The 69,962-nt window shown below is 39.5% G+C and overlaps 3 protein-coding genes across 5 annotated transcripts; 1 reads left to right on the top strand and 2 right to left on the bottom strand.

The window, feature by feature from the left end:
• The first annotated feature begins 10,913 nt into the window (after positions 1–10,913).
• LOC109428103 (uncharacterized protein K02A2.6-like) lies at positions 10,914–30,408 on the top strand. 3 transcript variants are annotated; one of them, XM_062855587.1, is made up of 3 exons: positions 10,914–25,215; positions 25,451–25,702; positions 29,796–30,408. In XM_062855587.1, the coding sequence occupies exon 1, from the start codon at positions 18,975–18,977 to the stop codon at positions 19,992–19,994; it is 1,020 nt and encodes a 339-aa protein (XP_062711571.1). In that variant the 5' UTR covers positions 10,914–18,974; the 3' UTR covers positions 19,995–25,215; positions 25,451–25,702; positions 29,796–30,408. The 3 variants fall into 3 exon arrangements, with proteins under 3 accessions (XP_062711571.1, XP_062711570.1, XP_062711569.1); XM_062855586.1 differs by having other exon boundaries at positions 10,914–25,702; XM_062855585.1 differs by lacking the exons at positions 10,914–25,215; positions 25,451–25,702 and adding an exon at positions 25,709–28,935.
• A 24,632-nt stretch (positions 30,409–55,040) lies between these two features.
• LOC115261606 (uncharacterized) lies at positions 55,041–56,207 on the bottom strand. Its single transcript, XM_029863506.2, has one exon. The coding sequence runs from the start codon at positions 56,205–56,207 to the stop codon at positions 55,041–55,043; it is 1,167 nt and encodes a 388-aa protein (XP_029719366.2).
• Positions 56,208–56,528: 321 nt separating this feature from the next.
• LOC134290466 (uncharacterized) lies at positions 56,529–57,574 on the bottom strand. Its single transcript, XM_062857614.1, has 2 exons — positions 56,715–57,574; positions 56,529–56,658 (listed from the first exon to the last, which is right to left on the bottom strand). The coding sequence occupies exons 1-2, from the start codon at positions 57,572–57,574 to the stop codon at positions 56,529–56,531; spliced, it is 990 nt and encodes a 329-aa protein (XP_062713598.1).
• Between the last annotated feature and the right edge of the window lie 12,388 nt (positions 57,575–69,962).

Below are 69,962 nucleotides of genomic sequence, written 5' to 3'. Positions count from 1 at the left end.
AAAGAATTAAAAAGATGACGAGTTTGTAATGGACTGTTTGGATTAATTCATTATTATACATGGGTTCTATGATTTTTTTGTTCTCTCATAAATGTTAATTCTAATTTTCAGTTTCAATATTGGAAATTTAACTTCTTACTTGAAGTAAAAAAATAATTATATGATCTTATTAAAAAAGTGTGCCTCTTGAATCTTGTTTGAACTGTTTTTTTTTTTTAATTCTCAGTGTCAGAAAAATGTCTGCATATTGAGATATTGAAAATTTTATTTTTGTAATTGCGTTGCGTTTTCCCCTACTTTTCACTCGCGGTTGTGACGTTAAAACGGCCTACTTTTCTTTACTAAAACAAAAGTGCCGAAAAGTACTACTTTTCGGCACCTTTGCCAGCACCCACTTTTCGAAAACTTTCGAGGCTACCGTAGACACAGCTGCTACTTCTACATCCTCTGATGAGCTTGAACCAAGACTATCCAGACTATCCAGATTGAATGGGTATTTTTTGCAATTACAAAAAAACTTGTAAAATGTAAAAATTGTAAACTTGTAAAAATGTACGACTCGTGCTGAAAAAATCATCATTTTGCAACTTGTTGCATAAATAACTATTTCTCCCTCCTAATTAAAGATGTATTTAGAAAATGAAAAAAAAAAATCCACTCGCAACTAAATTAAAAGTTACCCGTGAAATTTGGGATTTTTTCCGCCTTAGATATGGGAAAATAACTTGCGTTATTTTTTTTAGTATTGCTGCACATATAAAGAAAAAAATACTCACCCATTATGATACGTGTAAGAAAAATGTGCTATGTGATATTGGAATTTTTCTAATCTCTGCCGAATATAAGAAAATCTCCCATATCCTCCAACGACTCAAGAAGTTCAAGAAGTTTTCCAAAGATTTTTCTCAGAAATTAGTTTTTTTCCAGAAACTGCAGATTTTATTTTTAAGTCGTCTGTGGGTTTCTTCGGGAATTCTTCTAAAACATATTTCAGAAATTCATCCGAACTATTTTTCCATAGGTTACTTTTAAAATACCTTCAGGAGTTTTTCCATTTATCCTTAAATCCCTCAAAAGGGTTCCTTCAGAAAATTGTCCTTGAATTGGGTTCTCTAGGGGTATCCAGATTATTGCATAATCGGAATCTTCGTCCAAAAATTAGTTGAAACCCAGAATTTCATCATTGTTGGTGCCCAGGAACTATTTTTAAAATGCATTTAAAGATTGTATTGGGGATTTGTTTTTTGTTCGGGTCGAACTGTCACTTTATCGATTGAACTGTCATTCTATCCACGGAAATTAAAACTGTTTTGTTTATTTTACCATCAAAACACAAACTACAAGGTCATCGAAAATAGTTAGAGTTGTATTTTTTTTTATTTCGTCATTAGGGTGACCAATTTTCAGATAGGGTGGTCCCTTAAAATCAAGGCAAGGCAAGGTTTTTAAAAACTAAAAATTTTCAAAAAATTATAACTTTCGAACCAGTCAACCGATTTTAAACTTCTTTTTTTACACTTTTGAAAATGCTTTGACATTCATGTGCACAACAGAACATGTGCTCGATGAACAAATTGAGATTTGAACTATGAAAAGAAATCCACGTACTCCGGTGAGATTCGAACTCACGACTCCCAATTCGCTAGACGGGCGCTTCTATTCCTTCAAGCTACGGAGTCACTCGACTATCTCTGTCGACAGCAGGCCTAGAACTGAACTCGATTCCACAGTCGCACATGGTTATCTTCTTTTCACAATCCAAACCTCCTTCGGATGGGATTAGATGAACATCTAACACATACACTGTTGTGCACATGTGTGTCAAAGCGGGAGAGGAAATTATTTTTAATTGACAAGAGCTTCGGGCACTGCCTCCCAATCACTTATTGGTATGACAGTTTTTTTACGTTTTCATGGTCTCGGGAAAAGTACCGTGATTTCGGGTGAAATTGATCACTTTTGGCAGTTTTTTAAGTCTAATGTTTAAATAGAAATCGTTATGATAAAACTCAATGCAATAAAACAAGTACGAACACGGTTCTCATCAGTCAACGTGGTTGAAACATTTACTGCAAATCAATTTTTTGTAATACATATAATTTAAAATAAAAAATAAAAATAATTCGGGGTGAAATTGATCAGTAAATCAAATGCCTATGTAAGCGCTGAAAAAATGTTTTCCACCTTAACTACCCCATAATTCGAAAAGCTACGCAAAACTTTCACAAGTTTTCTAATTGTTTAAGGGCGGACGGGACGGTCGGGGAAATATCCGCCATTGCTCTGTTTCTACTAAGATGGTAATCTCAGATTCTACTTCATATTTTGCAACAAAAACCTATCACTGTGTATTCTCACTTGCAGTGCATATGCTGATTGTTTTTCAGCATCTTCAGTGCGATAGAACTCGAGATTACCATCTTCAAAATCGCGAGGCAAATTGTTAGAAAGAGAGGCAAGATAGGAAAAATAACACGGCGTCCCATTTCACCTTAATTATTTAAGTTTAAAGTTTAAAAAATCTAAAGAAAACGCCTAAAAGTATGCAGTTTTCATGCTAAATAAGTGACTACTTCCGGAAAAGTGCAATTTTATGCATAAATTTGAATATTTAAAGAATTTCTGATGACGTAATCGTGTTTAGCGAATATTTGGCAGCTAAAAACTCTTATTCGAATATTCATTACATGTGCGATACAGCCACGGTAACAAAAGTTTGAAAGTGTCTTTGAAGTTCGCCTAGGGTAATTCATGTATTTTGGACAGGCTGAGGACAACGTTGGAAAAATCGCCCCCTAGCTTCCTTAGAAAGCAATTGATTGCTTTGCAAAGTTACTAATACGCTTATAATATGATTGTACTTTGCGTTCCAGGTGACAAAAACCTTAACGAAAGCATTTTAAGCTGAGAAAATCACAATTTCCAATCGCCTGTTAGAATCGCATTTTGGACACCGAATATATGTTTTGGACACCCTCAGGTATATATAATTTGGACAGGGCAGTTATCTCAATGTTTAGCCATGAATACTGCTAAATCATGGAAGCAACATAAATTAACAAATATTTTCTTACAAATAATCACATTTTTACGCTTAACAGGCATCTATTTTGATAACTATTACATTTTTTTTAGAATCGAGAAAATATCGCCAGACCCACAGAATACGCCTCCAAGTATGCAATCGCACAGTATCCCCATGTAGTTCGTCAGATGACCAAAATATATTTGCAGTAGAAAACCAGTAATGTATTTTGGACACCACCTATTTTAAGCGTTCTAGATGAATGTTAAGAGATTGGCTGCTTAATGCTTCTATATTGAACATTTTTCATTGTGATAAGGCATTCAAATTTCTTACAATTAATAATTCAACGATTTTGGGGTGAATATTGTATGTGACTGTGAAGTGTATGTCGTCTTGCATACCTGTGCATTTGAGGGGTTTTAGTGAAATAATTTACATTTTCGATAATTTTGAAGTAAATTCTTAATTGTTAAGCGTATTTTCAACGTAAGTCATCAGAATAGGGTCTATTTGATCCAATAATCGATATTGAGAAGTATCTACTTTTATTAGCTCTCCGGAACAAGGCATACATCGCCGTGCATGTCCAAATTATATACATGTCCAAATTATATTTTTTACCCTAACACGCAATTTTGGAAATATTCAATTTATTACAGAAAAATGTGACGAATTGGCTGTTAAACATGTTAACTCATCATTCAATAACCCTTTGCCAGATGATGATCATTTTCAACGAATTGTTTTAAGTTTAAAGCATTATTTTTAACAAATAAAAATGACCCTCGCGTTGATCAAGTTCACCCCACTGATCAATTTCACCCAAAATCACGGTACCCTGCTTTTATATTTTTATTAGAAAGTTCAGGAAACTTGGCGTAACATATCAAAAAAATCAAAAATGTATGTTCTTTAGTTTTTGAGATTCCATGGAATGGCTGTATAAATTTATGGAAGGATTTTTTTAACTTCTAAAAATTCTCTTGTGATTTCCTTCAGAAATATCTTCAACGGTTCTTTTAGGAAATCTCTCATGGATTGGTTCATTCCATTATGAATTCATACTTTTCTTCCGGAATTTCTCCAAGGCTTCTCCTAGAAATTAATTCTGGAATGAAAAGAATTCAATAGATTCCTTTCAAAATTTATTCATGGATTCTTCCAAATATTTCTCAGAAATGTAGAGATACATACATTTATTTGTTCAACATCACATTTAAGACAAGACTTAATCAACAATAGTAGGTACGCCACAATACTCGGTTTGTTGCTGCCTCTCTCCATCCTCAGTCGCGCCCAACACTCGCCAGATCACGCTCCACCTGGTCCACCCATCGTGCTATTTGCGCTCCACGCCTTCTTGTGCCAACCGGATCAGTTGCGAACACCAGCTTTGCAGGGTTGTTGTTCGGCATTCTTGCAACATGCCCTGCCCACCGTATCCTTCCGGCTTTGGCCACCTTCTGGATGCTGGGTTCGCCGTAAAGTGCAGCGAGCTCGTGGTTCATCCTTCTCCGCCACACACCGTTCTCATGCACACCGCCGAAGATCGTTCTTAACACGCGTCGCTCGAAAACTCCGAGTGCTTGCAGGTCCTCCTCGAGCATGGTCCATGTCTCGTGCCCGTAGAGGACCACCGGTTTTATTAGCGTTTTGTACATGGTGCATTTGGTGCGTGGGTGAATCTTTTTCGACCGCAGTTTCTTCTGGAGCCCGTAGTAGGCCCGACTTCCGCTTATGATGCGCCTCCGAATTTCACGGCTCACGTTCGTTGTCAGCCGTCAGTAAGGATCCGAGGTAGACGAATTCTTCCACGACCTCGAAAGTATCCCCGTCTATCGTAACATTACTACCCAGACGGATCCGGTCGTGTTCAGTTCCGCCTACCAGCATGTGCTTTGTTTTTGAGGCATTCACCACCAGTCCGACCTTTGCTGCTTCGCGTTTTAGGCGGGTGTATAGCTCTGCCACCGTTCCAAATGTTCTGGCAATAATGTCCATGTCGTCCACAAAGCACACAAATTGACCGGATTTTGTGAAAATCGTTCCCCGGCTGTTGAGCCCGGCACGTCGCATCACACCTTCCAGAGCGATGTTGAAGAGTAGGCATGAGGAGAGTCCGTCACCTTGTCGCAGTCCCCGGCGAGATTCGAATGAACTGGATAGTTCACCCGAAACCCTTACGCAGTTTTGCACACCGTCCATCGTTGCTTTAATCAGTCTAGTCAGCTTCCCAGGAAAGCCGTTTTCGTCCATGATTCTCCATAGCTCTGCGCGGTCGATACTGTCGTATGCCGCTTTGAAGTCGATGAACAGGTGATGCTGGGACCTGGTATTCGCGGCATTTCTGTCGATTTGCCGTCGATGAAGCCGGCTTCATAACTTACCACGAACTCATTCGTTTTAGGTGATAGACGACGGAAGATGATCTGGGATAGCACTTTGTAGGCAGCATTCAAAATAGTGATCGCCCTGAAGTTCTCACATTCCAAATGGTCGCCTTCCTTGTGAATGGGGCATATTACCCCTTCCTTCCACTCCTCCGGTAGCTGTTCGGTTTCCCAGATCCTGACTATCAGCCGATGCAGACAGGTGGCCAACTTTTCTGGGCCCATCTTGATGAGTTCAGCTGCGATACCATCCTTACCAGCTGCTTTGTTGGTTTTGAGCTGGTGAATGGCATCCTTAACTTCCTTCAGCGTGGGAGTTGGTTCATTTCCGTCCTCCGCTGCACTGGCATCGTAGTTTCCTCCGTTGCCGTGGACTCCCGTTCCTACGTTCTCCACGCCGCTCAGGTGCTGATCGAAGTGCTGTTTCCACCTTTCGATCACCTCACGTCCGTCCGTCAAGTGGCCTCCGTATTTATCCCTCCATATTTCGGCTCGCGGCACGAAGCCGTTGCGGGATGCGTTGAGCTTCTGATAGAACTGTCGTGTTTCTTGTGAACGGCTCAGCAGTTCCATTTCTTCACACTCCGCTTCTTCCAGGCGGCGCTTTTTCTCTCGAAAGGGGCGGGTCTGCTGTTTCCGCTTTCGAAATGTAGAGAATCTTTCGGAAATTCTTCACCGGATGCTTTCAGAATTTACATCAGATATTCCTTCAACGATTCTTTTAGAATCTCATTCAAAGACCGTTGAAATAACGCGTTTTTTACGACGGTTTTTGGAATAATGCGGTTTTTTACGACGTTTTAGTTTTTTTTTAGGCGCTGTCCATAAACTACGTATACTTTTTTTCGGCCATCTCAGACCCCCCCTCCCTTCCTCGTAGACTTTTGGTCATACAAAATTTTCGAAATTTATATGGAGCGTAGACTTTGGCCAGACCCCCCCGTCCCCCCCTAAGAGTCTACGTAGTTTATGGACAGACCCTTACGCGGGCACATTACCATCGTAAAAAAATCTTCAGTATATAGTGTAAAAATGAATCCTCTGTTATTATCATTTTCAGACCAAAACTGATTTTTAGCTTCCAACGTTTCGGCTCTTGGTTTGGGGCTTCCTCAGGGAGTTTATAGTCATACCGTTAGTGTTTCATCGTCCTTTGCGGGACTGCTTGACATAAAACAAATTTAATATTTGCATCGGTCTATGGGAACGTCCATAAATTACGTCACGCAAAAATGGCCCATTTTCAACCCCACTCCCCCCTATGTCACACTTTTTGTATGAGACCTCTGAAATTTGTGTATGGGTTGTCCCACTTCACTGAACCCCCTCTCCCCGTGACGTAATTTATGAACGTTCCCTATTCTGGGACTGGCGATGAACTTCAGACGAATGGAACAAAACTTCTGTTTGACTCTGTATGACTATAGTATACTTATCGGGCATAATAACACCCAAAATTTTGGGTATGCCGTTTCTTGTATGTAAATTGTGCAAATGAGGCTATCCAACTGGCTGGGACACTTTTTCATCCTCCCTTGTCTTTATGAGAATCTAGTGGATTGATTGATGTAGCTACGTTAGGAAAAACAAACTAATTTATACTCCGGAGACAACCACAATTCTTCACTTAAGTGTTAAATTTTCATGTTTTTTATTTTATGCTTGTGCATGTTTTGTACGATTAACAATCATTATTTTCTCAATCCTAGATGACACTCCTCTTCAATTTACCTTTCACCAATATTTCAATCACGATGCTCGGGTCTCTAACGCACGCCGAGCTGTTATCTTTCGCCGAAGGCTTGCTCGCTGTGTAGGTCCCAGACGAATCCCTCTCGCTTTCATTTTGATTCGTTGGTGGCGCACCAGACCTGACCAGACAGACCAGACCACAAAACCACGGACAGAGGGAAGCCAGAGGAACCGGCGGCGATGGGAGCTGGGAGATTTTTCGGGCTATTCATGACGCGCTCTCGGTGCTGCGCTGCTGCTACGGACGACGAACCATGTGGTTTCCAACGCAAGCATGAATTTGACCGATTTTTCGTCTCTTTACGGGTCCAAATGTGTGTCACGTATAGTCGTCGATCGCTCGGCGGTTGTCGGTTGCGGAGCTGGACTGAGGAGAGTAGTCTACCTTTTTTTCGCGCAGTGACGAACTTTTCTCTTCTGCATTTTAAACTTTAAACCGTTAATCTTTGGTCGTAGACTCTTGTATGGGACGGTTAATAGCATCTCTAGCGCATAGATACGTCAAACGGAGGAAAGTGGAGTCTAATGAGGGGCACATGATCACGATGCTGGACCGGGCCGAAGTCAGCTGCAGTGCATCGATAGTCTATACGCATCTCGGAGGGAGGCTGCAGAAAATAAGAAGAGGGAAGAGGAGCTTCTGATCATATTCATTCATTCGTTCCATTCCGGTTTGAACTGGTGAAGGGGGTGGTGGCGGGTGCGGATCCGATAGAAAACCTGATTTCGTTTTCATCTCCTGTAATACCACACATCACGTCAGAGTCAAGCAGTTTTCCCTTTCACGCGGGGCCAATTTTCGTAATGAAAATGAAACTCGTCTCTCTAATGTCAGCGATCTTTTTTCCTTTCCCAGCTGGCCTGCCATTATTCACTTTCAACTTACCCCACGATTTCTACGCTTTGTTGCACGCAGCTGAGAGCGAACCTTTCTGCTCTAAACGTTTGGAGTTATCTGGGAAAATGATGATGCTGCTGACCACAAATACCTACTGTAGTTTTGGGATGCTTAATGCTTTATAATTACGCTGTTTAGACTTTCACATCAGAGGACAAAAAGCATAACCAATACGCGGTGTCAAAATTTCGAACTTTCATGTTATTCGTGTTTTTCTTCAAAAATGATTAGAATGTGGGCCATATAGGGGAACTTACGTATTTTTGTCAGTTTTGTTCTCTTCGTCATGGGTTTTTGGGACACCTGTTGAACTCATAGTTGGGCTCAAATCCTTCCCAATCAAGCTGAGTTATATGCCCAAATTTCAGACAGTTTGGCCCACAAAAAAACCCATGACGAAGAGAACAAACCTGCCGATAATTCTCTTCGTCACCCTATTTATGATCGAAAGACTAGAAAATATTTAATCGGTGATTTTTTTTTCATACATTTTGCATGGGACGTATTTTGGGCTAAAATAGCATTTATTGAATTTTAGTATGGAAAATTTATAACTTTCCATTTGTACTATTTAGCTGAAATTCTGACTTTCTATCAAGAAAAATCCGAGGTACATGAAAGTACGATAATAATCGAAATTTTGACACCGTGCAATATTCGAAACATTTGGTAAAAATGGATCCTTATTTTGTTTAAATTTTAGGCGCTATTCGAATTCTCGATTTGCGTGTCACATTTTTGACAACATTACGTCTCCCGATGAACTACAAGCTAAACACCTTAATAGTTTAGCAGTAGTAACGACGCACTCCTCATGATGAAATAAGTTACATGAGATTTCATAAGCCTGACAATAAATAAAAAAAAGGCTGGTGTCGAATTTAATTCCAGTAGGTACACACAATTTTTGGTTCCGTTTCGTCGTCGTTTCCAGGTGACTTCTAGAACTACGTCTGACCCTACTCTACTAACAAATACCTTGGCCCGAGACAACTGCAGATATAGGTAGTGCATTTCAAAGTCTCTACTAGCAACGACCTTACAGTCATCCGATATGAACATTTTAAAAGATGGGCTTTCGAATTGTGTACATTGAGAAAGGTTAGCTAATCCCAAGCTTTATTGATTGGTTCTCTGTTCTTGCACATCAAGGAGCAGCAACTACTATATGTATATGATTCTATGACATTTCACCGAATTCTACTACCGCGAATTCCATTACCCCGAATACATTTTTCAAGATTACTAGATGTAGTTTGTTCTCTTCTCAACGAAATCTCTCTACAATACCATCTCCCTTGTTTTTTTTTATTCTTCAACCACTTAACCTAATTTACGGGCTCCGGCTAATTCCCTTGTATTTGCAGGTTGTAAGCTAGGAATAGCATCTACTGCAAAAGAGCGTTAAAGCGGTTGAAAACAAGCGATTGTTGATTCAGCCGACTGTCTGCTATCAGCTGGCAGATCACAGATATTTATGAAGCAAATGCTCCGGCAATGGCTTTGTGAACTTCTTTAGAAACTTCTTCTGCGGAAATTTCTTTAGGAATGCCGTCTGAAAGTTCTTTTTTGATTTTTACAATTCGTTTGGAAAATCCTATGGTTATTATTTTAAGAATTTTTTCAACATTTTTCTGGAAACATCATTGCCAATTCTTTCTGAACTCGATTAGGTATTTGATTGGACATTTCCTTTGCAAATCGATTTGGCTAATTGCCTAAAAGTTACCCTGTGAAAATATTTCGAATTTCCTTCTGGCCGAGTTCTTTCGGCAAATTCCTTGGAAATCCTGTCAGCATTTTTTATTGGATTCCAAAACTTCATATAAGTTTATTTTTGGGTTTTCTTGGGCAGTTTTTCGGAAACTATTTCGGTAATTCCTTTGGAATTTTGTTCGATAACTCTTTTGAATATTTCTCAGCAGTGACATTGGAAATTGATTTTAGACCATTATATTTAAAAATACCTTACTGTTAGTAAAGCCAGCATTTCAGGCGCATTGTAAGCCACGAATTGTGGGTTCGATTCCCGTTCTCGTCGGAAGAAAAATTTCGCCAAACGGAAAATTCTTTATTGAGCCACTGGATGTCTTATAGTCTTACAATCAGTTGTCTAGTGTAAGTCATATTCAGTCTGTGGTCTCTGGCTGAAGACGGTGTGCAAATTTGTCAGGCAACCTTTATGAATTTCTTTGGAGTTTCATCTGCAATCCCTTTGGGGATTTGGCTGACAATTACTAATTTTGCCAGGGCCCGTGGCGTAGTGGCTACACGTTCGCTTCATAAGCAGATGGTCATGGGTTCGATCTCAGCCCCGGTACTTCGTCAGTTGCTCTTCTCCTGAGAGCGGCTGGCACTGACCCTCTTCTGAGCTCTCATAGCTCAAACGGACCCAGATAATTGGATATCGGCGAACGGCAATCCATAATGGACGACCTCCAATCGGACTGGAAAAGGAACAACAGCCACACATCATTTCAACATCGTGCTCATCATTCTACCAAGGACAGGGTAGAAAAGTGAAAGCAGCACAAACGCAAACCAGTTCGATATAGTAGAATAAGAATATAATAGAATACATTTAGGCGCTGTACAAAGTGTAAGTGCAGCCGCCAATAGGACAGATCGGTGAAGTACTAGATTTGTAGTAATGAGCTGAATTTTAGTATGGTGAGAAGGTCAATTCTCCGTTTCTGCAGTGAAATGGAGCAAAAAGCGTGGGTATTATGATTCCTTACCTTATTTGATGCTGTTTGAGCAACAGTGTTGTTATTTACTCCATTTCTTGCAACATAAACAGCATAGTTATCCAATGTTTTGCTCAAACAGCATCAAATTAGGCAAGGAAGCATAAAACCCACGCTTTTTGTATCATTTCATTGCAGAAACAGAGAACTGACCTTCTCACCATACTAATATTCAGCTCATTACTACAAATCTAGTACTACACCGAACGTGCCCCATTGAAATCGCTCACGTAGTGCCCTAGTGGACAAAAGAGCTGTAAAATAGGTTAAGTGCTTAAGAATAAAAAAAAAAATACCAACTTAATGATTTTATGGCTATATCGATCTTTTTCTACTCATAGTGTAAAGGAGTAGAGATCAAAGTGGATAATAAAATGATAGATATGATAGTATTCGCTAGGTAGCGAACAAGTCTCGCGTTCAGTATCATACAGGCGTATCTACAATGATCGATTTCTCTTCATCGATTTTCTCTTCGGATTGTTCCGGGAAATACGGCCAATATTCGGATGATCTCTCGGTGTGTTTCAGTAAAGGACGACTAGGACTAGCATCTAAACCAACAAATACAACCAAAAAGGATTTATCGGCCAAGTTATTTACCAAAGAGAAAATCGATGAAGAGAAATCGATCATTGTAGATACGCCTGTATGATACTGAGCGCGAGAAGTGTGAAAATTTATAGAAGATGAAATTAGGCAAGTAGGCCATATATATATTTTTTTTTTCGAATGCGTGAAACATCTGCCGTACGACCTGTGCTTTTAAACAGATCGGCTTGGTTGGTAGTTCATACCACTTTACCAAGACTGACAAAAGTTTCAGACACATTTTTGGTCCTTTAGGGTCCCCAAATCATCGGTTTTAGTAGAATAGCGTATTTTTATCGTCGAAAAAATTTTTAGTCCCACACATTTTTTTACAACTTTAGGCCCTTTGAGGGACCACTTTACCTTGAGATACGGACTTCAAATTTTGACATGATCATTTCTGAGCCAAAACGATCGTTTTCCAACAACGAACGTATAACATTTTCAAATTTTGAAAAATAAGCGACGGCCTACTAGACAGGCAAAAAGATCGTGGTTGTGATCTGTTAAATGTTGTTCGGCTTTGCTTTCGGTTCGGTTTCCGTTCGGTTCGGTTCGGTTTTGGTCGACCGCTCCCTGGTTAAAGGGACGACTTGTTTTCGGATAGGATGAATTTGGGAACGTTAGATTACACAGCGCAACATTTTTTTGTCTCAAGAGCAAACTTATGTGTCTCCGAAGGATTTTGGGCCGCTGAATCTGAATCCGGGCTGAGATTTGCTCCAACACGTCACGTTTTGAGGTATACCTCAATTTATTGGGCAAAATATGCGATTTTGGGCTTTTTTGACTGCAAGTCATTAAACATGGAAATTAACGACTCATGCAAAATATTTCGTTTTACATAATCAAATTTGATAGATTTAAGCATTTTATGTTAGTATGAAAACTTGCATGCAACTTTTGGAGGGTGACTTGTATGGGAAATATCGTACACACTGGCGTAGCCACGGTGGGGGGTTTTAGGGTTAAACCACCCCCCACGAAAGTCGTGAACTTTAAAAAAAAAGACACTACACCGTCTTCAGCCAGAGGCTGCAAAGACTGAACATTACATACACGAGACAACGGACAACACACATAACGCCCAGTGGCCCAATGGAGAATTTTCCGTTTGACGAAAAGTTTTCCCCGATTGGAGCGGGAATCGAACCCGCACTCCGAGGCTTACGAAACGCCTAGACGACTGACGCCGCTAACCGCACGGCCACGAAGCCCACAGAATCAACAATCCAACGAAATTATGATGCATAATTACATGCTGATTTCAAAACCATGCTTCAAAAAATTTAAGTAGAACAATTTTTGAGTTTCCACTTAAAATCCAGTTCTACACTTTTTAAAAATATGGAATTCACTGAAATTCAAATATTTTGCGCTACAGTCAATCGACTTTTAATCTTTTTGTGTTAATAGAAAGCAAATATGTTTCAATCATCTGAACACGTTTTTGGAGTTAGTTTAAGGGATGATACACAGACTATGTCACGCAACTATCGTTTACAAGGACTATCAAGTCAAGTACAAGACACTGAAGACGACCTTACAGTTGCAAAGCAAAGCAAAGCAAAGCAAAGATAACCGTACACATCGTAGTTGCTACTCCGTGATTGACCAGAACAATCGAAGTTGCACAGAGAGCCAATGAATGTGAAAGCTTGGGACTAGCTAACCATTCTCAATGTGCACAATTCGAGAGTTCAGCTATTTAAAGTCAATAACGGCGCTGGCCACGTCCTTACGGTCATCAGGAAAGGGAAGGAATGTTAGTTCGACAACCGTTGCTACTAGAAACCGTGGAATCCACAGCATCCCCACAGTTGTCACGGGAAGGAATGGTGGTTAGTAGGGTAGGGTAAGGTGTGGATCTAGGAGCCACCTCTGTTAGGTGATATGATCCACTAGTTATATGGAAATACACGTCGCGGTCTTCATCACGATTATGATTTATTTGATCACGATGACCACTGATCCCGGATTTCGTGCTCGCGTTTCCATCGCCCTACCGTGGAAACCGACTGACCAACGAATATTGTAACGCGATTCTGATCCCGGATTTTTCACTCGCACTTCCATCGCCCTACCGAGAAAACCGACTCACTGAAGATGACCTTACAGTTGAGGTCGAAATACGTATCTGTCAAAGGATGTAAATTCTTAGTGGAATTTAAAAGGAAGAGTATTTAACCCATTTTTTTTTTATTTAATTCCCAATATTTTGTTTTTCTGTGTACACTGGTACTCGCACTAGGGTTTCAATGCATGGTCAATATCGGTATCATTTCTTGACTTTTTCGTTAAGGGTTTCCGAGTTTGACTGAAAAAGGAGCGTGCTAAAGCAGAACTTGTCAATCAGAATTCTTCCTTGCAATTCAGTTGAAAATGACTACTGTAACAAAACCAAATACTTAATTAGGTACTAATTAACAGGACACGGGATATACCAGAAAAGATCAAATATTGGTAGCAGTGGTTATGCCCCGAACAGAGAAACAAAATGCTCTGTGTGATTTTTGTAAACATCCTTTACTAAGTTTCTGCATGACCTATATCATAGGCTATATGTACGCAAGTACTATAAGATGCGAGGCCTTACAGACATGCGCACAGTGGCGGGCCTCCATACAAAGGTAGGACAAAACTTTAAATGTTAACCGAAATGACTAAAATTCACAGGTTATGATAAATTTAGTGCCCTAAACTTATTTCTGTAAAAAGCGTGGATATTATGATTATTTACCTAATTTAATGCTGTTTGAGTAAAACTTTGGGTAACTGTGTTGTTTAAGTTGCAAGAAATGAAAAAAAAAATAACAACACGAATACACAAAGTTTTGAAAATTAGGCAAGGAACCATAATACCCACGCATTTTCCACTATTACATTGCGTACCATTGTGACGAGTCAGTTCATTTTTTCAATACTGCATAAGTAGGGACTGTGGAAATTCGCGGCAAAATTTCTTAAATTTCGCGGGCTACTATTGTAAATTTCGTGACACCGTCGTGGTCCCATATTTTTGACTGTTTTGCAGAAGAAAACTCTAATTTTGCATGCCAAATAAATAATTCACTTGGTTTTTAGAGGTCTGAACTCATCGAAAAAGTAACATATTTGATGAAAAATTAAAAAAGAAGTATACATTGAATACTCAGTAAACTTGTATTATGCGATACAGAATCGTGTATAGCTTACCATTGTCAAAAGGTACCAGTCAATTTATGTTTAGAAAGTTGAAATTGATGGAAATTTATAAGGCATGTTCACAATTTTGTCAATTTTTGCGGCATTTCGCGGGATTTCTTACAATTCGCGTCCAGAGGCAAATTTAGCGGATTTCGCGGCTTCCGCGAAATCGCGAATTTCCATTGTCCCTATGCATAAGGTATCGTTTCCCAAACTTGGCTTTATTGAACTCCCAGTTGGTTATCTTGTCATCTTGCTTCGTGAAGAACAATTCAAGCGTGCCGCCAAGGGGTTCGGGAGTTGCGTAACATAGTTTGGGAAGCTATGGCGTTGGGCATTTTCGATAAACTGTAATGGAAAATTCATCACAATAACTTCCATTACTTAAAACCGACATTTCAATAAGGCATAGAGTAAAGTGGGGCAAAAGTTCGAGTGGGGCAAGAGTTTCTTTTGAAGTTTTTGAGTTTAATTCAAATGATATCTTTCGGGTGTCAAAGGTTGTTCGATGCCTTTTTGAAAAAGAGTCTTTCACTCCAAAAATTATGAAAATTGATTAATATTTCGAAAAGTTATGACAAAATGTTGGTTTTTGATCAAAAAATTGTAACATGCGATGGTCCTTCCAACGCATGGAATGGAATTGTAATGAAATCGAACTCGATATTTTATTTTGGGGCGTAACTAGGTATATTCTGAAGATGCTTTAGCATGTATAACTTTTTTCAAAAAAGTTTTGGAAATCATATTTTACACATAGTGGGGCAAAAGTTCGAATTGTGGGGCAAGAGTTCGAGTCATGTGGCAACTTTAGGTAAAACCCTAAAATTCTGCAAAATTTACATATTATCTCTAAAAATGATGGAATTAGTGAGAAAATTCGATCGAAGTTGAAAAAAAATGTTGTTTTATCTGAATTTGGCGGAAAACTACTAATTTTTGGTGAAGTAAATTTAACCCTGAGTTGGGTAAAATCCAGATCGAACTTTAAAGTGTATTCCAATTCCAACATCAAATATTTATTGGTTTTAGGTATTCCAATAACCAAAGTGTCGCAATAGTGTTCTACGGATAGCGGAATACCACAAACACTAGATTCGAACTTTTGCCCCAGTGGTGGGGCAAGAGTTCGAATTAGACACACACATACAAAAAGTGTTGTAACTCAAAATTGAAAAGACATTTGGCGTAACTTTGTTCAGCAAAAATTTAGCTCATGGATGGTAGAATCACCACACGGTATTCATTTATTTTTATCTGCTTCGATTTCTTGAAAATAATAGAATTTTCAACTAGGGTCGAACTTTTGCCCCACCTTACTCTAACTTCGTTCGAAAACAGTAACTTCTTATAAAAATGTGTGCCGTATTTTATCGCTCCTATGTATTGTATATAATTCCAAATATGTGAAAGATAAGGATTATATCTTTCCATCAAAAATGGTAGATTACGTGAAAGAAATTTTGTGAATGTGTAAGGGTTACACATTTTTGGTGTAGTCTAGAAATTATGCACTTATGAGTAGGGCTTACACACTTTAGGTGCTGAGCGGTTTTAGCGGTGACCGTTAACGCTTTGTTTTCGAATAGATTTAATTTGGGAGCGTAAGATTACTAATGGCACGATGGCCCTACGATGACATATGCATACCGTGAGCTTAATTTCAAAACAGAATCTTAGGTATATGTAATGCCTACATGCGAAATGTGTACATTACAGCTTGCATGTTCATCGTTCCAATCAATCGTGACTTGCATCCTGCTACATAATAAACAATGTTTCAAATTAGAATTTGATCAAATAATCAAACTACGGGTGATTATTGGTTGCAAGTCATGCTGGCACACGATTTGTTTTTGCTTTTACACTTGATAGGTGTTCTCAAATAAACGCTATCAAATGCCCTCACCGAGCATGAACCAAACGCCACCATCACGCACTCTCTGGTGTATTGGACGGACGGCTTTGGGACTGGGACAAGCCCGGCCAAGAGTTGGCGCGGCATACGTATCATCATCGGAGGATCGCGCTTCGCCGAAGGTTAAAACAATGAAGCATAATGATGATTGAACTTGATTATACGATATGAGAAGAATGAATCCAACCGCATCCCCGTTTCCAGTAAAGATTCTGCTTCGCCTGAATTCACGTTCTACTTGTAGGCCTAAGTATTCTGGTAATCTTCAAATTGATCCGTGTACCTACATTGCTTTCCGCGGAGATTTCAACCCAAGAACGCCTTCTTCATACCGGGGAATCGAGTCGTTTTTACCGCCAATTTTATGCTTTTTGTCTTCGATTCTGAGCAGTTCCCGGGTTTTCGTTCATTGCTCCGAACGCGAAAGGGTGCGCGCAAAGCTTGATCTTGAAATTTGATGAAGGCCGCAATAATAATGCGAAAACATTGCGAAGCTATACAGCATAGTACAGTACTAGCAATTCCCTGATGGTGATGGTCGAAGAAAATCATTTTCGTTCGATCCTCGAGTGTTCGGTACAATGTTCCCCCAGCGCGAGGTTGATTGCTCTTGCCAAACAACGATGAGTTGCGCAATCTTGTTGGCAGGCTTGCTGTATTTACCTACCGATCGCTACGTCTGTGACTGTTATCAGCGGGAATTTAAATAATTCGTATAAGCATGCTCATTACTAGACAAGAATTTGACATTGAAATGTGTTCATGTTCACTCTTATCATACACGATTTTATTTTTTGTTTTAAATTCGTGACATTTGCTTCCTAGGTTTCCGCTGGCAAATTACGCAGAATTTTAATTAAATCATAAAGATGTGTTGGATTGCTCATCAGTTAAAAAGGCAGACCATATTTAAGATGCACGTGAACCTCAACTGTTTCCTTCTAATCACTCCTGCGCTACAGGATTGTTATGAAATCAAGCTGACCGGGGGTATACGTTGTCTGGACCACGTAGACGACTGAATCCTTCCAGACCAGACGACGTGACTAAACCGAGGTCGATTGATTTTTGTTCGTTGACCTTGTCTTGATTGTTACGGTCAATTTACCTAATTATCAACACACATAGCACGCGTTCCAGAGTCTATCTCTAAGCGGACAGTCAGTCACATATATGGTTTCTATATTGGCAAATGAACCGTGTGACAACCGGGCTAGCTTTGCGACAAACGATACGTATATGAATGTGAAACACAGATGAGAAATAATGATTGTTCCGCGGAGATCAGAAAAGATCATTTCCATTAACACTAATTGTTTGAGATCATTCGAAATGGTATGACATATCGTCGGTTTCCTGCAATAGGGTAAAACTAAAAAAACATCTTGTAGCAACTTTTCGAACCCTCAAAGCAGAATACCCTCTTCGAATGAGTATGATCAGTTTTATATCTTTTAATTCCGCGCTTTTTTCCTTATCCTTTGACAAATACGTGTATTTCGACTACCACTTGACCAAATTGCCTGAAACTTGGTCATAAAATTCAGCTTGGCTGGGAAAGATTTGAGGCCAACTTTTGAGTTCAATAGGTTTCATGAACCTCCCATGACGAAAAGAACAATACGGGCGAAAATACGTAAGTTCCCCTATATGCCATAGAAGCGTAATAATTGTATTATTTCACAGTTATTGTTTGCATTTTGATTTGACAAAGAAAATGAACATCAGTCCTGTGGGTAAAAATTCAACATGAATCTCAATACAGCGCTTTCGGCCAAACCGTGGAATGGTTTGTGAGAATTTTTAGCGCTATTTAAGTTCCGGCTTTTCGGGCCCGTATGAAGTTGATCACCAATATTAACTTCTTTTCCCGATCAGCCTAGATAGCTGTGTAGTGTCGGTAGCGGTTCGTTTAACTGGCTAAGAATAGCACTACGGACCGCCTGTTCCAGTGGTAGGAATCCACTAATCAGGTGACCCCTAATTCATGGTGTTATGCGGCTTTACGCTTACCGTGCCTAGGAATGAATGGTTAGGGGGGTCTTATAAAAACCTAATCGCAAACGGAGCCTGTGGAGTACCAGGGCACCCTCCACAGTATTTGCCCTTACTGTGCTAACCGGAGCAATAGCGCGGTGGACCTTGTGTTTCTCCGAGAGAATCAGCTGTCCTTCTTCAATCTTTTACTTGAGGATGAATAAGGGCGGGATTATGAAGATGTTACTAATTAGTTTAGATTTTCACCTATATGGTTTCGCATTATGCGTTTTTCACAGTGTATTCTGTGCATCCTCGCCTTTGGCGCACTCAAATTGATACCGATCTGGCTTTATTGTTGCTGTTCTTTTTTGTGCTGTGATTGTTAAGAGTTTAATCTTGCCTAGTTTGGGTAGTGGCTACGGTTAGGATAGCTCAGATCAATCTTCAGCACAAAAGAACAGCAACGATCAATCTTTGTAGACTTATGCAAAATGGTACAGCCCAAGTGGCGTTAGTCCAAGAACCTTACTTTCGTAAGGGGAATTTCTATTTAGGAAACCTTGTGAATCCGGTGTTTGCTACTTTCAGTAAAAATGAAATGGCAAACTCACGTGTCATGCCTCGAGCATGTGTGCTTGTCAACAACGCAATCGTTGCTACACTCATATCTAAACTAACTACCAGAGATGTATGTGCTATATCAATTGATGTATCTGTTGGAAACCTCAACAGGAAATACGTTTATTGTTCGGTTTATTTACCGCATGATGAACCATCCCCTACGGATGCTTTCAAACATGTCATTGCATACTGCACTTCAAAAGGCCTTCCGCTAATTGTTGGTAGTGATGCTAATGCTCACCATATAATCTGGGGCAGCTCAGACATCAATTTGAGAGGCTCCAGTTTGATGGAATACTTAAGTAGTACAGATCTTGGATTACTTAACATAGGCAACCGCCCAACCTTCATGGTATCTGGTAGAGAGGAAGTGTTAGACATAACGCTTTGCTCTAGCAGAATTAGTCATGAGCTGACCAATTGGCATGTGTCAGATGAAGAATCTTTATCTGACCATCGTTACATCTTGTTTGAACATGTGAATGTTACTTCGCAAACTTTGCGTTTCAGGAATCCCCGGTCAACCAACTGGGATCTCTTTACCGATCTGGTTGCAGCCAAATTTCATGGATACTCACCATCAATTGACACTCCAAGTGATTTAGATGATGCCGTTGATACTACAACGGCCTTCATCATGGAAGCTTTTGAAGAAACCTGCCCTCTGCGGTCTGTGAAGACCACAAGAGGAACCCCTTGGTGGAACTCCGATCTGGCGAAGCTCAGGAAACAATGTAGAAAGAGTTGGAACAGACGACATTCGGCTGGATCGGAGGCTTTCAGGTCGGCTCGCAAGGCCTACCAGAAAGCTCTTCGGTCTGCTGAACGATCCGGCTGGAAAAACCTTTGTACAAATGTTTCCAGTCTGAGTGAAGCCAGTTGATTGAACAAAATCCTTGCAAAATCTAAGGATTTTCAAGTGAACGAACTTCGTTTGCCAAATGGTGATTTCACTTCCTCTGATGAGGAAGTTTTAGAATGTTTATTCAGTACACACTTCCCCGGATGTGTGGATATTACATCTTCGGATGAACCTGATGTCTTTTCTTGTAGTTATGATTCTTTAGCTTCGGCTCGGAGTATCATAACTTTAGAATTGATTGAATGGGCACTTAATAGCTTTGCTCCTTTCAAATCTCCTGGGGCAGATGGGATTTATCCTATTTTGCTTCAGAAGGGATTTGATCATTTCAAACATGTTTTGAAACAACTACTTGTTTGCAGTTTTGCTACAGGGTATATTCCCAAATCCTGGTGGGATATTACTGTGAAGTTTATTCCGAAAGTGGGTCGCGCGTCGCATGAAGAAGCAAAGAGCTTCAGACCTATCAGTTTGACCTCTTTTCTTCTGAAATGCTTAGAACGCATAGTCGATCATCACATCCGTGATGTTCATCTGGCCAATGTGCCTCTTCATGTGAACCAAATGCTTACCAATCTGGAAAGTCCACTGTGACTCTTTTACACAAAGTTGTTTACGATATCGAGAAGGCATTCACTCAAAAGCAATCCTGCTTGGGTGTTTTCTTAGATATCGAGGGTGCCTTTGACAAGGTGCCTTTCGATGCCATATTGGAAGCCGCACGGGGTCATGGTATATCTCCAATGATTTCCAATTGGATTCACCAAATGCTCAAAACCGACATCTTTTCTCGACATTGCGTCAAGCGGCGATTAGGAAATTGAGTGTTTGTGGATGCCCCCAAGGGGGAGTCTTATCACCACTTTTATGGATTCTCGTAGCAGATACGCTATTGAGGCAACTCAATAATAGCGGTTTTCCTACTTATGGTTTTGCCGACGACTACCTAATATTGTTAGTCGGTATGTGCATCAGCACCCTTTTCGACCTGATGCAAAACGCTCTTCAGGTAGTTGAGGGTTGGTGTCGCCAATATGGCCTTTCGGTAAATCCGAGTAAAACATCTATTGTTCTTTTCACGGAGAAGCGAAACCGTAATGGTGTTCGAACTTTACGTCTCTTTGATTCTGAAATCAATGTGACTGAACAGGTAAAGTACGTTGGAGTCATTCTTGATTCCAAGCTTTCCTGGACACCTCATGTTGAGTTCAGAATCAAGAAAGCTTGTATGGCCTTCGGGCAATGCCGGCGAACCTTTGGTACAACTTGGGGTCTAAAACCCAAGTATATCAAATGGATCTACACAACTGTTGTTCGGCCAATATTGGCTTATGGATGCCTTGTGTGGTGGCAAATGGGCGAAGTGAGAACGGTCCAATCAAAGTTAGGCCATCTCCAAAGGATGTGCTTAATGGCGATGTCTGGAGCGTTCTCTTCAACTCCCACGGCAGCACTCGAAGTTCTCTTTGACGTTGCCCCACTACACATTCATCTCAAACAAGAAGCACTTTCTTGCACTTACCGCCTATGGGTACTCGGTTTACTAGAGGAAATTCCTGTGAACCGCAGTTCAACACACACCTCGTTGTTTCCACTTTTGGTGAATTGGGACAAAGTTGTCCTTGCTCCAAGTGATCTTACAATTGCTTGTAATTTTCCATATAGGACATTTTCCACGAAATTCCCTTCCCGGGAAGAGTGGACATCTGGTTATCTGGAGAGAAACAAAACGCTGTTCACCTTGTATGGGTACCTGGCCATTCTTCCATCGCTGGAAATGAATTGGCTGATGAGTTAGCTCGCACTGGAGCATCACAAGACTTCTTTGGCCCTGAGCCAGCTATTCCGGTATTCAAGTGTTGGATTAAGCTTCAGATTCACACCTGGGCTGTCATTCAACACAGACAATATTGGAATAGTTTGGAGTCATGTCGTCAAACCAAATTGTATAGTGCTGAGCCATCTCTACGGGTGGCGAAGTATCTAACTAATCTGTCTAAGCAGAATTGCAGCATGTTGGTCAAAGCATTGACTAGCCACTGCCGACTCAGCTATTACATGGCGAATATTCAGCAAGCTGATTCATTTGCCTGTGATAGCTGTGAATCCGATTATGGAACTTCGTATCATTTGATATGTAACTGTCCAGTTTTCGCGCAACTGCATTTCCGAGTATTCGGTAAACACTTATTAAGTGAAACTGACTTCAGAAACCTGAATCTTCAGGATATTCTGTTGTTCTTAACCCGCTGTGGTAAAGAGCTATAGGCTCTCTTTCGCTTTATGCGTTATTACAGTGCCCTTTTCTGGGCGCTGTTTGAACCCATTGTGGTACGCTTGTGCGTTAGTACCCTCTTCCAGGGTATTTTTCCTATTTCCCTACCTGTCCCTATCCCCATCCAAATCCTTTTCCCTTCCTTTTCCCTCAGGTAGATGATGAAATAGGCTGTTATTTTGGCGATGGCACAAATGTCCCAAATGGAGGATAACGTGCCTCTGGAGCCGGCCTTCTGATACCTGATACCTGATATATGCCATAGAAGCGTAATAATTGTATTATTTCACAGTTATTGTTTGCATTTTGATTTGACAAAGAAAATGAACATCAGTCCTGTGGGTAAAAATTCAACATGAATCTCAATACAGCGCTTTCGGCCAAACCGTGGAATGGTTTGTGAGAATTTTTAGCGCTATTTAAGTTCCTGCTGGAGAAATTTCCATTGATTCCGCTTACTGTATTCCTGCAAAAGAAAGGAGAAAAGACAAAACTGTTAGAATTTTGAGCATAAATTAGAACTGATTAGGACTATTTTGGAAGCATTTACAACTGTAAGTGGAATTTTTAGAGCCCAGATTGGATTTATTTTAGTTTAACAAGAGATTCTCAACTGCCATCGGCATAACTTTTATTTTATACCAGAAAGTCTGCGCTTCATACAGAAAAGTTGATTAGGCAAGGTCTTAGAGGATAGTTTTCTTTTACTTTCAGTAATATATTCATTGGAAAACAACATGCATGTTTTTCCTCTGGTTTATGATTATTTATACTGAAAAAAAGAAGAAAAAAGATCCTTACAAAATAATCAGAAAACCCCTTATTAACCTTCACGTACCCGACCCCCGACAACTTATTTTCAAAATGCTGGTATTTCATCAGTTCTCATCCGTTTTTTTTTTTTTTTGAAGTCGCCCTCAATCGATCATAAATTGGTGCAAGTTTATTACACCAAAGTGGCCATGCAATATCCGGAACCATCTCTGAGATATTCCGGATTGTACTGGGGTCATGGAGGGTGCCGAAATGGCTAGAAATGATTATTCCGCGTGTTATTATGTTTGAACCTTCGTTTTTGAGCGGAATTTTCACTGCGTACAATAAAACACAACTGCGGTAATCAGATTTGAATAAGTTGACCCATACGGATCACCGTGACAGGTTCCGAGGGGGCCTCATTGGGGACACTTCTGGGTTTCATCCAAATATTCATGGTTTCGAACGACTGAGTCAGAAATGATAGAATGAAATCTGTATCAACTAATATGGCCACCCCGAAACATATAGCACACACAGATAAAAATAATGAGGTTTACACGTCATGTAAACTTCATTTTAGTCATGTAAACTTAGTGTTATGATGATTTACATGATGTATCATGTAAATTTGTGTTATATGTCATGTAAACTCTCAGAGTCATGCTGATTTACATGACATATAATGGAAGTTTACATGATATTTCATGAACTTTACATGATATGTTATGTAAAGATATCCCACGCTCCAATTATGTGCATCATATGTCACAGAATTTTACACTCTTTTTTCGATCTGTGCAGGTTCCACGGGGGTGCCATCGCGGACATTTCTGGTTTTCAACCAAAACATGCCGAGCGACGTATCAATCTTCATGATTTCGAATGAATGGGATAGAAAAAAAAATGACTTAAGTATGTATCAACTGATATGGCCACTCCGTAACACCTGGAACAGGTTCCTCAAACACAATAACATACACGAAATAATCACTTTTAGCCATTTAGCAAAACAGGCATCAATTGCTCAAGATACTGAAACAATTTTATGGTCAGCATCAGCCTACTGAATAAATAGGTATAAAAGCGAGGACTCTTATTTAGTTTTAAGTTCTTAAACATATCAAAACCCATTTTTATGAAAAGTGTCTTTTGGGTGTATTTAATACACGTTATTATACCACATTAATAAAAAATAATCATAATGTTTTCGAACTTCACCATGCCAGCAGGCATGTTTGAAAATTATCAATGAAATATTTCATTTTTCTTACATAAAATAGCATTACTTCACCTAGCTATTTAAATACGTTACCAGTCAAATTTTAAGTAAAACAAATGGTTTTCTTAAGATTGAATCTACCCTTTTTCATATGCTGGAAAGCTTGAGGTGAAACAATCACTTTGAAATGTCACAACTGGCATAGAGGTGCGTGGAATTTGCCTATAACTTTTTTAACAGTTGTAAGTTTTTGACACGCTATTCGTGTTCAGAAGGTCAAAATCAAGTGGAAATGGTAATTAAAAATTTTACCTGATGTTTATTTGTACACTGATCAATTTCATCCCAAAGTGGTATTTTCAATTTTTTTTGTTCGAAGTTTTTCAACTTTATGTTAAAATTTGTTGAAAACTGAGATGTATGTAGTTAGCGTGTATACAATACAGCAAGAAGGAATGAATTCCGTTGTACGGAATTCATTACACGATCGATCGGGTGAAACCGATCTCGCAGACGAAGGTCTGATCGATATTGAAATAAATTAAAGCGTTCAGTTCTTACTGACACCTCGAGCAGATAAGTCGTCTAAAACTATATCTCCCAAACCATCACAGACCCGTTATATTCTAGTGCGCTAAATCCACCTCAGTTTAGGTACTAAATAGTTCCGTAGTTCGTAGTGTTATCCGGTGTAGTTGGTGGATATATCAGCTGGCGGCGAGGGAAAAAGTTGAAAGTGCTCAAGAACAATTAAATCGATCCGCCACAGTTCGGCGGAGAAGTGTTTTTTTTTCAGTGACGCGGCACCTTTTCATCTCGAAACGCTACTGGGGCGTTCATCGTCCGATCCAGGCCATTGCACTGATATTGAGTAAGGCGTCAGCAGCGAAGCTTTTGTGGGGACGACTTTTCTTCAACGACGACAACCTTTGGCGGCAGTTTTTCGCAGCAGTTATACTGCAAAAAGGTTAATCGCGTAATCGGGAGTGGTAAGTTTTTCGTCGGAGGAGGTTTAGAGACGAGTTTTTTTTTGTGTGTGAATCTGAGGATTTGCCATTTTAGTTACTTTTACTAGCGCCATTTTGTAAGGTAACTTATTGAAAAGTGTGTGACCTTTGTTTTCTTTTGTTAAGGAAATAATAGAAAAAGACTAAAAAGAAATTCTGCATCACAATTACTTTGTCACAATCTTTTATTAAGAGATTTTTTCTTTTATTCTATTAGACAGCGTCCCAGGAACAATTAACAGCCATTGTAGTGGACCAGGTGACACTTCATCACCCAGTGTTTTTACGGCGAAACGGTTTGATCCTTCTCATCTGGCCGTTTTCTTCTGCTTGGTTCCCATCCCGGCACAGGTGACTCAAAGAAACCTTAACGTCTACGGTCGGCTTGTGTGGTTGCCAAGGGGCGAATACCGCAAGCAGCGCACCCACATCTATTCCCCTGGTCGGCAACGACTGAGCGACGGTTTTGGTAAGTCTTTTTTCTCATTCTTTCATCTTTGGGGAAATTGAGTGCATTTAATTTCAGAAGACTTTGTTTATTTTAGAAACAAAAGATTTTCTTGCATTCGGTAGTTTATTCTTGTGAATTTCTATTTGCCAAAATGGCCCAATCCAACATCAGCAGTACGTTGGAACCATTCCGTAAAGGTAGTTCATTTGGGGATTGGGTCGAAAGACTGGGTTTCTTCTTCAATATGAACAAGGTTCCTGACAATGAAAAGCGGGACCATTTTGTTACTTTGAGTGGCCCTGTAATTTTTAGGGAACTTAAATTGCTATACCCTAATAGCAACTTGGCAGAAGTTCCTTACACAGAAATGGTTACCAAATTAAAAGCACGATTGGACAAAATAGAATCAGATTTGGTTCAGCGATTAAAATTTAATGTAAGGGTGCAGCAACCGGATGAATCTTTAGAGGATTTCGTGTTGTCTGTAAAACTGCAAGCTGAATTCTGTAATTATGAGAATTTCAAAAAGATGGCTATTCTTGACCGCATTCTTGCCGGTGTCCGCGATAAATCCCTTCAACAAAGATTGTTGAATGAGGATAAACCAGAGGACAAACTTACTTTAGAAAGAGCTGAAAAGATAATAACGACCTGGGAAATGGCCAAGTACAATGCTCAGAATATGGACTACGGCAGCAATGCAGATCAAATAGCATCTTTAAAGACTAAAGGTTTCCCTGGGGCAAGGCTAAATAAGTTGGCAGCAACTTTTCAATTGGCTGCCAGAAACAATAGCAATACAGGGGTTAGCGAAAATCGCGGTCCGGTCAAAAATAGGCTGGGTTATTCCCCTTACCAAAGGAATCAATGGAAGCGGAAGCAGAACAGGCAGTGGAGGAATCGTGGACAGGACGAAGAGGAGAAAGGTCGTAAATTCAACCGGCGCGACTACTCACAAATGGTGTGTGACTTTTGTGGCATCAAAGGTCACATTAAGCGGAAGTGCTATAAATTAAAAAACATGAACAGGGACGCCGTGAATATGATTGATGCAGACACTTCAGGATCCAACCCGGACGAGTTTTTAAGCAAGATGGTCAGCCGGATGCGAACGGATTCAGAAAGCGAGAATGAAGTGGATGGTGAGATAAATGTTCTTCAATGTATGCATGTGTCGTCTGTTTGTAAGATTAGTGATCCCTGTCTGTTGAGAGTTAAAATTGATAATGTTTGGGTTGATATGGAAGTAGACTGTGGCTCGTCTGTGACTGTAATGAGTAAAAAACAATATTTTGATCATTTTTCAAGAAACTTAACTCCCAGTCGGCGAAATTTAGTCGTTGTGAATGGCACAAGCCTTGTGATAGAGGGAGAGGTTGAAGTTTTAGTTAATTTTAAAGGAATATCATCATATTTGAAACTTTTGGTGCTGAATGGTGAAAATAACTTCACGCCCCTATTAGGACGTCCTTGGTTGGATGTATTTTTTCCGAATTGGAGAAACTTTTTCGTAAATTCAATTACTACAAGCTTGAATACAAATCAATCTTTATTGAATGAGATTAAAAATAACTACAAGGATGTTTTTGTTAAAGATTTTTCAACTCCAATTAAAGGTTTTGACGCTGATTTGGTCCTAAAATCAGAGATACCGATTTTCAAGAAGGCTTACGATGTACCTTATCGGTTGCGTGATAAAGTTTTAGAACATTTGACAAAGTTGGAACATGAGAAAGTAATTACACCAATAAAAACGAGTCAATGGGCTTCTCCTGTAATTGTGGTAATGAAAAAGAATAATGAAATACGGCTGGTAATAGATTGCAAAGTTTCGGTAAATAAATTGATTATTCCAAATACGTACCCGTTGCCCACAGCTCAAGATGTTTTCGCGGGTTTAGCTGGTTGTAAGGTTTTTTGTTCTTTGGACCTTCAAGGTGCCTATACTCAACTATCCTTGTCGGAAAGATCAAGAAAGTTTATGGTAATAAATACCATTAAAGGACTTTACAAATACAACCGACTACCACAGGGTGCATCATCCAGCGCTTCAATCTTTCAGCAGGTAATGGACCAGATTCTAAATGGAATAGAAAATGTGTCTGTTTATTTGGACGATGTTTTGATTGCTGGAAAGGACTTGGATGATTGCAAAAAGAAATTATTTTTAGTGCTAGAAAGGCTACAAAAAGCGAACATCAAAGTAAATTGGGACAAATGTAAATTTTTTGTGACGGAACTGGTTCACCTGGGGCATGTGATTAGTGAAAATGGGTTGAAGCCATGTATGGACAAAATTTCTACTATTGAAAACGCTAGAGTGCCTCGAAATGAGTCGGAATTGAAATCTTTTTTAGGATTGATCAACTATTACCACAAATTTGTCCCTAATTTATCATCTAAACTTTATCATTTATATAAACTATTGAGGACAGACGTTAAATTTGAGTGGAATGATAACTGCAATAAAGCCTTTGAGGAAAGTAAAAAAGCACTGATGGAAGCAAATTTTTTGGAATTTTATGACCCGAATAAACCGATAGTAATAGTTTCGGATGCTTCAAGTTATGGTTTAGGTGGTGTAATAGCTCATGTAATTGATGAAGTTGAAAAACCGATATATTTTACTTCTTTCTCATTGAATGCTGCCCAACAAAAATATCCAATACTCCATTTAGAAGCATTAGCCTTAGTATGTACGGTGAAAAAGTTTCACAAATTTTTGTATGGCAAAAAGTTTTTAATTTACACGGACCATAAGCCACTGGTTGGAATTTTTGGCAAACAAGGACGAAACTCAATTTATGCCACTAAACTACAGCGATTTGTACTGGAACTAGCAATTTATGATTTTGACATTCAATATAGGCCATCAAAACGTATGGGAAACGCCGATTTTTGTTCGCGTTTTCCATTAAATCATGCTGTTCCAGCAGAATGTGACGTGGAATTAGTCAACAGTATAAATTTTGGTAGGGAACTCCCCCTTGATTTCTCAGTGATAGCTAGTAAGACAAAAGAGGATGCCTTTCTACAAAACGTGATGTCATTTATGACAAATGGTTGGCCAACAAAAATGAACAAGCAGTACATAGACGTGTATGCTAATCAACAAGATTTGGAACTTGTTGATGATTGTCTGTTGTACCAAAATAGAGTGGTGATACCTGTAGCAATGAAAGACCGGATTCTAAAACTTTTACATGCAAATCATGCGGGAATAGTCAAAATGAAGAGACTAGCAAGACAAAGTGTGTATTGGTTTGGCATTAATTCTGACATTGTGGACTACGTAACAGCCTGTGATACTTGTAATAGCATGATGATTGTCCCAAAAGCAAAAACAGATTCCAAATGGATTCCAACGACGAGGCCGTTTAGTAGAGTTCATATTGACTTTTTCCATTTCGATCATCGCACCTTTTTATTATTAGTTGACAGTTATTCCAAATGGGTTGAAATAGAGTTGATGAGGAATGGCACAGATTGTGACAAGGTTTTGAAGAAATTGGTAGGATTATTTGCTAGATACGGTCTACCAGATGTCTTAGTTTCAGACGGGGGTCCTCCATTTAATGCTCAAGCTTTTACAACCTTTTTGCAAAGACAAGGGATCAATGTTTTAAAGAGTCCGCCATACAATCCTAGCAGCAATGGCCAAGCTGAAAGGTTGGTGAGGACCGTAAAAGATGTATTAAAAAAGTTTTTGATTGATCCGGAATTTTCCCAACTGGATGTAGAAGATCAGATTAATCTTTTTCTGGTTAATTACAGAAACAATTGCATTACTAATGAAGGCAATTGTCCTTCAAAAATGATTTTCTCATACAAACCTAAAACGATGTTAGACTTGTTGAACCCTAAAGCGCATTACAAAAATTTCTTACGCGAAACAACAATTCACGATAAGCTATCAACTAAAGCAAAAAATACCCCAGCGAGTGATGACATTGATATAAAGGATACCGGGAAATCCTTGAAAGGAAAATCCGATCCTTTTGTAAATCTGACGCCTGGGGATGAAATATGGTACAAGAACCATAATCCCCACCACCCGGCCAAATGGCTTAAGGCAAATTTTATTAAGAAACGTTCTCTCAACACCTTTCAGATTCAAATTGGAAGCGTACAAACCATGGCGCATCGCGGTCAACTTCGTGTATGTAAGGGTGGTGATTCCGCCGAGAGACCAAACATCCGTTTGGCTCGGCAACGGCCGAGCTTAGACACAAGCAGAGACACCAGTCAGGAGGAGTTTCACGGATTTCCGGAGGAGGAGATACGTCGAGGCAAGAAGAGGAAGATCATGGCTGATATTTCAGATCATGAGATCGAACAGTCGCCGGGTTTTATACCGAGGCGATCGAAGAGGCTTAGAAAGACCCATCGTGACAATAACTTCATTTATTCTAAGTAATGTTTAGCTGTGAACTTAAATCATAATTTCCATTTATTATTTTCTGAATTTAATGAACTTTATTTGAAGACATCAAAATGAATTGTTAAAACTTTTAAAATAGTTTGTATGTAGTTTCATTCGGAACTTCCTCAAAGGGGGGAGGACTGAGATGTATGTAGTTAGCGTGTATACAATACAGCAAGAAGGAATGAATTCCGTTGTACGGAATTCATTACACGATCGATCGGGTGAAACCGATCTCGCAGACGAAGGTCTGATCGATATTGAAATAAATTAAAGCGTTCAGTTCTTACTGACACCTCGAGCAGATAAGTCGTCTAAAACTATATCTCCCAAACCATCACAGACCCGTTATATTCTAGTGCGCTAAATCCACCTCAGTTTAGGTACTAAATAGTTCCGTAGTTCGTAGTGTTATCCGGTGTAGTTGGTGGATATATCAAAAACAAAACTTGTGTCCAAGGATGTTTTCACTCAGTTCAAAACCCGATCAGTAACCACTCTTTCCCCACTCAATCAACACCCACAGCAAAGGGCCTGGCATCACCTATACGTTTGAAAACTGGCACAGTAACTCAAAATCTGAATGAATACTGAGTGATCTTGCACTGCTGTCATTTAAACAAGTGTTCATCATCGCATGTATTTCTTATGAACTGATAGAATCGTCTCTGCCAATCGGTAGTTCATTATCACTTTCCGATCCGATTGCGCCTTTCATGTTTTGTGTCTTAATCGAATCAATTTCTATCGCAGTCTGATAATTTTCGGAAGCTCAGTTTGCAGCAGTTTGCATTTGTCGACCGATTTTCAAAATAAAAACATTAATCAACTGGAAATACACACTGTATCTCATAATTGATCATACAGACGCCGATTTTTAATTAAAATTGTCAACTATGGGTTGCTTTGATGAATTCAACTCAAATTTTGACACGGTACAGTACCGTGTAACTGCGAATATGCTGAAGGAACAAAATGTTTTATTTTTTTAGCGGTACCCCTTAGAATTGCATGAAGTTAGTATTGCAGTAAGTAATTTGAACTGTAACCGACAAATCGTTTCACTTATGTTTGCTTCTAGTCATCTTAAAACGATTTCAGTCAGCCAGAGCAACCATCTAACAGGAAGCGATTCCTTGCCATTTGAAAAAAAATGTCACTTAAATGACTAGCTGAGCACGGAGCACCAACATTCCGCCACACTTAAAAATTATCAGAAGTCGGGTCAATTTTTAACGAATGCTGGGCCACTGCTGGACCCACATCGGATAACGGTTGGGTCTATTTTGGGGTTTGACGTCATCAATGATGACGAAACCTAATTTATGATATAGTATTTAGCTTTTGGGACGCATTCGGGATTCGAGTGGTTTCCAGGGACTTTTGGGGCCTTCCCCTGCTGATATACACACTTAGACCAAATCACCGACTTCGGTAAATAGTTTACCGAAATCTCAACAGCTGACTGTTCGGTAACCCGTTCGGTAATGAAACAAATTACCGATCGATCGGTAAATTGAGCTGTAGATCACAACTGTCAAGTTTACCGATTAATCGGTAACGTTTGCCGAAAGAACTGTAAACGGCCCCATTCATTTTATCGTATACTTTTTATTCTTTTTATTCACTTATTTCATTTGTTTTTGTAGGAAAAAATACAAAAACTTTTTTGTTTTAAGTTATATTTTAACATCATTGAATAAATACAAGAATGATTCCTGCATCGTGGAATAAAACGGCCCCATACGGTCAAATCTTAGCGGATTTCTGGCCCTTTTGCTGCTGCTGCTGCTGCTGCTGCGCTGGAAACTGAAATTCACAAATGAAAACTAATGGTTTGACAATATAATATTGAAGTTCTCGGCTCACTTACCTGTTTTCTTTTAGATTACAATGGGTTAACATCACACGTTGGAAAACAACGCACTTTCACTCCGACTAAATAAATCCACTAATATCCAATTCATAGATAGAATATTGGAAACCACTTGTATCGAGTGCCTGCTTTCACTGACTCGATACTCACTCATTTTGACGTTTCAAACAAAATACTGAAGCGTCAGTAATACAAAGCATAAACTACTGAACGTTCGGTAATTTCTCACCGAATTCGGTGTTAGAGCTCTTTTATTGTTCGTGCAGTTGAAAATCGGAATTTTCGACACGCGAAAATCGATTTTTCTACCAAACCGTGCGTCGGACGTACGTCGGGCAAAGTGCGCTGGATAGAGGGCCAGATCCGCTGCCCAGCGCACTACGTCCGACGTTAGGTTTCACGTATGGATTTGGAGAAAACTCGATTGTCGCGTGTGGGGAAACTTCGGGTTTCAACCGCGACGACAATACAGATGGCTTCAGTGAAAAATATCACCGTATTCGGTAAACAGGCTTCAATCGCAGAAATTCTGTAATTCTGTTTACAGTTTCCAGTAAATCTGCAGAAATTTACCGAAGACTCTGCAATTTCCTAAGTTACCGATCAAATCCGGTAAATTTCATTACCGATCTCCGAGCGTCTGTTTAACTGTGTATTAGAGGACAATTAGAGGACAAATGGTGGACTTGTATGAACATGCAGTGAAAGTCTCTTATTTAAACGAACATTTTTCACGCCTTTTATTACATTATTGGAAATCCACCTGGTTACACCTACACTAATGCAGAAATAGAGTACTTTGGGTGCAACAGGATGAAACGTGAAAAACTCGATCAATGCGTGAGAGAATCACGGCCTTGCTGCCCGACTGTCCATTCGGTTGGTGCGGCTGAATGAACTTAGCCATTAAACGTGTAAACTTGTTCATTTGTCGAGTGGCAGTGTATGTAGGCTGTACCAACACACCGATCGAAGCGGTTGTTTCAAACAGAGAGAAAATATCAGTTTCTCTCACTGATTCTCTCGGAACTCAACAACACTGCTTGTGTCACGTAGTTTTATAGAGGTCCGCCCACTACTGATTTTTCAGAAATTCTTATGACAATATTTGAAATAGTACTTCAGTTATCAGCAAAAGTTGTTTTAAAGTGATCAATTTGACCCCGGTTTACGGTAATTGTCTTTGAAATGTCTTAATATATTTTTTTAATAGCCGGGAGAGGCATTCATATTTTGCAATCGTTTCGGGAGTTCTTTTCGAAATTTATTCAAAAACAGCATTGTCAACTTATTTGCATTTCGCATCATGGAAATCATGTGCAACTTTTTCAGGGATTCTTTTGTCAATTTGCCTTCGGAATTTCTTAGGCATTTTTTGAAACTCATTGGGTAAATTTCTCAAGCAGTTTCTTGGATTTTTTTTAAAGTGTAATGGACTTTCGAATGAATATATATATCAAACTCTCAAACCAAAGCCATTTCCGGCATGAACATTTCTATAAACATTATTTATACGTTTGCCGAAGCGAATTTTGTAATCACTTATTTTCGATCAAAATTAAATATTTTTTTAGTTTATTGAACCTTCAATAATATTTGGTAAACTCTTGAATTTTTAAGCTGTATTTTGGAACGTTTCATTCAGTTGGTAAATATACTTTCAATCATTACAGGGGATAGACAAAATGATCGGAACAAGCAAAATTTCCCCTTCTCAAAAAATATTCAAATAACTGTAACTTTTCTAAAAGTACATCAAATATTCTAAAATGTTTACTGTAAGTGGAATAACCAGTTGTGTATCAGTAGTCCAAATTTGGAGAAGATCGGAATTCTGCACGAAGTTATAAAGATTCTAGAAAAAGGTATATTTATCCGATAGCCAACTTTGAGCTGTTATATCTCCGGATTCAATGAACCGAATGCAGTATAGTTTTGACCATTTATGACTTATGTATATAATGAGCTTTGTAAAACTTTTGATTTAACTTAAAATTCTTAACACGGAAGAGAATTATAATGATTAGATTATTTTTCTAAAAAAACACCAAATTTTCTTAAATTTCAACATCGTTTTAAAATTCATGATGCTAATTATAGTTCATTTGTATTCCCTCTAATTGTCTTGAATATAAATATGTTTTGAAAGAAAGTAACAACATAGCCGGCAATTCATTGAAAAAGTAATGAGATTCATATTAAAAATACACCAATTTACTAATAAAAATCATAAAATAAATGAAATCGCTTTAACTTTATCTCTGTGGATCCGAATGACAATAGTTAAAAGATCCACTTTAATAAATAAATAAAAAATAAAAAAATAACTTTATCTCTTGTTAATAATTTCAAGTTGAGTTAAACGTTTTTCAGAGCTTATAGAAGTCGTAAATGGTCAAAATTTCATTGTGCCGGAGCTCGTGGCGTAGTTGGTCACACGTTCGCTTATTATGCGGATGGTCATGGGTTTGATTCCCAGCCCCGGCATTTGCAATTTTTCGTCAGTTGCTTTTCCCCGAGAGCAACTGACACTGACCCTCTTCTGAGCCCCATGGCTCAAACGGACCCGGATACCTGGACATCAGCGAACTGCTACTCATAATGGACCCTAAGGTGGCCCACACTTGTATGAAAAACAAAAATTTCGAAAAATTCCAAGTCTTACTTCCTAAATCAGTTGTTTTGGACTCCCACAAGCTACGTTCAAAATTTCAGCAAAATCGGTTGAGCCTAAGGGGGCGCTCAAAACGCTTGAAGTTTGTATGGGAAAACTTGGCCAAATGTATGCAGAAATTTTAATTTTTCGAATTTAGCCGCTAGGCGGCGCTGTAAGCTTTCAATAATCAAACCCTTTGGTATTATTGTAGGTGACTGTATGCCCAACAACTTTGTCGAAGACCGCAAAGTGATCCAACGCATGTGAAAAAAGTTATACCCTAGGTAAAGTGAGGATAAACTTTATTGTTATTTTTCCAATACATGTAAAGGAATAGTATCAATAATGAAATCTCAATACTTTGCCTCACTTTGCCTAGGGTATAACTTTTTTCACAGCCGTCGGATCACTTCGCGGTCTTCGACAAAGTTCTTTGGCATATAGTCACCTACAAAATACCAAAGGGTTTGATTATTGAACGCTTACAGCGCCACCTAGCGGCAAAGTTCGGAAATTTAAAATTTCTGCATACATTTGGCCAAGTTTTCCCATACAAACTTCAAGCGTTTTGAGCGCCCCTAGGCTCAACCGATTTTGCTGAAATTTGAACGTAGCTTGTGGGAGTCCAAAACAACTGATTTAGGTGGTAAGACTTGGAATTTTTCGAAATTTTTGTTTTTCATACAAGTGTGGGCCACCCTAATGGACCCCCAATCGGACTGGAAAGGAACAACGGCCATCCATCATCATCCTTGTGCTCATCATTCTACTAGGTATAAAGTAGAAAAAGTGAAAACAGCAGAAAGGCAATCAGTTCGATAAAGTAGAATAGAATCTAGGCGCTGTACGAAATGTAAGTGCAGCTGTCAATTGAAATTGCTCACGTAGTGCCCCAGTGGATAAAAGAGCTGTAAATTAGGTTAAGTGATTAAGAATAAAAAAAATTTCATTGCATTCAGTTCACTGAATCCGGAGATATAACAGCTCAAAGTTGGCCATCGGATAAATATACCTTTTTCTAGAATCTTCATAACTTCGTGCAGAATATCCCGATCTTTTCCAAATTTTGTCCACAGATACACACCTAGTTGATCCACTTACAGTAAAAAATTGAGAATATTTGATGCACTTTTCGATAAGTTACACAGGTATTTGAATATTTTTTGAGAAGGGAAAATTTTGCCTGTTCCGATCATTTTGTCTATCCCCTGTAACATGCCACTTCATTCACTGATCAGTTCTTGCATTTGATTTGAATAGGTCGTATGTTTGCTGTGAATCCTATGCAGATTCGACCTTTTCAAATTAAACACCAGAATTGTACCCCGAAACAAGAATTATTGTTTTTTTATATTTCAAATATTATTTTTACATCAAAATGATTAGCAGTAAAAATTTCAACATGGCTGATTGATAAGATTCATAGTAACACTTGTTTTGAAGCTTTTTATATGTTAATGTTAGGATATCAGATGAAATTCTGGAAAAATGCACGGAGGAAATCCTGAAAAAAGAAACTGGAGAAACCTCTGAAGCAATGGTAGGAAGGTTAAGCACAAAGAATCAGAAATGCGTTAGTTTGCAAACATATAGGGCCAAAATATAGATTACGCAAGATTTGTTCGTTATGTAATTTTTTAATGAGTCAAAAACAACATCAACTGTATTGCTATGGATTATAAACTTTTAATTCTGAGTGGAACACACTTTCATATTTCTTGTTCAAAAAAGGCTGACAAAATTGGCTCAAAAAGCTAATAAAATCGGGTCACTACTGTACAACCTCTGGTTCATTCTCGAAGAAAATCAAAATCGGTTTTGAAACCACTAAGTTGGGGCAGATAGTAGCTTGAAACCTATGATTTTCATTAAAAACTAGCTGTCCAGGCAAACGTCTTTCTGCCTGCCTACTGTGTTTTTCGACATGCAGCTCTGTAAAAAAAATGCCTCGCAGAATAGAATTTCAAACCTTTTTTGTTTTCGGTGCGTTTTTTGTCGATTTTCCCATTTATTTTTTCGTACGAACACGTCGAAGCCCTGCACGAATGGAACACTGAAAGAATGGTGTAGATCCGTTGACCCGTTCCCGAGCCTTTTCGTGACATACAAACACCATTCCATTTTTATTTATAAAGATAAATTTAGCACCGTTAGCTTTCTAAACAAACTTTAGTTTGAATCCCGGGAAATTTTGGGTTTCATTCCATACCTGAGCAAGGGTGGATAACAAACTAAACAACAAACTAACAAAATAAGTTATCGAATATTTGCCACACAATTCAAAGCTTTCCCAAAACTGGGTATCAGGTGAATCTCGACTCTAAATATAGAATCCGCTTTCCACTTTCAATCAAACTGCAGCACAAAAGATTAGTCTTCAATTACTCTGCCTCTTACTAAATTTCGTTGGTACAGGGGCTATCAGCTGCGACTAACAAACGCAATCACTCAACTAGGGTTCGAGACACACTGAGTGAAATAATTGAAAACGTGGGTTATACATTATAAGACATTTTTTACAATTAAAGCCTGTATCCGCAATAATCGGGACACAGAAGTACGGCTGTAGCTCTGTAATGAATCGGTAAAATTGGCCAAAAAAATTACTGATAACTCTTTGGTTTATGTTTATCATTTGTGCCGAATTTCAAAAAAAAAAATCGGTACATTATTTTTATCTGTGTATGGAAAACAAACAGAAGAGGTTTTAAGCATTTTGTACTATTATGACCAAATTTCATTCGCATAATAGATGGTTCTTTAACGCTATAGTTCAAAGTTCTGTGATAATAATTATGAAATTTCGTTAGCAGTTATGATACTTATAGAGACACTTTCTTGCAAAATTTCATCAACTTTGATCAATTGGTTTGAAAGCTACTGGTGTTGATGGGGGCAGTGCTAGTAAAAATTTTTCGTGTTTTTTATGTGCGATGTTTGCCTACTCATAACTTTTTAATGTCTCTGCCAATTTTCATTAAATTTTCACAGAAGGTAGTTGATTATGTGTTTATTATGCCTACAAAATTTGATGATTATTGGTATAGTATGTTCAATAAAGGGTGATTTCGGCTTTCAGTCACAGAAAAAGCGTTGATTATTTCAAATCATTGCCTACGTTTCGATCCTGTGGTTGGGATCTTCATCAGGGCTCGATATGAATCAACTTGTGAAGATCGTGTTGATCACACCGAGGATGGTCGTTTTCATCAGGGTTGAGCACCGCACTCAGCATTGGACCACTGTAACTTCAATCCGGTAAACAAGAACAGAAGTGTTCCCAAAGTGCCAAGTGTTGCGACTCGAACGGTTAAGCGTACCACCCACCCACCATCTCAACCAGGGTGCTGGTTGATCCAATGCTACAAATGCGGTGCTCAACCCTCATGAAAACGACAATCCTCCGTGTGATCAACACGATCTTCACAAGTTGATTCATATCGAGCCCTGATGAAGATCCCAACCACAGGATCGAAACGTAGGCAATGATTTGAAATAATCAACGCTTTTTCTGTGATTGAAAGCCGAAAAAACACCAAGTTTCCTAAATGATAACAAACTCAATTATCAAGTGAATGATAACCAGGTAACAAAACGTGTTATCATTTTGTTATCCATCTTCGCTCGGGTAGCTTAAACTTTTTGCAAATTTATCGAGTAGTTGGGCCTCTGGAAGGTTTTTTCCAAGCATGAATTTGTCCATTTAATACGGACAAATTCATGTTTGAATAAAGCAGTCAAATAAATTGTGTACGGCAGTCACACACTAAGCGGGCTCTTATCGAAACATTGAGACTGGTGAGTTCCTTAGATTGGTTTCAACTAAGAAACTATGATACAGTAACAATTTATAATAGGGGAAAATGTTTGCTAACAAAGACATTGAGACTCATGCAAACCGTTCTAAAATTAAAGCGACAAAAACTTCACTTGGTTCGCTATAGATCTTGAGATAACCAAGTTAGGAAATTCCAATGTTAAATGTTTATGATATAAATTTTCCAGCCACCAACATCTGCTAAAAGTATTGTGAAGGTCGGGAGCTTGCTATTTTAAGCTAAGTAGTTTTTTTTTCCTGCTGGTATCGTTGAATTGCATTTTGACTGGCAAATTTGCATACTTTATCGCAAACCGATACATGACCCCACCATAAAGTTATTCAATAGTAAGCCAATTTCATTCACGTAAAAATTCCCTCGTAGAATGGGAACAAGACTCGCCTGGTCTTTCAGCACTCGATGGCACACGTCCAGCAGCATGCTTCCTTAGCAATCGCGTCAAAATAACAATAATTTGGCGGCCTGATGCCACCAACCGACTATCAAACAAAAAGTCGCAATCCGACACCTTACATCGAGTTGAAATGGTCCGAGAGGGTACAATTACCTTTGTTGTTGCCATGTTTCCCGAATTCCGATTTTCGCACTTTTAAAGTAGCAGACGGGCAACAATTGAGTGAACTTTGAGTCCCATGCTTTAACGCAATGTCCGCTCTGGTAAACGCACAAACAACTACCGTGAATTGGTAGAAAGCATGAAACTATATAGAGCCCAACAAATCTTCATTTCACACAACATTTTCTGACAGCGTGAAATTAAAACAGTGTGATGTATTTGTAAATTGAAACGTGAAGTTTTTCAATATTAAATGCAAGAAAATTTATACATTGAGCATGGATGAAAATGGTGAAGTTTTAAGTGGACATTTTGAAAATCCCAGTTTTCACTGAAAAAGCTCAATAAATAAATTAAATTTAAAAACGGGCACGATCAGTTTAACTCCACTTTACGGTTTCTTCCGTCGTCGACCCCGGTCAGCTATTTTGGTGTCCAGAGCTACGTCACAACAAGACACATTGCGTAGGTATACTACTTCCTTTGGAGTGCACTTCTGCCAAAAATCCGAATGCCAACCATAAGCAAAAATGACTGGCAAAAAAAGCTTGCCGGCCGGACCGCGGTGCGTGATCGTATGAATAAATTTGATTTTATGGTGACCCAGATTCGAGGGCGACAAAACTGCAGCAGAGAATATATGCTTCTTCTTCGCCGACGACAACGGCGACGACGACGATTGACATCAATGAGCCCGACATAAACCCAGATTGAAGCTCGTTTAAAGTGTCGTCCCCCTACAGTCAGTGGTAGTGCTGATGCTTGCCCGCCGTCGTGGTGGAATGATCTGCTGACCCAGCTGAGAGAAAGAGAGCTGACGCGATCGCCTTAAACGAGTTCAACGAGATGCTGCTCTTGGTGATCGTTGCAATGCTTGATTTGTTATCACTTAAGCTTGCAGCAAGTTGGTAAATTTTGAGGTTCTATAAAGGATACACGATATGTAAAGGGTGATACAAATGAGTACATATTTATGCAGAAAAATCAAATTAAGTGCATTTCTCTTGGATATTCTAGGCCAAATCCTACGCCATTTTCCTTAATTTCAGAATATGCAAAATAATAAACCTTCAAATTTACATGATTGCATAGGATTTGAAGAGATAAGATTTATAGAGCAGATCTAAAGAGAAAAATATTATTTTCGGTGGAATAAAAAAAAAACTCTAACAAAGTTGCTTATCAATTTTGGTTAATACATACAACAAAGGTTCTCAGTTGACGTATTTTCCCGCAAAATTAAAAAATGCTAAAATTGTTCCTGCCGAACCTTCAGTTTTCGTCCAGTTAGCTTACTGTCATCTATCAGTAAGCTTTTCGAAAATCTTATTTCAAATATAGATGATGATTCATTGATGAAAATTCTATTTTTACCATTGAGCTGTTCGGTTTCCGCCAAGGACATTCGCCTACTCATGAAGTTGAACAGAAACGAATTTTATTCGTTCCAATATATCTAAAAGTTACTGCGTGACATAGAAAAAGCTTGAATGCAAAATTGAAAAATTTCAGCTTTTAACTATATGTTAATAAAAAAATGCAAAACTATTTATCCGATCGAACACTTCAGATAAAGTATCAAATTTCCAAGTCTGGCAGATTAACTGAATTTCTTCTTAGAAAAAATACATGTGCGACAAGGTTTTTTTTTAATATTTTTTACTGTTGTCATAAAACAGGATCAATTATTTCTCAGATATCTGAATTTTCAGACCGTTTCGAATAACAATTAACAAGGTCCAAATTTGTTTGATTTTTTGTATTCGCTGTAGTATGGTTGAATGTAGGAATATTTTTTTATTTTATGAACGAGATTTTTAATCCGGAGTTCTTCGTCAAAGGGCTGTTAGAACCCTCTAACATTTGGAGAACAACACCCAGTACGGCAGTGCAGTTCATTCGAAATGTCGAACCGTGCTGGGTTAATGCTATTAATCAAACGATGGCGATCACTCACAATAGTGGTACGTCATCTTGATATACATAGCTATAATAAAACTTATCAGGGGCATATGTCACAATAGATCAAAAAACTGGTCGCAGTGATGGAAATACCCGACACGGAATAAAAAAAATCCGGAGCAAGTTCATCTCAGGACTCACGCTTTACTTCCCTTCCGAAGGAATAACTATGGGTTTGTCGTTAGTGGGATTCGATCACAGGTCCCCGGCGTGATAGTCAACAGTACAACCATCGCACCTTATATTGTTTCTGCTACACAAAATTGGGTAAAAGTCCGTGGTAAAAGTAAACAAAACAGAAAAATACCACCATTGAAATCGTTAGCCTTCATATGCAAAAAAAAGTTGAAAACTGAATTAGGGTAGTGGAGGTATTTTGGACCGGGCAGGTATTTTGGCCCACCTAGGGAGTTTTATGATATTTATTACATAATCTCTACTAAATCTTGGTAATTTTTTATTGGAATACGAAAAGTATTCAACTATGTGATGACCTTTATTTTGGATGTCAGTTAAATATGCTGTTCAGTATCAAAAATAGAGAAAATGTTTTCACTTCCAATGAAACGCACGGAAAAGCACCAAAAACAAAGAAGGTGACAAATTTGTAGTCGGCTTCGTAGAGGTATTAAATTTTACAAATAAATAATTATTTCATCTGAATGTAGTTAGGGCCTTGTAAGAACTCAAAACAAACTGTTCTTAACCTCGGTGGAGCGATAATATTTACTAAAATGGTGGTTTGAGGTATGGCCAAAATATGTTCAACATAATCAGATGTGGACATATTTTGGACCACCTGCCAAATCCATCTCTCCAGTTCCTTCTGAAGGGAGAAAATATTAATGCCAATGTAATGTACTCTAGAAACAGATAAATAGAATAAGTTGTGACCTCTCGTGATCTGGGTTGTTATACGTTTATTTTACAATGAGATCGTTGTGGGTTCGATTTGTTCTAACAACTTTTCACCAAGTTAAAAATTTCGATTCGATTTGTGGCCTAACAACTTTTTGACAAGTTGAAATTTTCAGGTGTTCAGTTTAGAAAAGTTGTCCTTCTCGGCAATCAGTTGATGACTGAGACAATGTGTTATCTAATGTATGTTTGACAATTTACGTATCATTCAAATTACTTTATTTTTTATGGCCTTTCCACTCATTACAATATGTGTTGAATATTTAGCAAAATCACTAGACTTTCACACTTCTATGAAGCGTTACGTAATTTATGCATGGTGACTGATGTCATGCAATAGTTAATAAATACACGTTTTGCGTAACATTTTTTATGAAACATCATACTACAATGCAAAAAAACTGGCAATTACAACAAAATTTCAACTTTTTTTTTACTGTTACGTAATTTTTAAACGTTCCATGCCTCAAAAAATGACTAGAAAAGATGTAAACTTCACGTAATTTTAACTATGTTTAAATTTTTGCTGAGGTGGCTTTCATTTCATCAATCAATTGAAGTTTAAATAGGTGGGCCAAAATACGTGCACTTTGTGGTCCAAAATAAAATCAGGTGGTCAAAAATAGAAGCCCGCGGTCCTTCAGGAGTTTTGATATTTCTTGTATTTACTACAACAATTTTTAGTTCTGTTTGACCTTTTTCGACAGAAAACATGTTGCTCTACGTAATGCCTACTGAAATTATCCATATTTTGAAGTGGGAACTTTCTTTTTTCGCTGAATTGTCCATCTACTTCCTAAAGGGGTCCAAAATACCTCCCTTACCCTAAGTATCAACAAATGATCCATTGATTCAGTTCTTCTGGCCTTCAACGAAAGATATTTGTTACTACAATTGTAGTCTTACCAATCATTTTCGGCTTGGTTATTTCTAGATCAATAATGTCTTTATGAACACTGTATGAATTACTTTGTTATGATTTTTTTCTGTCAGGAATTCCTCCATTGTTTTGGGATTGTTTCAGGAGTTTCTCGAAAATTCATCTAGGAGCTAGTCTACGGCTTTCTTCAATCAAAAATGCATGCATATATGTATTTCTTACTATATTCCTTCGCAATTTTCGAAATGAATTACTTCAGGACAGATTTTAAAAATTCCTCGAAGTGGAGGGTGAAAAAATAATTCTAACAAAAGTTTTCCGGAAATTCCTTCAAGAACTCTTCCAGGGATCCCTCCGGTAATTTATTCACGGACATCTGAAAGAATTACTTCAATCAAGACTCCAATGCATATATTGTCTGCATTTTTTGTATTCCTGCAAATAAAATTCAGGGATTTCTGTAACATTTTCTAAAGGGTGTACTTTTGGAATTCTTTCTGTGATTTTAACAGAATCTTTACTAGGAATTTTCCCTTAGGATCTCAGTAGCTACTTATAAAGTTCTTAAAAAAACTCCAGATGTATCTTAAGGAGTTTCTCAAGGTATTTCCTTCTGAATATTTCGAAAATTCCTCCATAGACCACTTCTGTAACTGTTTCTTTAATTTTTGTTCAGGAATCCATCCAGAACAAAACAAAAAAGACACGAGCTGCCGCTCGGAATCTCCAGGAGTTCTACCAGAGATTTCTTCAAAAAAATATTCAGAGATTTCTTTGATTTGTTTAAAATAGATTTCTCTAAAATTATTTAAAGTAAGTTTTGGAATATCTTCTGAAAACAATCTTTAAAGAATATCTGATTAAAAAAAACTTTTGCAGGAATCCATGAAGTGGTTTCTTCAAAAATTTCTGGAGAAATCTTTATAGGAATTAATCTTTGTAAGATGTTTTGAATGAATTTCTGGAGAAGTTTTTGAAAAAAAAATCATGGAAAAACTTTAACGAAATTTCTGAAGAAATCCTTAAAATATTGAAAAAAATTAAAGATATTTCTGAAAGAATCCCTGAAAAAAATCGCTTCAAGGAATTTTTCAGTATTTTTTTGTGTACAGCATCGGGAAAGAAAAATAACTAAGTACAAAAATATTGTAGCGTAAAAAACAAACAAAAATTGTTGTCAAATCATTTTGATGCTTTTGGCAAATTGGATATTGGTATGGTAGGGAATCAAGGCACTGAAGACATCGGCATAATTTGACGTCAGAAATTTTTGGTCTTACTTAAAAAAAGACACGGACACCGTATTCAGCCAGAGACAGTGCAGACTGAACGAAACTTAACACTAGACAATGGACACGACACACATTACGAGTACCAGTGGATACGAAGAAGAAACATTTATTGCGAAAACTTTCATCACTTGGAGCGGGAATCGAACCCTCACCCCATGGCATGGTACGTTTATACGCTTGGTGGCGCTAACCGCACGGTCACGAGACTCCATAATTTTTAGCTTATTGCATTTTATTATCAAAATTCCACATACAAATTGATTCTATTACTTATAGTACAATCAATAATTATTGAAATAATTATTATAATTAACGCGGGATGTTTTGAATAGGTTTTAAAAATTGAAATGTGTCAAAATTGTGCTGGTATTTATAACGGAGCTGCAATAACAATTGGGTTCTTTAGTGGTATCCGGATTATTTCATAATCGGATTCTCCGCCCAATAATTAGCCGAAATCCAAAATTTCATAATTTTCGCAGTTCGGGAACTATTTTTAAAATGCATTTTAAGCTTGTATGGAGAAATTGTTTTATTCGGGCCGAACTGTCATTTTATTGATTGAACTGTCATTCTATCCACAAATATGAAAACTGTTTTGTTAATTTAACCATCAAAACAAAGGTATTGGAACCCAATAAAATCACGTTTTATTCAGAAAAATGAGCTCTTTCGATTAGACTATAGAAAATAACAATATTTTGTTCACTTAAAAACCTAATATCAAAAAAAAAAAATCTGCTTATAAGAGAAATTCTTTTATTAGAATTTCTGAAAAGAATCTTGGAGAATTTGCAAATGAAATAGAAGAGGAAATTCATGGAAGTACTTTTGAAGAAACTTCTTGCCGAAATTCTGGAAGAAATTCTGAAGGAATTTTCAGATATATATTAGGCTGCGTCTTATTTTTCAATAACTGTTGAAGCCAACAATTCGTAAGCTCTAATGGATTCAAATGACATTAAAAGAGAAATCTCTGAGTTTAAGCCAAAAATAATGATATTTAGAGGTAGCACAGACGCCTTAAAGTTGAATTTTAGAGTAATAAAAAGGTGCTTCCACTTTGAGTGCCATAACATTTTCAATGTTAAATTTTTTTCATGTATTTATCTCAATTGCTTTTTGAATAAACTTGTAAAAAATTTTTTTTCCAATGTCATGAAAAATATAATTTTTTAAAGATTTCATTTATTTTTTTTTTCTCCTTTTTACAATAAAAATAACTATAGAACCCGATAACTTTTTAACCGCTTGATCAATTTCATATGTATTAGCGTGCTTTTGTAGATAGTTTTGTTGCCTAACTTTCTCCTGAACAAACTATTCGTCAAAGTCTTTATTTTTTATAATACTTTTCACGAAAAACTGACAAAACATGCCTTCAAACTAGATTTTTTCTTCGAGGGCAATTTGTGATGAATGTCGTGAAAGAATATTTGAAGAAACTGTGCCCGTTGAACACGTTCGCATCGGATTAGTGGATAGTCATAGGTTTGATTCCTAGCTCCGGCACTTTCGTCAGATGCTTTTCCTCCCGAAAGAAGCTGGCACTGGCAAATGCGTAGCTATCTTGTCGGTCAGGTAGGGGGGGGGGTGGTTTCGTGGCAAGCAACCCTTTGAAAATTTGTACCTTCTAGCTTTTATAACTAACCGCGGCAGGATGAATTGAGTTTATTAACATTACACTCTTGAAGCATTATTTAAAGCTTCAGCTGTCACGCTGTTGTATTTTGTTCAATACGTTAAAAAAAATGCTCGCCTGATCTTCACAAATCAACGTGATGCTGGTAGCGGTGACCAATATCTGGAAGATTACGGATTTTTATTCACTCATGCATTATTTTGCTCTGACTTTGATATTGTTAATATCTACAAAATATTCTTAAGAAATTAGAGCTTAAATCTTTTGAAAATTACGAACCTTAGTCTTTAAAACCTAGAATTTCCTAGTTCCTGTATGCATTCCTTTTAGATTATCTTCCAATACTATTCGCTGGAGGAAGTCCTTCACAAGTTCTTGAAATAATTGAAAAAAAAAAAACATCACATAATCCTGAAAAAGTTTGAAGGATTTCTGAAATTCCCGAAGGAACCCCTGAATAAATTTTTGAAGAGAACCTGAGAAGAATTTCTGAAGAAATTAATTGAGGAATTCCCGGAGAAATCCCTGGAAGACTGCTTGGAAAAATTCCTGAAGAAAAATCTGGATGAATCCCTGTTGTAATTCCTACAGGAATGCCTGGAGAAAGCCCTGTAAAATCCGTGGAGGAATTCCCGGTAAAATTCCTAGATTAATTTCTGAAGAGATCTCATGAGGAAATCCTAGAAGAAATCCTACATAAATTTCTGGAGAATTCCTTGGGACAATTCTTGAAGAAATCCCAGAAGGGATTCCTGGAGGAATCCTTGAAGCAATTCCTGGGAAAATCTCTAGCAAGAATCCTGGAGGAATGCCTGGAGAAACTTCTGAACAAATTCCGGGCGTAATTCCTGGAGGAATACTTGACCCAGCCGGAATTCCTAGAGACATTTCTTAAATGAATTCTTGGATTTCTCTGTTCCAGGAGGATTTCCTGGAAGAACCCTTGGAGGAATTTCTGGAGGAATCCCCGGAAGAATCTCTGGGAATATCCCTGGATATATTCGTGGGAGAGTCCCTGAAAAAAATCCTGGAGGAAAGTCTGGAGGAATCCCTGAAAAATTCCTGAAAGTATTCCTGGAGAATTTCCTGGAAGAATCTCTGAAGAAATCCCTAGAGGATTTGCTGGAGAAATTCCTGAAGGAATTGCTGATATAATTTCTGAAGGATGTCCAGAAGCAACTCCTGGAGGAAATCCTGAAGAAATTCCTGGGGAATTTCCTGGAGCAATTCCTGGAGAAGTTCCTGAAGAAATTCCTGGATAAAATCCTATATGAATGGCTGGAGGAATTTCTAGAGGTATTGCTGTGGTAATTGCTTGAGGAATCTCTAAAGGAAATCTTGAAAGAATTACTGGATAAATTTCTAGAGGAATCACCAGAGGAATTCTGGGTGATTGTTATTTATATTATTTTTCCATTTTTGAAAAAAACCCCATGAGAAGTGCTCGAGGGAATTCCTGAAAGGATCCCTGGGAAAACCTTGAAGAAATCGGTGGAGAAATCCCTGGAGGAATCTCTGGAGTAATTCTTAAAGGAATACCTGGAGAAATCCCTGAAAACTTCCTGAAGGTATTCTTGAAGAATTTCCTGGAAGAATTTCTGAAGGTATTCCTAAAGTATTTCCTGGAAGAATCCTTGGAAGAACTTTTAGTGGATTTCCTGGAGGAATCTTTGGGAAAATCCCTGGAGAAATTTTTAGAGGAATCGCTGAAGCTATTCCTAATGGAATCTCTGAAGAAATTTCTGGAGGAATCCCTAGACGAATTGCTGACATAATTTCTAAAGGATGTCCAGGATCAATTCCTGGATGTATTTCTAGAGAAACTCCTGGATGAATTCCTGGGGTAATTCCTCGAGAATTTCCCGGAGGAGCTCCTGGAGAAACTCCTGAATGAAATCTTGAAGGAATGCCTGAACCCAGCTAACACAAAGTCTTATATGATGTTGAATAGGATGATAAAGTGGAGGTCATATGCGTACATGCTTCCATTTAACAGCGTGTAAAGTGTGCGTATATCGCCTCCACTTTTGCATCCTATACAACATCATATGTGATCGTGTGTTGACTGGGAAGGAATTCCTGGAGGTTTTCTTTTGGGAATTGCTGGAGGAATCCTTGAAGGAATTCCTGGAGGAATTCTTACAACAATTACTGAATAAAATTCTGTGGAAATCTCTAGAGGAACCCTAGGAGAAATTTCTGCATAACCTGAGAAATTCCCGGAAGAATTTCTAGAGAATATTTTCGAGGAATTCCTGGAGAAATCCTCGAATGAATTTCTGAAGGAATCCCTGGGGAATCATTGGAGAAATCCGTGTCGAAATCCCTGGAAAAATCCCTAAAGAAGTTGCTGGAGAATTTTTTTGCGGAATTCCTGGAGGAAGATCTGGAAGAATTCTTAGAGGAATTCCTGGAAAATTTCAAAAACGTATTCCTATTGAAAATCCTAGAAGAGTTTATGAAGGAATCTCTGAAGGATTTCCTGGGGAAATTCCTGGACGAACTGCTTGATTAATTCCTGGTGGAATGCCTACATGAATTTCTGGAGAAATAACAAAAAGGATTCCTGAAGCAATCCCAGGAGTTCCTGAGGCAATTCCTGGAAGAATATCTGGTGGAATTCCTGGAGAAATCGCTGAAAAAATGCTAGTGAAATCTCTGCAAGAATCCAAGGAGGAATGCCTATTTAAGAGAATTCCTGATGGAATTCTTGGATGATTCTGTGAAGTAATTTCTGGAGAAATCTATAGAGGAAGTCGTGTACGCGGCTTTGGAGAAGTCCTTGAATAAATCCCTTAATTTCTAGTGGAATCTCTGGAGGAATGCCTGGACGAACTCATGAAGGAATGCAGTGAGGAAACCTTGGAGAATTTCTTGAAAGAATCCCTGAAAAAAATGTAGGAATTTTCGGAGGGATCCATAGAGGATATCCTAGAGGAATGCCTGTTGGAATTCCTGAAGGAATCTCCAGAGGAACTCCTGGAGAAATCTCTAGATGAATTTCTGGAAGAATCTCTAGATGAATTCCTGGAGGAATTTTTAGAGAAATCCCTACAAGAATTCCCAGAGGGATCCCTGGAAAAATTCCTAGAGGAACTCCTGAAAAAAAAAACGTGTATAAATTTCTTAAGGAGTTCGTAGAAGAATACCAGGAATAATTCCTGAAGAAATCGCAGATGGATTTTTTGGAGGAATCCTTTGAAGAGTTCCTGAAGAAACTCCAGAAGGAACCCTGGAAGCAATTTGAAGAGGAATTAGTTAGGGAATCCCTAAACAGTTCCTGGAGGAAGTACTGAAATAATTCCTGGAGGAAATCCCTAAACAATACAAGGAGGAATTCTTGAAGAAATCTTAAGACGAGTTCCTGGGTGAATCTTTGGAGGAATTTTTAAAATTTGTTATTTCAGAAAGAATCATAGAAGCAAATCCCGAGTTAAGCTCTGCAGAAATTCTTGGAGGAACCCGTGGAGGATATCCCAGAGGAATGCCTGTAGGGATTACCGAAGGAGTCTCTAGAAATAGTCTTGGAGAAATATCTAGAAGAATTCCTGGAAGAATCTCTAGAGGCATTTCTGAAGGAATTCTTGGATGAATTTTCAGAGGAATCCTCGCAGCAATTCTCAGAGGAATAATTCCTGGAAGAATCTCTGAAGAAATTCGAGGAAGATTCCCTTAAGAAATTCCTGGAAGAATCCCAGAAAGAATTACTGAAGAAATTGCAGATGGAATCCTTAGAGTAATCCTGTCTCTATTTTTCTCTTCTGGTCATAGTTGCTACTAGCAATGGTGAGGGCAGAAACCTAATTTGTTTCAACTTGAAACCATTACTAGTTAAAATGAGACGATATACCAATGAAATGGCGTGCGTGTCAGTTGAAATGGACTTACGACACATAAGTGATCAGCAGAGAAGGATAAAGGACAGTTATTTTCAAAACATTTGGTGTATTTGGTCAGTGTTTGTTGGCCTTCCAATTAATGAATTTATTTTGAGAATTCTTATTGCAGATGTGGAATGAATTCAATTTGATTTTGTATGAGAATTTATTGGACACAGTGTAGTTTCAGAAGAAATTCATGGAAAACTTCCTAAAGGTGTTCTTGACTAATATCTGAAGAAATGCACGACAGAATATCTGAAGGAGACGCTGGGAAAATGACAGAAAGAAGGAAATATTTGTGAAGGACTCCGTGTATGATTTTCTGGGAGAATCTCCGGAGGGGTTTCTGAAAGTATGCATGGAGGAATTTATGTGTAAACCGTTGCTTCAAAGAGTTTTCAGTAAATGTTTTGGCCGATCCATTGGAGAGTTTCAGCCGTGTAGCTGTGTCCCAATTATTGCAGATACATGATGTTTGAATGAAACCCTAGCTCTTTCATTGAGAGAACGACAGGTACGCTATGCAGTCGGTCTGTTGCAGTGGTTTAATTCATTGGAAGTAAAGCTTTTTTATTGACGGAATGTTTTATGATAGAAAAATATTCTCAGCACATTGAAACATATGATACACATTATCATTTAGGTATCTTACAAAAGCTGAACTTTTCCCACAGTACAGTTTCATATGACACTATGCTGTATTCAATTCAATAAACGCTGCAATTACATGCATTGCCAGGACTCTCCTGCCCCAGACTTACTCAATGGAGCAATTGCCTCCAACCAGACAGACAGACGGACGACACGATGATGACAACAACGAACAGCAGCGCTAGATGTCGGGAATCTGACGCGGTTCCACAGGGCACCACAGATGATGCCGTGTGACGCTGGCGCGCGCGTGCACACGCAGAAGTGAAAGTGATACAATCATAAAAAAAAAACAGTAAACTGCGGCCACTTGAACTCTTGGTTGATTGAGTTCAAACGTGATGACACAGAACTCAATGGATGTGTACTTGAGGCGAGAAGAACTTCCGCGATGTAATGCTGCTCTCTGGACCGCGGGAGCCGAGATGTGGTTGGAGATTGGAGCACAGCCTGTGGCCACGCCGGCCGCCGGTATCGGGTCAATTGCATATAACTATAGATGGTGGAGAAAGGCTCTTGACATCAATTTAAGTAGATTGATGTTGGACCTGCTCAGTGTTGATTGCGGTGTGATTATATTCTCGTTGCTCTGGTTCTTAGATGATTCTAGATGTGGGGAATTCAACGTTGTGTTTGTTGATCTATTTCAGTGTGAGATTAAGCGTTAATGTCTATTCCGCTTGATTAACAGTAATGGGGTAATTGCTACCAAAGCAATATGATGACAATTGTCGTTTTTATTTTGCTTATTGATGTCAAGTTGTGGGAACCGTAGTCAACATAATCGTTATTTCACGAACTCTTTGATGAAGCATTATGCAAGAACATGTCCTGCGATCGTTGAGTGGGGAATATTTCTAAGTTTCCGAAAGCCGAGGTATTTGAACGCTTTATATTCCGAATCTCTTCATGTTCGTTGACGCGGAAACAGCTGACATTCACTACTTGACCCCGGTGTTGTTCTGAGCGATTTCGTTGCACCACAGCGGACTAGCGCCTTGGAATATCCCTCTCCCCTGCTGAGAGTTCTGGATCACAACACAGCTTTTTTTAGTTAAGGAGCCATCCGGAATTCTTGCGAAACCTTCAGACATTCGCCGTACGCCAGATTTCCCAGAAATGCCAGGTTTACAACGCAATTCAAAGTTATTGCAGGCCATGGACGAAGCTCACCAGTCTGGTCAATCCAACGATGGACTGGACGGTGTGTAAAACTATGATTTCAGATTCAGGTTACCTCAGTTGCGAGTCGTACACAGCGCCAGCGTTGTGTAACTACGTCCTTGGTGGACCATCTTTTAAACGACTTAGATAAACTTTCGAATAATTTGTTCTGGCTTGCAGTCTTAATAATTGGCCTACGAATTTATTTTCTTGGCTCCAACGTTTCGATCCCAATTTGGATCTTAAAGACTTAGATAAACATTATCTCAGAGCTAAACTAATACTTCGACACCAAACGAGATTCATATGAACGTTTTCCTAACTCGACATTATTTGATTTTAACTATCAGTATTATCAACTAGTTGAAGCATTGATCGATATCACATCAAAACGCAATAAGCATGAGGCAATCCACGCTTATGTTCCACATTTAATCACTTCCGATAAATTATAGCTTTACCGAGCAAATTAGAACGTCAGCTAGGAATCCAGATACACCTCACAACAAGAACGCAAGTGCGTATTTTCGCTCGACCCGTTCTAGACGACCGTGTCCGCATCACCCCACTGGCAGCCGTGCGCCCCCAATTGGACCCCCTTCAGTGTCATCGACATTCGTTCGACCGACCTGGTTCTACCTCTCTGTACAATGAACTGGTTGATATTGAATTTGAAATTCTAATGCCTCCTGCCTCCTGCCTGACTGAGAGAGGCAGACCGACATCGTTTCGATCTTCCGATCCGCTAGTTGTGTCCCTCCATGCCAGTTTGCCAGGAACCGGTCTCGAGATGATTCTTAACCAGCCCTGTTGCCGGCCAGAAGTAAGTGAGTTCGCGAGTTTTACCGTACGGATGGACCAGGCACCTCTTGCCTTGGTGTGTTGAGCGTGCGTCGTACAGCCAGAGCAGCCACATACAGGGTTGTATACGAAAAAAACATTTGGCACCCCCTTGTTTATTTTTAAACCGCAAGGCAATGGAACAAGTTTGTTAACTCAAAAAATAGTATATTTTTGGAACTATTTTTTAAGCTTTCAGTCCTAGTAAAATACTTTGAGGTAGCAAAATAAACGAGGGGGTGCCAACTTTTTTCGTGTACGGAATACAGGTAATGTGGCAGCTCTGCGTACAGCGCTAGCAAATGGATTAGTGTTCCACCGAGGACCAGCCTCCGCCCGCGAGGGATGCTTGAAATGTGTTGGAACCTGGACACGGTTGGTTTTTTTGGTTGAAGAAAATGTGGTGCGTGGTTGAAAACGATAAATGCAGTCGCATTCCCAGAATGTAAGAATATGACACCGAGTGTGATATTGATCATCCATAGGAAAGGTTTGCTGTGTCAAGTGAAGTAAGCTCTACTGCCGTGAATCGCATATCAGTCCCATCTTTGCTGGATTTCCTATGCAAATGGGACAGTTATGCGATTCACGGCAGTCTAGTCTATGATGTAACGGCAATGACAGTTACAAGTGACGCCGGTGGTAATGAACAAACCTGATCTTTTTGCATTGCGTGCTATCAGTGGAGTTTTCTTCTACTCTATGATCGAATGTATTCAAATGTGCGTGTTCTGTAGATCGTATATTGATCAGTGCAGCGTCCTTGATAGTTTGTAGGTATTCTTTAGTATATTTTGTAAATTTATTACACTCGAATCCTTTGAGAAAATTTTATTTACATGCATAAAACTAAGTATTGCGTTACATTGCGTGGTAACGGAGTAATTCGTAGATTGCATACTGAAAATTGTCATGTTAAAGCTTTAGTACTCCTATTGAACGCACCTGACTCCTATTTTCCTTGGTCTTCAATAGCAGCATGCAATCGGGTCAGGTCCGACATCGACCAGTTGTGTGTAGGGGGGCGAGGGGATCCAGAGGAGACCAATCCAGTGGTCTAGCGATCAAATCTTAGCTCGATGTTTTTGGGGTTCCTGGTGCTGGTACGTGGATTTCCAGTTCACAATTTAAAAAACACGCGCGATTTACAGAAACACTACTTAATAAAACCACATTTATTCGGACACTAACATCTTTATACTTAAAACTACATTGGAGCTTAAAAACTAACAAATTAAAATTTCGCGTGGGCTCGGTGCCCAGTTATCTGTCCGGCGACCCAATTTCGACTGGTTTTGATGATGATCACGGTCAAGGTTCAGTGCACTGCAGTGGTCCATCGATGAGTCGAGAGCGAGGATCTCACTCTCATCCCGCCGTTATCAGTTCGGCTGCCGTCCCGATGCTAGCAGTTGATGATGGCAACAGATCTGCTATTGGAAGCCTATTGTTGTTAGAGACTGACCAGTAAACATACTGCTATAGCAGTTTCGCAGGTAGCTGTTCGGTCGATGGTGATATAACCACTGCAGTTCTGACTCAGGGATGTAGTCTGGGGTAGGTGGGATTCATTGGTCTCAGACATCCTCACCCACCCAGAAATGCCATATTTCTGAAAAGAGAAAAAACAGGAATATTCTCTTCGACAGGGTGGGGGAATGGAACGAAAATTACGTTTGCTTGCTGGATGAACTGTCCTCGGGGTCTTCTTCGGAATTGCAGTCTGGTATCGGCAAAATGCACAACTTCTCTACCGGACGAGTAAGCATGCCAGAAGCTGTCCTTATTGTAACGACCCGAACCACGTTATCTTCTCCTGGATGTAACCTTGTTATTCGCCCCATTCTCCAGCGCATTGGGGGAACCCTTTCGTCTTGGATAACTACCAATTTTCCGACTTCCACCTGTACCGGTGGTTTCCATCGTTTTGTCCTGGCTTGGAGTTGGCATAAATACTCCCGGCGCCACCTTCGCCAGAAATCTTGGAGTTTTCGTTGCATCACTTGGTACTTGTCGAGACGATTCATGGGGATGTCTTCGAGGTTGGGCTCGGGTAATGCTTGGAGTGACGTGCCGACAAGGAAATGCGAGGGAGTCAACGGTTCCAGATCGTCCGGATCCTACGTCAAGGGCGTGAGCGGTCGGGAATTCAAGCACCCTTCTACTTGAACAAGCAGCGTTGTGAAATCTTCTGGAGAAACTGGATCTTCACCGATGACTTTCAAGAGGTGTTTCTTTGCCGAGCGCACGGCGGCCTCCCAGAGACCTCCGAAGTGAGGGGCGCTTGGTGGAGAAAAATGCCACTGAATTCCTTGCATGGCACAGTCCTTGGAAACGATTTCTCTGTGGGTTTGATCCTTCAGCAGATTCAGGAACTCCTGTAATTTTCTCCGAGCGCCAACGAAATTGGTTCCGTTGTCGGAGTAGATGTCGCTACATTTTCCCCGTCTAGCCACGAAACGATGCAGAGCTTGGAGGAACCGGTCAGTCGATAGGTCTGTAACTAATTCGAGGTGCACCGCCTTCGTGCATAAACAGATGAAAAGTGCGACGTAAGCCTTCACCGCCGGACGACGAGGGGCTGGCCGGATATAGATGGGTCCAAAATAGTCAACACCTACTCGAGAAAATGGCTGAGAGATGGTGACTCGTGCTGCTGGTAGATCTCCCATGTATTGCTGGATTGGTGTTGGTCTCGAGCGATAACATTTGAGGCAATTGTGGACTATTTGTTTAGCGACACTTCGTCCTCCCAGTGGCAGAAACCTTAGTTTTACTACAGCCAGCAGAAGCTGCATACCGGCATGTAATAGCTTTTCATGGTAATGTTGCAGAAGTTTGCGGGTGAAGGCGAGGCGTGGCGAGCTGGCAAAGGAATGGGATGTTTGCTGTCTTCCGCTTCCTGGGATTTGCTCAAACGGCCGCCCACCTTCATGATTCCATCCTTGGAGATCGTAGGATTATACCACCGTAACGGAGAGTTCGATGGAAGAACGGCCTGGTTTACGATCGCCTTCCATTCCTTACTAAAAGCTTCCTTCTGTACTCGGCTAATCAGAACGTTCTCTGCCTCTCGTAATTCCGCAGTAGTCAGGAATGATCCATTCTTCCTGTCACTTGTAGGTTTGCGTAGCAAGTCCATCAATCGTAGCCAATAAGCAGTTCGGCGGATCATGTCAGTATAGGTAGCGAATTTACTGAGGTATTCTTCGTTGAATTCAGCATACGACGAAGCTACGGTTGCTGCAACAGTACGACGTCTTTCATCCTCACCTTTTTCTCCAAGTCCTTGCTGAAGTTTTGGCCATCCTTCAGGATCACCTTCCAACCAACTTGGCCCTTGCCACCAGAAACGATTATCTACGATGTCTTTCGGTGAAATTCCTCTCGATATGAGGTCTGCAGGGTTTTCAACACCAGGTACGTGTCCCCAGAGTCCCTTTTCAGTGATGGCCTGGATCTTCGACACCCGGTTTGCAACGTACGTCGTCCATGCTGTAGGAGTAGCGTTTATCCAGCGTAGAACACATGTCGAATCAGTCCAAAAAAATGTCTTCATCATGCGCTTCAAGGATGATTGGACCTTTTCAAACAGTTCAGCGGAAAGCAGTGCTCCGCAAAGCTCTAACCGCGGAATCGATTGACATTTTAAGGGTGCTACTCGGGACTTTGAGGTAAGAAGTCTCACCATCACCTTCCCAACGGCGTCTATACTCCTCAGGTAGACACAAGCACCAAAGGCCTTCTCCGAGGCATCTGAGAAGCAGTGTATTTCCACCGAAACCGCTCCAGGAACGATGACGCAACGGTCGATCTTGATTTGGTTGAACGCTGATAGTTGGTTGCGCAGGTTGAGCCATGCCTCACCCACCGTGGAAGGAAGTGGCTGATCCCAGTCCAGTTTTTGACCTTTCTCGTCCTGAACTGACCACAGCTGCTGCATGAAAATCTTTGCGGTGGTAATAGCAGCTCCCAGTAGACCCAAAGGGTCAAAAAGTGTGGCAATTATGGGCAAAACTCGACGTTTAGTGAGCTGCTCTGCCTCGTCTAACGCTGGGATTTCGAATTGGAATTTCAACTCGTCGGTTTATGGCACCCATGTCAGACCTAGAGTTTTTATGGACGGATCGGTCCCAAAATTGATTTCTGCTGCTTGTTTAATGGCAAGGTCTTCTGGTGGTACGCCTTCCAATACCTGGGAGCAGTTAGACGCCCACTTTCTCAACCGGAAACCTACTTTAGACATCATGTTGTCAAGTTGTTCTCAGAGAATCAGTGCCGTTTCGACGTCGTCCGCTCCTGTGATGACGTCGTCCATGTAGACGTCCTCGCTAGCTGCTTGTGCTGCCATGGGATACTGTGTAGCTTCATCTTCCACCAGTTGCTTTACTGTCCTGGTAGCCAAAAAGGGAGCTGGTTTGGTACATATGTCACGGTGTTCAGCTCATACACGCCAACCTCTTCTATCGGCGTAGATCTCCACAGGATACATTGGAGCGGTCGATCCTCTTCGCAGATGTTGATCTGGCGGAACATTTTTTCCACGTCTGATACCAGCATGATTTGGCGTGTGCGACACCGTAGAACAATCGACCTTAGATCCTCCTGAATCACTGGCCCCACCAGTAAAACCTCGTTCAACGACACTCCTGATGCCGTTTTACAGGAAGCATCGAACACTACTCGTACCGTGGTGGTGGTGCTTGCCTCCTTGACCACCGGATGATCCGGCAAATAGCATCGTTGGACCGTCTCCTGAGTAGTTTGGTCGACCTTCCGCATGTGTCCCATTGCTAGATACTCGTCCATGAACGCGACATATTGCTCTCGCAAACTGGCATCCCTCGCCAGCCTACGTTCCGTTCCTTGAAGCCGACGAAATGCAATCTCTCGGGACTCGCCCAAGTGTAGAGGTGTTTCGTTGTGTTTCGGGAGAGCGACGGTGTACCGACCATCCTGCTCTCGACGAACTGTTTGCTGGTAGAGCTCTTCACAGCGTCGCTCCTCTGGAGAAAATGCTCTTTCCGATTCTAGTTCTTCACACTCCCAAAACCGCTCCAATAGTAGGTCCAGCCTTCCGGAAGTTGAAGTGTTGCAACTGATTTGCAGAGAGTTGATGGAAGTCGATGCGCCTCCACAAACGACCCATCCGAATACCGAGTCATTTAGGGTTGGTAACCCTTCGCCTAATGAGATTCGCCTGCCTGTTTCGAAAAAGTCGAAGAACGACTCGATGCCGAGTACGATGTCCACTCCCTTCGACTCAAAAAATGCCGGATCTGCCAATTCGATACCGAATGGTCCAACCATCAATATTGATTGAGGTTGTCGGAAGATTAACAGTCACCTTGGGTAGAATAAGGAAATCCAATTCCCGCGAAAACGGAGATAATCGCGAGCGTACCACCGCTCGGATTCGTTGCTTAACCCTTGTTGAAGCTTGTCCGATGCCTAAAACCGAAATGTCCACCTTATCTCGGATCACTCTCATCCGTTGGCACAACCGTTCGGTTATGAAATTGCTCTCGGAGCCGGAATCCAAAAGAGCACGAGCAGGATGCCTGTTTCCATCGCCGTCCACCATCACGACGATCGCTGTTGCAAGGAGAACTTGCGAAGAGTATTGGTGCGCTGCATTTGAGACCGTTGTATCAGTGGCTGCCGCATTAGCCACTTGAGAGGAACTGGGTTGTGAAGCTCCTTGTTATTCCTTGTCGGAGGATAGATTGTTGCCCCTTGCAACCGTGGAAACCTTATTTCCACCACCCTTTTCTGACTTGAAGCAGACCATGGAATGGTGGCGACCCTTGCAATTCCTGCACGAGTACTTAGATGGACATTCCCGAGCCTGATGACCCGGCCTGAGACAGTTTCGGCAGAGGGAATGAGTTCTCAGCAGGCCGTCCCTGTCTGAAACCGACAGCCGTTGGAATGTGCTGCATTGGAACAGCGGATGATTCCCCGAACAGCATACGCAACGCATCCCCGACGCTTGCGATGTGGTGAAGCTGGTCCTTGTGAAGGATGACTTCTACTTCGGCTGTGGTTGAGGCTGATGGACACCCCTAGTGTCCGTGGATTTGGGTGGCAGTGATTCCAATACGTGCACTCGCCGATTGAGGAACTCCCTAAGTTCATCTAGAGTATCGTTTTCCTTTGACGAAGAATACTCTTCCCATCCCCTACGCGTCACTGGATCCAAGCGTGACGTGAGGATGTTCACCAGCAGTAAATCCTTATAATCGGCTGGCTGGACTATCTGATCGAGGGTTTGCACTATCCGTTCAAAACCTTCCAAAAGTGTGTGCAATTCCCCGACGGATTCCTTGGAGAGCGCTGGCAACGACAGCAGTGACTGAATTTGCCTCTTCTTCAATTGCTTACTGTTGTTATAACGCTTCAGCAGCATATCCCATGCTACCTGGTAGTTTGCCTTGGTTATCTTCAATGAATCGATCAGGCTCCGTGGTTCCCCTTGAAGACAACCCTTCAGGTAGTGGAATTTTTCCACTTCCGGAAGATCAGGCTTCCAATGTATAAGAGAGGTGAACAGGTCCCGGAAACCTAACCACTCGTCGATATCTCCATTGAAGCTTTGAAGCTTGATTTGCGGCAAGCGTACATTATCAAGCACGCCATGCATTGACGCATCGGTAGTTCTCACACTTTGGTCTAACGACGATGGTTCCCTCAACTCCTTAACTTGCAGGCGGCATAGTTGACGTCACAAATCACCGGCAACAGAATAGAGAGATGGTGGTGTAATATTCCGCGTATACGCCTAGCTTGGCTGGCATATACTATCGTGTTCACTAACCTGACAAAACAGGCGGTTCCGCCCAACGATAATCGACAATCCAAATAGCAAATCACAATCCGTGCAGTGTGATTTCTCAACGTCAACCAGTTCGTCTCAGCAATTACGATAAGTAGAGGAATGAAGAGGAGGGAGATACGATGTAGTATTCAAAATAAATGCCACGGCTGGACATATACTGTGGTGGCTTACCCAGACAACCAACAGCGGTGCAAGTCCAGCGTGCAATTCACTCAAATGTCCAAGGCGGATGATCAACGTTCACGAAAGGCATTCAACAGACCCAGCCGGGTCCACAGGGCTCACGTGTGTAAATAAGAAGTCGAAGAGGATACGAATTTCGATCAACAGGTGTATTTACTGTAGGCCTAGCCTCGGCAACATATACTCTAATAAGGTGTATTTACCTGGACAAATATCCGTTGACGCTGCCTCTTCTCGTCCACACATGCCCCGATGGAAGTATCGATCCTTCCGTGGTGATCGGTATCGTCAACCAGATGAATGGCGGATGAATGGTCAGGTAGTGAATGTATCACCACCACTGAGGCGATCTTCCTAGGAGATGAAATAGCACCCTGTTGCCACGAATAGTCTCGTCGTTCGCACAGCACCACAGAATACAAGGCCGTGTCCGAAGCCACCTGACGGTCCTGTCCAGCTTGGCTCCGTTGAGAATGATCCAGAATGGTCGAAATTTGGGTGTAAGTAAAACGAAAGGCACACTTCGGCTGGACATATACTCGTTCTTTAACATTTCCCTGTGAGACAAGTTTCTGTGCTAGTCCAGTGAGTGTCCTCCGGTGTTGTAGCAATCGTTCGCCTTGGGTTGGTGTCCTCCTCCACTTGGAACCATGCAATCCAAATGGCAGTGAATGGTAATCGTGTCCAGTTCCAGCCACACGATGGGAACCAATATCCAGGAAATTTCCAATAGATCCGAATCTCGTTGATATCGCGCATGCAGAATTGTGGAAAACACAGGTGTTAGGATGCGATAGTAGCCTAGTGTCGGCTGGACATATAGTAAGCGGTGTTCACTAACCTGACAGAAATACCGCGCAGCGAATGTCCAAGCCAAGCGACGCTGATTCCAAAGGATGATGGTGGATATCCTTTATTCCCTGAAATGCATTGATCCTTTGTCGCAGGCAATCCTTTCTTGCACGACAACAATTGCAGCATACAATCCTGAATAGCTGGCAAGATGGCACCTAACAGCGTCCGTTCGTCGACTCCGTGTCAACTGTATCCAATTCGAGCTCCCGTTGATCCTTCTCTAGTCCTCATCCGGCTCGAAGGACCACAATGAACGCACCTGACTCCTATTTTCCTTAGTCTTCAATAGCAGCATGCAATCGGGTCAGGTCCGACATCGACCAGTTGTGTGTAGGGGGGCGAGGGGATCCAGAGGAGACCAATCCAGTGGTCTAGCGATCAAATCTTAGCTCGATGTTTTTGGGGTTCCTGGTGCTGGTACGTGGATTTCCAGTTCACAATTTAAAAAACACGCGCGATTTACAGAAACACTACTTAATAAAACCACATTTATTCGGACACTAACATCTTTATACTTAAAACTACATTGGAGCTTAAAAACTAACAAATTAAAATTTCGCGTGGGCTCGGTGCCCAGTTATCTGTCCGGCGACCCAATTTCGACTGGTTTTGATGATGATCATGGTCAAGGTTCAGTGCACTGCAGTGGTCCATCGATAAGTCGAGAGCGAGGATCTCACTCTCATCCCGCCGTTATCAGTTCGGCTGCCGTCCCGATGCTAGCAGTTGATGATGGCAACAGATCTGCTATTGGAAGCCTATTGTTGTTAGAGACTGACCAGTAAACATACTGCTATAGCAGTTTCGCAGGTAGCTGTTCGGTCGATGGTGATATAACCACTGCAGTTCTGACTCAGGGATGTAGTCTGGGGTAGGTGGGATTCATTGGTCTCAGACACCTATTCTAACTGCTTATGGAATGCTATTTGGGAGGGAATAGCTATCCAATTAAAGGTTAAAGTAAAAAAGACATGAAAACTTCCATTGCCGGCCACGCCCATCTTCTCCGTTACGAGGATAGGAAAGGATGTCCTACTTTATGAAAGGACTCACAGTGACTCACCGGCGCCCCCATAGGTGTCAAGGAGTTGGATATTTGGAATGGGTTGATTTCCACTATAAGCTAGTGATGCTACCAGATGCAGAATGTGTGAATGTATTTGAGTAGTACATGTAGATGTGTCGATGTTAGTGTAAGTGTTTTAGTATGTTCAAACACCAACGTTGGGACTGACATAGCTAAAAGGTTTTGTCACTCCTTGGGCCATTTTTCTTCAGGGATGGGCACAGGCATTTACTCTGTGTCCTGGCTCCACGAGGAAATTCGTGACAGGCAAAAATTTGCGTCGTTGGCAAAGCACTCTACGATCAAATTCTGTTGCAAATTGAGTCCTTTATTAAAGAAAAAAATGGAATATTTGTATTTGAGACTTTACTATTAACCTAAAACATCCTGAACATCATAAATTTGGGAAAAACGAAATAATTGACACACCAGTTCACAGTTGTTCTGAAAGCTGAATTTGGATATAGGTTATGTTCATATTTAGACATTAATTCTTTGTAAGAATATCAAAAGATGTTTTATATTTTGGGATGTTCTGGGTGTTCCAAACTGTCCTGTAGTAAAGTCCTTCAAATCAAATGTGTTTTCGTTGTAAATAAAAACATTACATAATCTACTGGGATCCGTGAAGCTCTTGAAATCTACAATGTGTTTTTTAGACACTATAGGGATATACCAGATCACCCAAACAACCTTGAAGTTTAGAACTTCAGGTCTACATTCGTAACAGCAGCTATATCTACTATAGTGAGTTATGTTGCATATTTACCCGTGGTTATTGTACCAATCTGAATTCTACCCAGTCAACCAGTGATCGTATAAGATGTTGCATAAGATGTAAAAGTGAAGGTGATAGCCGTGCATTTTATATGCACGTAAATGTCTGGGTACTTGATATTATTATAAACTTTTGGGACATTTAGTCCAAATTGTCCTATAATAAAGTTCTTCATATCTACAAGAACACTTTTATGTGTTTTCACCTTAAATTATAGCATTGTATAATCTGCTGGGATCCATGAAGCTAATGAAATCTCAAATGTCCTTTAGAGCCACTATAGATATATATACCAGGTCAGCCAAACAACCTTAGGGTTCAGAACATAGGGTTCCACATCCACATTCGTAACAGCAGCCATATCTGCTATACTGAGTAACGTTGCATGTTTAGCCGTGGTTATTAGACCAATCTAAAGTCTACTTGTTATAAACTTTTGGGACATTCAGGGTCGTCCAAACTGTCCTATAATGAAGTTCTTCAAATTTACAAGAATAATTTTATGTATTTTCACCATAAAAAATAGCATTGCATAATCTGCAGGGATCCGTGAAGCTCTTGAAATCTCAAGTAAGTGTCATTTAGAGACGCTATAGGAATATTCCAGGTCAGCCAAACTATCTTGGAGTTCAGAACTTCAGACCTACACTCGTAACAGCAGCATTTCATGACTAATTCCAATATATTTTTGAAATATCCCTGTTTATCCAAACTACTTCGGAGACCATAGCTTCAGGTCTACACTTGTAATAATTGCTTTTGCCAGTACGTTAAGTAGTGTTACATCTACTGTATTTACCAAAATAGTTCGAGGAACAATAAGTGTTGTTATGTATTTTTGGGATATTATGGGCCATCTTTACTGTTATGGAGCTTAGTTGATAAAATCAACCGCTGTAACATGAGGTGATTTCGTTTTAGATAGTAGGATCAAACACTACACAATGAAATAGGATCCATGACCCTCTTTACTCAAGAGTCACTTATTTTAGGTCATCCGATCTTTCATGGAGGACACAACTTTTTATCTACTCATGCAATGCTAGCCTGTCACACCAATGATACATAATGAATCATATTTATGTATATATTCTTTAAAGACTAACAGGCATTGTTGTGCCTTTGAAACATTGAAGGTTGTTCAAACTTTTATGAAACTCATGTTTCGAAATCTGCATTCGTTGTAGTCTATTTGTGCTAGTCACGTTACCTAGTCTAAGGTGAAGATATGACGTAGTCACATCTCGGGCACAAATCTGAAGGCAAATGTGGGCAGGGCCGGATCTAAGGGGGGGCCGGGAGGGCCCAGGCCCCGGGCCCCCACATTTTAGGAGCCCCCACAAAAACCTTTTTTGGTTGCTAATATTAGCTTTATTTTTCATTTTGCTCAAGTACTGTTCGAAAATAAGGAAAAACATTTTTGGTCATCTCTCCGAGGGGCCTCCACAACCGCTCGGCCCCGGGCCCCCACAATCCTTAATCCGGGCCTGAATGTGGGATACGGCCGAGGATAAAAACTGCAGCCTCGAACCGAGTGTTGTGGTGAAGAATTGATGATTCAGTTTTATTATTATTGTTATTAACGCTAAATTAATGAGAAAGATCTTTACGGTTGATAATGTTGTGTAACTTAAAACAGCAAAAACGATATTATTATTATGGCTGTAGACTCCATGTTGCATGTTATCCATAGTACAGGACAGTGTGTACGATTCTGAATATCCCGAAGCTATATCATGGTCTATGATTGTATTCTGTGAGCTCCATTAAGTATAAGAGATCACACAACAACTCTAAATAGCCAAAACAGAATCTTTAATTGTTGTAGATGCTAGATTTTAAACATCATAAAAGTTTGGATGACACCAGCCGATCTGATGATGCCCATTCAACATTCAGAAGATTTACTGGATATGATAGATTACAAATCGTAGCTTTGTATAATGAAAGAAGTTACTGTTACGCCCGTATACTTAAGGATCTAAACTCAAGAACAGTTTAGATGATCAAGGATATCCCGACTGATCTGATACTGTCTTTTGAACTTTTAGAAGACTTACTGGATTTGATGAAATAAAAATCGTAGCTTTGTGTATTGAAAGAATTTACCGTTACACCTGTAGACTTCAGGATCTGAACTCAAGAACAGTTTGACCTAGTATATCCAGAAAAATATGCTGCATCTTATTCTACCTTTTCTATGCTGTTAAGCACTAAAACCACAGAAATATGTAGAAAAAAACTCTATGATAACGCTTTCAAAAATTCCGGCTTCATAGGGTTAAAGTAATGACATTTTTGCATTCCAATTTATTACTCATATGGAGGGTTAAGTGTAACTGCACCTTAACTTATTATTTTATTTGAAACCCAGAAGCAGTGACGGAAAATTTGTTCCAAATTGAACTGCGCACAGTAGAAAAATATGAAAATCAAACAGCATGTAAAATGAAGATCGACTGAAAATTGTAAAGAAGTTTTGTATTTTACAGGTTGTGATAATATAAAAAAACTGATTGTAATTCGTTTAAAGTGTCGTCTTGTTTTTAAAGTCGCAAATTTGCTGGTTGTCTTGTTATTCCATTTCCAATTTTGTCTACCAGTGCAATTGGTAAACAATATTGTTTTGCACATGACAAGTTACTGCGTTGAGATTTACGAGACATGAAAATCAAAACAATTGAGAACGAAGTCTATCAACACTTGAATTATGAGCACATAACAATATTTATGAAATTATTCAAAACAGGATGAGACGCCGCCCCACAGTTATCAACAAATAACAACGCACCGCGGTCAGTGACCCGAAGTCTGTACGTTATATATATGTGAACCTAGGTACATTGCTCAAGCTTAGTTAAATTTCCAGAAGCTTTGAATGACCTTCGTTTGCGAATCGATTATTTTCCATTCAATATTTACACCTGAAATTTCCTGATCTAGCAAAGTTTGCCCCTATTAAAATGATAGCCTGTTTCACCCGGTTATGCATACGACCTACCTTAAAACATTGTGATGGCGATACGATTATGGGTGGACAACAAGTTAGGGGATTGAACTGGCTTCAGTGTATTGGACTTGTGCTTATATCATCAAGTTTGGTAATTTCGCTGATTACTTACATATACACTCCATGGCATTAATGACTTGTGATAATTCAATGTTTATTGACTTAAAATTTCGACTATGTTTTTTTTTTTCTTCATGGCTTTACTGACTTGATTTATTTCTCTAAAACGATTTTTTTGCTACTAACTTGACTAGTACTTCCTGTTTCTGGAGTTAGATGTAACCATCCATCATATTCAAAAATTTACATCAAATGGCATGGAACTGACTTGTACAAGTGGTACAAGGTAAAATCTAAAAAAAGTGGTTCAAGACCCTTTATGGGCGCCCTGATGTGATTCGTTTACAGCTTTTAATAGAATCAACGTCTGCCAAGCCAAGTCATCGGCTAATGCACTTTCTGTTTTCATCGATTTATTAGGACTGTTTTGAACACAAACCATTTTCGTTATCTGATGTTTATAGCTAATGTGTGAAACGAATATATTTTACGATTGAAAACATGAAGCTTATCACTGTAATCGATTTTTAAATAGGTGTTCATTTGAATGTCAAATAACACATTATATAAATTTGTTATTGAATGCATTATTAGTGTTCAAATATATTTGTTGCAGAGAAAAATTGCAACTTTTGTTCAAATAACTTGATAAAGTGGAGTATTGTAAATAGTAAGTATGAATTTCAGGATCAGTTGCTTGGAATGCAACAGACAGACAGCTAGCATATAATTCAGTGCTTTATGAAAAAGTGTTGTCTGAAAAACAATCTTAAAAATATAGAGACATTTATCTGAGTGAGTAAATACAACAAAAACAGTATTTCGCAAAGCACGATCAGCATCCAGCACATTTACGATCTAAGCGAGTTGCAGTAAAACTTTCATCACAATTGGAGCTTTGGTTACGGAGAATTAAATATATGTAGTGAGCAACTTTCCTCAAGAAACGGCTACGCAATGAGCAACTTTGCTCAAAAATATAGATCAAAAATCGATTTGACATCGCCAACATTTTAGTAAGAGTCGAAAAAAAATCCGCTTTATTGTAATAATTTCCATTCACGTTTTCGAACTCAAGGCATGATTTTATACTTAATATGATTATCAGCTCACCGAATTCAAAAATGATTTGAACTGTACATTCGAGTTGGTCCACAAACGACTCAACTTGAGTCAACGCAGACTTCGGTTCCATCACTGTTCTCTCAGTATGGTATGGCTCGATGTGGATTACCCATAGGTGCGGCGATAGGAAACTAGTCGCCTCTTCCATTTCTACGGCGTTCTCAAGGGAGTGGCGTCATGTTTACAAATATGGAACATGACGTCACTCGCATAAAAACGCCATTGGAATGAAAGAGTCAACTAATTTGGGGCTGTCCATAAACCACGTGGTCATGAGGGGGGGGGGGGGGGGGGAGGTGGGGGGTTTCGGCCAATGAGCATTTTATATGGACGAATAAAAAATTTTGTATGGACTAATAACCACGCCGGGGGGGGGGGGGGGTGGGAGGGTTTTGGTGAGAAGTTAAAAAAAAAATGACCACGTGGTTTATGGACAGCCCCTTTCCTATCGCCACACCTGTGGGTAATCCACATCGGGTATGGCCACGCGTTAACCACTTCTGCTTCATGAGTCCTCTGTATGATTTGTTTACAGCGTTTTTATGGACTAAACGTCTGCTAAGTCACCGGTTGATGCACTTTCGTTTTAATTTACAAATATTATCATCAACACAAACATCATTCTCTATCGGATGTTTATAGAAAATGTGTGAAATAAATAATTTTCTAAATCAACATGCTTATGCTTATCAATGTAATAGACTTTTAAATAGACATTCATTTGAATGTCAAAATCCACGTTGTAAAAATTTGTAATTGGATGCATGAATAATGCACAGTTCTGTTAGCATCAATTGCAACTTTTTTCGAATAACTTGCTGACAAATACGCAGTTTGGAATAAGCACTAATTAGGTATTTTAAAAAAAGTTCAATTGTTTGATGCCAAAAATTACATGAGCTTCACTTTTGGACAACTGACAACTTCCAGAATAAGCTACAAGGTCCTGTACCAATGTGCATATTTAAGGCGACGCTGGATGCATTTCCTCATTTTTTTATTTATTTTTTAAATATTTTTTATTAAATAACAGAGCAATATTTTCAAAAATCGGTTTCCATACACATTTAGAGGAAGGTATTAAGGTAGCCATCAGTTGTTCTCCTGGTGGCAAATGTTTTCAGTTTCACTAAAAAAAAATAAAACAAAAAAAAATCTGGAGAACTGATCAACAATTTTCACCAGGAAAAAATATCACGAGATACCTTGATCCTTCCTCTAATTGTAAACGGAAACCGATTTTGAAAACGGAGCAACCTTAAAATAATCAAAACCCAAGAAAAGAGGAAAAGCCTTCAGCTTCTTCGTGTTCATGAATACTTGAGAATTTATTTATTTTTATTTTTATTTATTCAAATCTGGAAATCTTCAAGTAATTCCTTCTGGAATTCTTGCGCATATTTCTTTTGGGTTTCGTACAGAAGTTTCATATTCCTCAAAGGCATTCTGCCTGAGATATCTCAACGTATTCTGGAACTCCTCCAGAAAGCCCTTTTTATACTGTACGTACCTTGACATGGAACATTATTATATCACTGATAAAATTACAAATAACAAAAAAAATAACTGTTGAAAATGCTTTGGCATCCATGTGCACAACAGAACATGTGCTCGATGAACAAATTGATATTTGAATTATGAAAAGAAATCCACGTACTCCGGTGAGACTCAAACTCACGACTCCCAATTCGCTAGACGGGCGCTTCTATTCCTTCAAGCTACAGAGTCACTCGACTATCTCCGTCGCCAGTAGGCCTAGAACTGAACTCGATTCCACAGTCGCGATGGATGTCAAAGCATTTTCAACAGTAAAATTTCCCACATGGCTTGGTCAGCCAAAGCAAAACCAAGAAATTGAAAAAATTTAAGGTAAAAGTACAAGGGGTTATTCCGAATGTTCCTCTTATTATTCCTACTGGAGTTCCCATCTGAGAGTTTTTCAAGAATTTCAGAAAAAAATCTTCAAGAACTGCTGGAATTCTGGGAATTCTCAAGCAGTTCCTTTTGCAATCTTAGAAGAAGCTTCTTAATGGGTCGTAGAAGATTTTGAATGAAATTCTACATGAGATTTCATAAAAAGATACTCTGAAAAAATCGCAGAAAAAACTTCTGTAAGGATTTATACACACCAAACGCTTACAGCAAAGCAAAAATCAACAAATTGATTTGCTAAATTTTCAGCAATATTTTGCTGGGATCCAGCACAACTTGGTGCCCTATCAGCGCAAAATGCTGGATGTTTCAGAAAATTGTGCTGAAATTTAGCAATTTGTATTGCTGAATGCATTTAGCATGGCAAAAACCAGCACAATTGGCTGATTAGCTGTCAAAAGTGTTTAGGGTGTAGGATATGTCAAAATGATCCTCAGTGATTTTTTTTGGGAGTCCTTTTGGAGTTTCCCCTATTGTTCTTTGTGAATATTTTTCAGGAATTCCTTTTTTTACGTCCATGTTTGGCAGAGCGACATAAAAATCTACCGCCAAGATAATGAGAAAACTCAACATTTTTATATTTTTTAAAACATCTTCGTGATTAGGAGAAGTGTACAAAAATATAAAAATGTCTATTTTGATTATTATTTTGGCAGTAGAATTTATATTTCGCTTAGCCACTAGTGAACGTAAAACAAGGTTTAGGTGTTTACACGATCGAAAAAGGAGTGTACAATTTTGTGACATATGATGCACATGTTTGGAGCGTGTGATATCACAGAAGTTTAAATGACATATCATGTGAAAGTCATAAAATATCATGTAAACTTCCATTATATGTCATGTAATTCTACATGACTCTGAGTGTTTACATGACATATAACATAAACTTACATGATATATTATGTTAACCAGTATAACACTAAGTTTACATGACTAAAATGAAGTTTACATGACGTGTAAATCTCATTATTTTTATCTGTGTATCTGGAGGAATTACTCCATATATTTATTTTGAGATTCTTCAAGAAGGTTCATTTGGAAGTTCTCAAAACATTCCTGTGATATTCTTCCTAGAGTGTCTTCCAGGATAAGTGCAGGAATTGCGTGTGTGATTCATAAATTTCTTTTGAGATTTTTCAAGAAGTTTCTCCAAGAATTCTGCAAAAAAATTCATCTGGGATCCCACAACAACTTTTATCAGAGATGTCTCCTGAAGACTTTTCTGAAATTGCTTCAGTAGTGGTATTTCTCTACAATTTGCTTTTGAAATCCTAGAACGATTTACTGGAAGAGCACACGAAGGTAGTATACCAAAGGATCTACTATAGAAATACCAAAATATAGTGATTCCAGAAATTTAAAAAAAAAAACCAGGTAAAGGCCAAAACGATCTTCTTGAGAAATATATTTCTCTAGGGAGAAGATTCTTCTGGAGGAATCGCACATTACGCGGAAAAAATAGCTGAAAAAAATCATCAGAAGCAAGAAATTCCCAAAGTATCTCAGAAAGATTTTCTGCCGGACTCCCAGTAGAGATATTTGGAGGAATTCCATAAGGCATTCCTCGAAAAATCACCGAGAAAACTGCAGGATTTATACCAGAAGAAATTCTAGGAGAAATACCTGAATGAACTTCTGAAGGAATCTTAGAAGTATCTTTTGCAGGATTCACTGAAGAAATTCTTCAATAAAAAATCAAAAGAAAATTCATCAGGAATACAAGGATATATTCAAATCCAAATGAATGTAATGAAAAAAAAAATCAATATCTTTATTGGTGACTTTTTCATTACAGTACGGGTTTGGGCTGAAGAGTCTCAGATTTTCATTTCACAGGCAGGGCTCATG

The sequence above is a fragment of the Aedes albopictus genome, chromosome 3 (genome assembly GCF_035046485.1).
Source record: "Aedes albopictus strain Foshan chromosome 3, AalbF5, whole genome shotgun sequence".
In the NCBI taxonomy this organism is placed as follows: Eukaryota; Metazoa; Arthropoda; class Insecta; order Diptera; family Culicidae; genus Aedes; species Aedes albopictus.
Note: the sequence above shows the minus strand (reverse complement) of the source record. Positions and strands in the feature narration are given on the sequence as shown.

What these genes read in the sequence shown, in the direction of transcription:
- LOC134290466 (XM_062857614.1), bottom strand. Translation starts at nt 57,574, where the DNA reads ATGGTTGGACCATTCGGTATCGAATTGGCAGATCCGGCATTTTTTGAG. An exon ending in CCGATAGAAGAGGTTGGCGT is followed by an intron (nt 56,659 to 56,714) that starts GTATGAGCTGAA and finishes TTTGGCTACCAG; the next exon opens with GACAGTAAAGCAACTGGTGG.
- LOC115261606 (XM_029863506.2), bottom strand. Translation starts at nt 56,207, where the DNA reads ATGCAGCAGCTGTGGTCAGTTCAGGACGAGAAAGGTCAAAAACTGGAC.
- LOC109428103 (XM_062855585.1), top strand. Translation starts at nt 25,836, where the DNA reads ATGGCCCAATCCAACATCAGCAGTACGTTGGAACCATTCCGTAAAGGT. An exon ending in GAAGAGACTAGCAAGACAAA is followed by an intron (nt 28,936 to 29,795) that starts GTGTGTATTGGT and finishes AACACCTTTCAG; the next exon opens with ATTCAAATTGGAAGCGTACA.